A 66,853-nucleotide genomic window follows, 5' to 3' on the forward strand; every position below is an offset into this window, starting at 1 on the left:
AGGTAAAGGTGTCCCCGCACTTATAGTGCGAGTCGTTTCTGACTCTCAGGGTGACGTCTTGCGACGTTTACTAGGCAGACCATATATATGGGGTGGGATTGCCAGTTCCTTCCCCGGCCTTTCTTTACCCCCCAGCATATGTCGGGTACTCATTTTACCGACCACGGATGGATGGAAGGCTGAGTGGACCTCGACCCCTTTTACCGGAGATTTGACTTCCTCCTTCCGTTGGAATCGAACTCTGGCCGTGAGCAGAGCTTTGGCTGCGTTACTGCCGCTTACCACTCTGCGCCACGGAGGGTCATCCCGTTAAATAATGTCATTGTTAGCAATCTTTCTATCACAGCAGTAGCGGAGGAGGAGACTGTACAGCAGCCACAACATTCTCCATCTCTTTGCAACCTTTGCCCTAACCTCTCTGGGATGCAGCCAACCTTACAGATCACTGCCAGCCCTCCTCACCCTTTTCAACAAGCCAAAGAGGAGCAAGTGGAAGAGGCTCTGCCTCCCCCTGCCCTTACACATGCATTACTGGGGATGGGGGGGTGCACACATGACAGTGACGAGGGCTGGTGAACAATTCTGTGAGCAATCAAGTGGTGACTGGATTGAGTGGGGGTAGTTTCCAGCCAAAAGCCTGTGCAAAACACTGTAATTTTGCAGCTTTCATTTTCAGGGTTGCAGCTGAGAGCGAGGGGAATGAGAAACCTGGACTGGAGTGCCCAAATCCTGTTTGTCTGTGTGCGAAGAGGGAAGGAAGGGAAGGGGGTTTGCAAAATCAGGGAACCAGAGGGAGGGGTGGACAGCTTCTCTCCCTCAAGCCAGTCTCTTAACAATCACATCTCAGCTCAGAAATCCATGATTTGTGTGTGTAAACATATGTCCATGTGTTCTTTTGCTACTTGTGAAACTGACCAGCACATGTCTTTGCTATGGTGAAACTGACCAGCACATGTCTTTGCTATGGTGAAACTGACCAAAATCCAAGATCCAAGGAGGGAAGGGGATTGCGTTGGCAGAGAGAAAGCTGCCTTCTCTCTCTCTTCCCCCTCCAGTTTTTCCAGGGCTTTGCCCAGCAATGGATGATAATGGTTACCATCAACATCCCACATTGACAGACGTTAAAGGGAATACACATTTCAGCATTTTAGATTGAAGTTGTAACAATATTGTTCTATTTGAGGCTATTTTAAAAATAATCCGGTCTTGGGAACAGCCACAGAAGCTCACAGCATTCAAGGTCGGTCCATAAAGAAAGTGACCGGGTGAACTATAGGGGAGTCTGGTGCCAACTTTGATTTTAGCTAAATCCTGCCCCAGCCCTAATTGTAATAATAATTCAGCTCAACTTTGTTCAGAACTGAAAATTAATGGACAATGTTAAGAAAATTATAAAATACTTCCCTCTATTAGCAATGTTTGGGGTGAGTGCAGATCCTCATGTAGTCAAAATGGCACCACATGTAAAAAGTTATTGGGGAGGAGCCGTGGGGGTAAAAAAATGCATGTTCCAGAACATCCCAATGAACAGTGGCCACGGAGTGCTACATTTCTTCTGATACAAAAAAATTGGCGAAAGCCAGCATGGGGTATTTTGGAAGTGGGCATGGCTGCCTGGCACAGAGTGACGGCGGGAGGAAGTGAGGGAAATGAAATGGGATATCCTGGAAGGGGGGGATGGGTGAGCAAAACCATGAATAGGAGCATTTTAAACTACCACTTTTTGTTGAAAGGTCAATTTGTTAGATTATAATTGCAAATAGTGATATCTTTAAAAGTCTCTTCCCCAAGTCTGAAGCATGTTGACCACTCTGAAAATATTTTCCATCTGTACAAAAAACGTGTTAGGAGAGAGAGGTAAAATGCAATATTTTGTAGGAATGAAATTACTGAGATCAATGCAGGCACCACAGTCTACAAGTGAAAAGTTTAGACATTTTAAAGAAAAAACATGGGTTCCACTTTTCTAAAAACCATTATTTTGTTTTTAATGTTACCCCTGCCTCATTAGGCTGAGGGCTTAACAATAACCCTTGATTTCATAATTGACTGTTTCCCAATTAAAGATGTAGTCTCCGGGAACCTCTTGGTTGAGCCAAACAAGCTGCAGTTCCTCATGGGACAGCACCCGGTCCCACATCCTCACATCCTGGAGCTCTCCTACATAGCAATCGTTGATGTCAAAGCCACCACCCATAATGTCCTGATCTTGACCGAGCACGATAGATGCCTCCGCACTGATTGAGTAACCTTTTCTCAGGCCCTTTCGGGGCATCCGCTGTGAATCCATCCAGAACTCTGCTAACCCTGTAGTAGAATCCCAAGATGCACACAAGACTACCTTGCCAAGCAACTGTGCTTCTGGAGCTCTGAAGGTCACCACTTCACCCCCTACATTCAGGCTGTATAGGTAGAGGCCCTCTTTGACGATGACAATATCATTGTCGTTTGTCCGGCTGGCGTAAGAGAAAAAGGTGTAGGGGCGAGTCAGGTCAGTGTAGTGTGCCAGGCAGACAGTGAAGCTGGTCAACGGCTGCTTTGGGGTGGCCTTCAAAACCACATGGGCAGTGTCTGATGCCTTCGGAAAAACAAGTTGCTTCCCAGCCAGACCTGAACCTGAAGGGGGGAGGAGGAGAGAAAGAGAGAGAACGGCTGCTTTCAGACATCAAGCTTATTGCATTAGTTTAACCGATTAAAATGGTAGCTCTCCTGTCCCGATTTCTAAAATTCCTTTCACACTGCAGTACCTGTTGCGTTAAGGAACAGACCTATCCCAGTCTGCATCTGTGTTGGAATTGCTTTTTAAACTTTCTTTTAAAAAATGTTTTTAATCTTAGAAGATGTTTTCATAGCTTCTATAAGTAACATTTTTGAAGATGGTTTGTTTTAATGTATTTTAAAGTTTGTTTTTATGATGTTTTAATGTTTTTAGTGCTTTTGTTTGCCTCCCTGGGCTCCTGCTGGGAGGAAAGGCGGGATATAAATCAAATAAGAATAAAGAATAAAGAATAAACAACAACAACAACAACAATATTGTTTTGGAAAGTGCAAAATACAAACTGAATTGATGAAATACAAAATGAATCAAAATTCTTGCCCCTCCCTACTATGGGAAGCCCACAAGCAGGATCTAAGCACAAGAACGCTCTCCTCTCCTGCAGTTTCCAGAAACTGGTATTCAGAGGCACACCGACTGCAGTGGTGGAGTTAGAACATAGCAATCTGTCTGAGGCGAACCAGCCTCTTTTGCAAACCTCTGAATCAGAATGCAAACCAAATGATTTTTCTCTGGGCACACCCCTACAGATTATGATGCATGAGAAAAAAGGTGTGGGCTTGTTGCCAACTAAGTCCTCCTCAAAGTAGACCTACTGAAATGGATGCCCATGACTAACTCATCCATCAATTTCAGTGGGTCTACTCTGAGTTGGACTTAGCTGGACACAACCCATAATGCTTGGTTCTCCAGCATGCTGTGTGACAACATCGTATTTTATTCCTCAACTTTGGCTTCTTCTTAGTTGGCACTCAGCACTGGAGTCTGCTATTAGAAGGAACTATGGGGAGGAAAGACATACGGTCAAATAAAATATCAGAGAATAAAATGGTAGAAGCCAAAGCTGTCTCTGTCAAAAAAAAGGGGGGGGGGACAAAAATACACTAAGAACAAAGAGAAACAGGGTTTTTTTAACCAGGGGAAGTGCCAGTCGATCGGTCATTGGGTGCACATACAAAACAGCACCTTTCTGGCTTTGCATGGAGCACCTCAACAGGTCAAACGCAGCATGGCCTGTTCCCATATGTTCTAGGTTCTGTGGACCTTGGGAATGCCTTGCTGAAAGGTTCTCCAAATCCTGGAAATATCACACTCTCCTCACTCAAGCTGTGCCACCACAGAAGTCCTTCATTTCCTGGTCTTCATCTCTGTCTTCCTGGGGCCAAAAGACCCCAAGATGTTGAGGAGGAGGAGGAGGACCTTCTTCATAATGTTGGGTTGCAGCAGCAGCATTTGGAGAAAGAAGCATCAACTATCACTGGCTTCTTCCTTAAATCCTATTCTAGAATCAAATTCTATTTTTTTTTTTAAAGGAAGATGATGATATGAGAAATGTGAAATCCTTAAATTTTTTTAAAAAAAGCTAATTTGGGAGAGTGTGCTCTGGATGAAGTGCTCCACCTACTCTGACTACCTGCCCACCCCACAGGAATGGCACTGCATATGCAGCTGAAGTTGTCACTTACCTTCCTGGCCAAAAGACCCCAAGATTTGGAGGAGGAGGACAGAGAAGAGCATCTTCTTCATGTTGGCCAACTGCAGAATGACCCGAGGCAAGGCAGTGTCAAGGAATGGTCTGAGTAAGGTCTAAACACAAGAGGATGAGTCTCAACTGACAGCTTCAATCTCTGCCCAAAATAACTCTGCCCAAAATAGGCCTTTGAGCTGAGAGGCGCATGAAAGAATGTTTAGAGAAGTCCTTTGCTGGAAAGAATTCCTAACAATTGGCAACTGGCATTTCCTTGGTTACATCCCCTAACATAAGGCAACTTTTGCACGGCTTGAGTTTTTGAACTGTCCAAATGTTGTAAGGAATCAAATATTGGGAATTTTAAATCTTTGATTCACCTCAGTGAACCAGAGTTTGGAAAACCTGCAATAGCAAAGATTCCTGGGGAACAGTCTCTCTGAGAACATATCGTGAACATATCGTGAAAGCCTGAGGGTATAGATTTCCTGTCTCCTATGGAAATTGTTGCCCAGGAAGAATCAGGTGCTCCTTTCAAACAAAGAAACTGTTTTACATAAGGATTAGGATAATTCAGGAATCATCAGGAATCTACAGCAGGGACATCACACCTATTATCTGGGAACTTATCAGGAAATGGGTTGGTTCACATCTTCCTGGTCACATTTACATTGGAGTCAGTTTAGTGAGAAAAAAGATATAAAACATGAAGGGTTGGGAGGGGTCAGGAATTCCTCCTTCTGAAGGGCTCAACAGCTGATTTTCTTACCAACTAGCATCTTTGGGACAATTTCAGAGCTAAGGATTTTGAGTGAGATCTTTCAAATCTAGCGCTGGTTACACAAGGACAGAGCTTTTGGCTCATTGGGCTAGATGCGAAAGTCTCTCTCAGCCTTAGTCTTGCAGCAACTCTCCAGGAAAGGTACATGCAACTTCTGGGCCTTTTCTTTCCTTTTTCTTTCTGTGTGGGTGAGCTTAATGTTAGAGTAAACACATATTGCATGGTCACTTTAAGGGATGTTTGGAAAATATCCCATGTACCTGTTTACCATGATGTAACTTCCTAATGGGTGGGGTATAGTTACCTGACTTCCTTCTCCTTTGTCCTGGGGGATTTTTGAATAATCTCCATGTTTGCTGATCTTCCTACCTTTGAGAGAGGCCGCATGGCATGATGCTCTCTCTAAGAGCATCCATTACCAACACCAAGATGGACTGAGACCTATATTTTCTTTCTTCTAAGATAAAGCCTATGTTCTTCAAAACATATGAGGTCATGAGTAAACATTCTTTTTCTTTTACCTAAAGGATTGTGTCTGTTGTTATTTATAAAGAGAAAGGTGGGCTGGTTTACATTCTCATTCCACTGCTTGTATTTTTACAACTCTGCTAAGAAATAGGACCAACCAAATTAGTTCCTATTTCTGTGTGTGTATTTTTATAATACCAAACACTTAATGTGAAAGTGTTCATAGGGTTAGTCTCTTTGCTTTAGTCTATCCAGGGTTGCTGAATGAATAGGTAGAAAGCTGCTCATTGTTAACTATAATTGTAAACTGCAATATTTTCCCTTGTTTCTTCTCCTAATAAAACCACTTTATTTTACTTTCTGTATATGTGTCATAAGATCCTCCGTGGCGCAGAGTGACAAGTGGCAGTAACGCAGCTGAAGTAATATCAGCGAAATGGAAAACTAGCTTGGAACTCTCTATTCAACACTGGCTCAGTAAGGTCTGGGAGTTGGCCTTGGCAGAACGCTTCACCCAGCATAGTAGAATGAGCCCAGGTCTGTCGAAGAAAGGCAAGTTTGATGGGATCTGGATTCCCTTTCTGAGATGTGTGGATAATCATTCTTCTGTTTTATCCCCACCAGCAACACAAGTGTCTTTGTGGAGAGGTTATGTTCATAGCACTGGTGCAGCATCCTCATTAACTGCTCATCCTATGTCTCTGTTTACTATATCTTCAGTTTATATGATCCCTGCTATATATTGGAACTACTAAAGGTCCTTATCTATGTAACATGTGCTACAATGTGCTCCATGATTGTTCACTCTGGCTCCTATGTTTAGGTGTTCTAGATGTTATTGTTTTGGTTTATAAAATTCAATAAAAATAGATTATAAAAATAGAATATATATCTATATATAATGCTTGCATGCAACTTTGACTAATATATATACACATCTTTGCGAAGCGGTTTCCCCTCAATATAAATGCATTTTTGTATGTTATTATTTAGAGTGTTGGGCTAGGACCTGGGAGACCAGGGTTCAAATCATGAAGTGTTATAAAAATATTTTTTAAAAAACATTGTGTGTGTTATGTGCCTTCAAGTCGATTATGACTTATGGCGAACCTATGAATCAGTGACCTCCAATAGCATCTGTCGTGAACCACCCTGTTCAGATCTTGGAAGTTCTGTGGCTTCCTTTATGGAGTCAATCCATCTCTTGTTTGGCCTTCCTCTTTTTCTACTCCCTTCTGTTTTTTCCAGCATTGTCTTTTCTAGTGAATCATGTCTCCTCATGATGTGTCCAAAGTATGATAACCTCAACTTCATCATTTTAGCTTCTTGTGATAGTTCTGGTTTAATTTGTTCTAACACCCAATCATTTGTGTTTTTCACAGTCCATGGTTAAGAACATTAAAATAAATTGTTGAGACAGTCCCATATTCTCATAGGTAATAATCTCAAGATTGTCAAGAATGGTTTCATTCAGCCCTCAGATGCCTGGGGGGCGAATAGCAATGTTCACCATTCCTCCTGAAGGCTAATCATCAGGGAGACAGACCCACCTCACCAAAGAGGGCATTCCAGGACTCCACAGTCTTACCAGGGGCCAGTTCCAGAAAGTGGGTTTGTTGTTGCTAATTGTGGACATGCAGAGTACACACACTGCCAAAACCATTTTTGCTTTGCATCACATGCCTGAAGAAGTCAAAAGCAGCTTAATGCCATGTTTCCTTCACACTTCCTCCCTGTTCTATCTAGTCGCTCATTTCTGCATTCATTCATTCATTCATTCATTCATTCATTCATTCATTCATTCATGGTATTATATACCATTCAATAACGAAAGTTCTCTGGGCCTCTTATAATAAGTAAATCAACTGCGTACAAGACTCTAAACTTTTATTTTATTTTATTACAGCTATTATTGCATGGTATTAAACCAGCAGTGGAGGATAAGGCAGTGTAATAAATGGCTGGTGCCCATCAGGACTGGTGGGGCGGAAAGCAAGGAGCCCAATGGTGGGTGGAGCAAGAGCCAGTGACAGGCAGACCTAGAGCCAATGGCAGGCAGTCCCTATCATCCTCCTCCCCGCCGAGATCTATGTCGCAGGTCTGAGATGGTGGCTAGTTGCAGAAGCATCTTGCAGAAGCAAGCAGGAAGACAACCCTATTATTTGGACAACCCTATTGTGTGGAATTAACTCTTGGTGGAATCAGTTCAGCGGCAAGCCAGCTGCACAAGCCACAGAGGCTGACTGTTATTTTGAGGACCTCTTTATATGCTCTTGAGAGAAGAACAGACTTTCAATAAGGAAAGGTGACAAAGGAGGAGGGGGGCTGATTTGGAGCTGAACAGGTAGAACATAAGAATTTTGGCTTGAACTGGGAGCTACAGCTTCGCTAGACAGTTTTTTTCTAAAAGTTGACTTTTGATATGGAAGACTGCTCTTGACCCTTCTTCATTACTCCCGTCACTTAGGGCAAGTATCCGCTTATCTTGATTTGACAACCGTAGAGCAGAACTGGAAGAACCACAAACGTTATTTCCTTCAGACATGCTTTGTCAAGAGCTGTTCTTGCAGGAGTATAACTTTTGTCCTTATAGAGGACACCCAAGAGCCTTTTTTTTTTAATTGGGGGATCCTCTCAAGTTCCAGCATCGGAAGTCTAACTTCTGACAAAACTTAGCTCGAGGAGGAGGAAGCTGACCGCTGGGGCCATCCCCTGGACTGGATGAGGGCAGACTGAGGTTGTCAGAGCAGAGCCCCATTGGCTCAAGTGGAGCAGCCTCCACAATAATAGATGACAAAACACCACTTAAAAACAACAACACAGGTCTTCAAACGCCAGAAATAACAAACCTGTAAATCAGAAAGAGGTCTGAAGATTTAAAACGTGCTCCTTGCCCTTCTGTTTATAACAAGAACAGAGCTCAGTAGTTCTTAAAATAGCACAAGAGGAGTTTATATTGGCTTGAAGACTTTCCCCCCCCTCCAGGTTCATTCAGTGGTGGCCCCCCAAATTATGGAATGATCTCCCCAATGAAGTTCACCTGGCGTCAACATTGTTATCTTTTTGCCGCCAGATCAAGACTTTCCTTTTCTCCCAGGCATTCTAACAACATGTGCTGAGCTCTGACTCCAGGTCTTTTAACTTGTTTATCTGTGCTTTATGGTTTTAAATTTTGTATGGTTTTAAAATTGTATATTTGCTTTAATGTTCAATGTTTTTAATATTTGTAAACCGCCCAGAGAGCTTTGACTATGGGGCGGTATATAAATGCAATCAATCAATCAATCAATCAATCAATCAATCAATCAATCAATCAATCAATACATACATACATACATACATACATACATACATATATATTTATTTTTGTAGGTTAAGGATTTGTTTCCATGGTGGTTTAGCTGGAGATACTTTATCTCTGTGGTTTGTGGGAATTAATCAGAGTGGGATTTAGACATGGAGGACTGCTAAGGACATATTTGGGATGGATTATTGGGGGGGGTAGCTCCTAGTATAGTTGTTTTAATTAATTAACTAACTCATAATGTTTATGTTTAAGAGAATACTTTTATTTTTCTGTTAATTATGCTGTTCTGAATGTGTCTTTTATATTTGGCCTGAATTTGTAATGTTTTCTTTTAATATTTTGTGATGTTTTGTTTAATGCTTTAATCTAGGTTGTAAACCACTTTGAGGTTGTTTTCCAAATAATATATAGCGGTATAGAAATGACTTCAACCAACCAACCAACATAAATAAATAAATAAAGGGGTTGCTAGCTTGTCGCAAGATGGCACCCTAAGAGTCGGAAACGACTATAAGTGCAGGGACACCTTTACCTTTACCACATGGCCCCAGTGACCAGGGACAGGACTAGCTTACTGGTAAAACATCCATTCTGTTAACAATGTAAACACTTCTCACCAGCGCTATAGTCCAGAACAGGAGGTGGGGAACCAGTGGGCTGGATCTTTTCTTTCCCCACTCTATATAGGCCCATTTTGAATAAGATGGATGGGGTTGCCTACCCCTCAATCACCTGGAACCCCAAGGACTCCAGGTGATATGCTTTCCTTTCCCCAGAATGGTTTGACATAAAACCACTGTCGGCAAAAACACAGTGTTTTGCAAGTGGTGCTGAACAGCTGGTTACTTTGCAAGTCGCATCGTAATTATTGGCACTTGCACATTTATCTGGCGTCCCAGGTGGCAACAATGAACGGGCACGGTAGCGATGTCTCAGCTTGGGTGTCTTTCCAAGTGCTGCTGTGGTGGTCAGCTCAAGGAGTTGCAGCCACCACTAGTAAGCTGCTCAGGCATGCCAATGAACCTCACTTTTGGCAGGCAGTTTACACCAGGCGTAGGGCAAATGGGCATGGCTTGGTCAACATTGTCTTGCAGGCTAGATGGGGGCCTGGGCAGGCCTAGTTAGTGTGGAAGTTGGAGCTGAGTGTTTTTTTCCAGCAGGAAGGGAGGTAGGAAGCTGTCTGAGGAGGCTGGTCTTCCCTTTGTCAAGATATTCTTCCTGGAAGTGGTGGTGGCTAGTGGTGCCCATTTGGACTGGTGGCGCAGAAGGCAGGCAGCCCAAGCAATAATTGGAGCCAGAGCCAATGATAGGCAGCGTATCTCACTGGACAGGTTGTGACAAAGAAGGCAGGCAGGGGGAGCTGCCTAAGGACAGACTAGGTTTGGTGGGGCAGTGTCCTATCTGCCCTAATGGACCAGCCATCACTGCCTGAGAAGATGGGTTTCTTCAAGTTCCCAGGAGCCCTCTGGCCAACTGCAGAGGCCAGAGTGTCCTTCCTTCAAGCTCTGCAGCCCTGGGGTTAATCCTGAGGTTGTAGCTGAGCTTCGCCCACGGTGACCTTGGGAGGATCCTGCTTTCAAAAAAGAGGTTTTAAAAGGTGTTTGTTCTAATGTGTTTTTAAAGATGTTTTGTTTTAATATATTTTAAAGTCTGTTTTTATGATGTCTTAGGGGGTTTAGTGTTTTTGCTTGCCGCCCTGGGCTCCTGCTGGGAGGAAGGGTGGGATAGAAATTTAATAAATAAATAAATAAATAAGCAAGCAAGCGGGGGAAAGATCTGAGAGATTATTATTTTGATAAAAGTTGTGACTCTCTCTCTCTCTCTGTTCTGTATGTCCTCAATAATCCACCTCAGGTTCAGGTCTCTCTGGGAAGCAAGTTGTTTTCCCGCGGGCCTCGGACACTGCCACCGTGGTTTAGAAGGCCACCCCGAAGCAGCCGTTGACCAGCTTCACCATCTCTCTGGTCCATTACACAGTCCTGGACCGCCTGCACTCCATTTTCTCGTATGCCACCAGGGCAAGCTACAATGATATCCTCATCTACAAACCCAACCCAACCAATACAGCCTCTATGTGGGGGGTGAAGTGGTGACCTTCACCGCTCCAGAAGAAGAGTTGTACAGCAGGGAGGTCTTATATGTGTCTTGGGATTCCATCACAGGGTTAGCAGAGGTACGGGTCAATGGGAAACGCCTGCCCCGTAAGGGCCTCAGTAAAGGTTATTCTATCAGTGCGGAGGCATCGATCATGCTTGGTCAAGATCAAGATCACATGGGGGGAAGCTTCGACATCAAAGAATCCTATGTGGGGGAGATCCAGGATGTCATGATGTGGGACCGGGCACTGTCCCTTTACGAATTGCAGTATGACTTGTCCAGTCGACTTGCTCCCACAAAGTATGTGATTAACTGGGAAACAGTCCGTTATGAAATCAAAGGCTATGTTATTGTTAACCCCACAGCCTACTGAGGCAGGGGTACCCCAAACAAAAGATAATGGTCTAAAAAGGGAGGGCATGGTTTTCTATTTGAAAAAGTGTTCCTCTTGGCAGGGCAGCAAAGAGTGGTTCCTGTACTGATCTCTGCCATTTCCTTCCAATAAAATATTGCATTTTAGTGATCTCTCCTAAAATGTTTTCTGTCTTTGGGGGTGGGGAGCAATGCACAGTTGTTTTTGGAGTGGCCCACATGCGTCAGACTTGGGGAAAGGAGTCCTTAAAGGATCTAAGAAGTGGGAATTGCAACACAGTATCATGTAGCATGGAGTGTTCCTGTTTATGGTTCCACACAGCCATGCCTCCTTCCAGGATACTCCATTTCATCCTCCCTCTTCTGCATCTCTATCCAGGCAAGTGGGAGGCATTATCAGAGTCCAAGTACACTGTATATATTAGGGATGGGGGTCAACATTTGATTCAATTTGCATTTAAAGATGAATCTATCAAATTTGCACTTTCCAGAACAATATGAGAAGGAAACTCAGCTGTCCTTCAAAATTTGTACTCATCCGAATTTGGGGATGCAATTCTCCAATGAAGCAAGGTTTACAAAAATGCATATATTGGGGGAAAGTGCACGTAAACAAATGAATATGTTAGTGAAAATAACATATACAAATGCATCATGCTAGGAGGAATTGCTTGCAATGCTGTGCGTGTTCGTCAAAACTGCATACAAAAATGAATGTATTCGGAGAAATTTGCACACCAATGCGGAAGGCTAAAATAAAACAAATAGCAAATTGCTGCGGAAATGTGGAGAACTGAATTCATTACTGGTATTATTTTTTCACCCTTAACAACGACTCCTCCCACCTCCAAATGCAGGTGTGTGTCCCCCCAGATTTTGGAATAAGCAGAGGCAGACTGTTGATTCCTCCGAAGCGAAATCTGTTCCGTAAACATTTCAGGAGATGAGAAATCAGTCAAATTTTATTGAGAATCAGGATGGGTTGAGAAATTTGATTCAGTTCACATGTAAAGGAGGATCTACCAAATTTCCACTTTCTGAAACAAGACACGAACCAAAAGACGAGCGTCTCCGAATTTTGCAATGCAGTCCTCCAGCCAAGGACTGTGTACAGAAATACATCTACTGCGGTAAATTCTGCATGAAAACGCATATTTTTAGTGAAAATAACATGCCAAAATGTTAGGGGAAATTGTTTTGCAAAAATGTCTATATTAGGTGAAATTGCCTACAAAAATGTATATATTAGGAAAAATTCACCCTAAAATGCTGATAAATTTTCATGAGGTTTTTTTTTTAAAAAAAACAAAGTCACAAACTGACGCAGAAATACGGAGAACAACTGGAAAATGTGAAACTGAAATGGACAGATTTGCCCATTCCCTCATTGGAAAAATATTAGTATTGGGAGAGTGCGGGCATACGAATCTCATAGAAATCCTAATGGGGTGGAATGAGTTGGAATCAACCCAGCAACTACTTGCTGAGCCACTGTGCGAGGTTAAAAGAGAGAAAAACTCAGACATTTTAAAGGGTTGCTCTTCTCCCACAGCACGGCATTCCTTGCAAAGGACACCCACACTCAGCTCTGCAAACTGTGGAAAGGATGGGCACCAGGATCACATTGCCCTTCATCTCGTAAGTCAAGAACCTCCAGTTGATCACAGAGTTGGGAGGAATGCGCTTGTCCCACACAAGGCACATTTCTTGGGGACTCAAGACCCTGTCCCACATGTATACTTCCGTCATCTCCCCTACAAAGGACTGCATGAAATCAAAGCCGCTGCCCATGGAATCCTGATCTTGCCCGAGGATGATCGAGGCCTGGGGGGCGACAGCGTAACCTTGCTTCACAGCCTTGCGGGGCATAGGGTTGCCGTCCAGCCAGAACTGCACCACCCCTCTGGTGGACTCCCAAGCGAGGCAGATGTGCTCCCACCCGGGCATGGGGGTCGCCCTTTCCACAACATTAAGCTTCACCGCATCACCCCCAATGTAAAGCCTGTACTGGGAGCGGCTGAGTCTGTCGATGACAATGTCATTGGCGTTGGTGTCGGTGGCGTAAGAGAAAAGGGTCTGGCCTCGAGAGATGTCCGTGGACAATCTCAAGCAAACCGTGACACTCGTCAAAGGCCGCTCCAACTTGGCCTTCAAGATCACGTGAGCGGTGTCTGTCGGTTCCGCGAAAAGGAAGACCTTCCTTTGGAGATCTGTGGGAGGACAAAGAAAAATATGACTCCCTCCCCACACTCCCAGAAGCACACTGTGGGTTTTGCAGTGAAGGGTGGTCCATTAGGGCAATGGCCCCAACATCCTCAGTCTGCGCCTCGCTAACCCCCACCTGCCTACCTTCTGACTCACATCCAATTCAGGGGTGGTGATGGTGGCCCTGCCTATCAGGTTCCTCCTCCAGTCAGAGCTTGGAAAAGTTACTTTTTTGAACTACAACTCCCATCAGCCCCAGCCAGCATGGCCACTGGATTGGGCTGATGGGAGTTGTAGTTCAAAAAAGTAACTTTTCCAAGCTCTGCTCCTCCTTATGTCTCAGTGTTGCCATTATACAATTCATTATACAATGCATATATTAGGGGAAAGTGTGCATAAAAATGAATACACGAGTGAAAATAAATTGCAAAAAGGCATAAAATGATGAGAAACGGCTTGCAAAAATGTGAAGCTTTGTCAAAACGGCCTACAAAAATGTGTTTATTTGGAGAAATTCACACTGAATTGGTGGAGAATTTTCATGAGGATTTTTTTTAAAAAAAATTGCAGACTGCTGCATAAATGTACAGAACTGAATTTAGCGTTGGAAAAATGAGACATTGAGAGAACTGAAACAGATCTTTCAGTCCCTAACACACACACATACCCTTCTGTATCCTCCATTCACACAAGGAAGAGGCAGCTTTAGAGAAGCGCTCAAGAAGAGTGCAAAGCAAGGACGTGCTAGAATTCCACTCAATTTGGATTTGGTACCAATTTCCCATCAATCCACTTATTCTCAACTGCGGAGGATCGGATTTCAATGTAGCAAATTTCTGTGGCTATCTTTGGAAACAGTCTGTTTTTTTATAAAAAGGCTGCCTCTTAAAGCATTGATCGTAAGAATGATAATTTGTTGATATTTCCTTTAAAATATTGATATTTCCTTTAAAAATATTAATCTTAATATTGATATTTTTTGTGAGGAAAAAACCCATGAATTGGCAAAAGCAGCGGCTAGTGGATACAGAACAAACTCAAATCGATGCCAGCCTGCTTGGTTGACTGAATGCTTTCGAACCGGCACTGGCCAACGGATCCCATCCTTAATGCAAAGCTGGCGAGGAGCATGGCCTGGGGAGGAGGTGTGTGGCCTGGGGAGACTCTGGAGGGCAAGACAGGGAAGCTTCAAAGGCTACACTGGCCCTGGGCCTGAGGTTCCTGATCGTTGTCTTAGATGGTCTCGATGATGGTCTCCCTTTGCTTCAAAAATCAAGCCGCCAGCTCTGTTTCCTCATTCTGCTGCCTGGGGCCCTGGACCTCAGCCCTAAAGACCTACCCTGATGGCACCCTTGTGTTCAGGGAGCCATTCATCTGGAGCCAAGCTGTGCCCACCAAGGCCAGAGCAAAGCGTGGGATCTGAGAAAAGGTAGAGGAGGTTTGGGGCTGTGCTCTGCTGTCATCCTCTGGCTAGAAGTGGGAAATACAGGGGGATTGTTCTGTAAGGCCCTAAATAAATACTAACAGGCTCGAGCTGATCTGCCTGGCTTCTAATGCGGCTTGCTGTCTTGTCTGAGAGTACGGGAGCCCCAACAATCTCTGGACCAGGTGGCCTTGGCCATAATAGCAGGTACATTTGACACTAGTGGATAGGATATTATTTGGCACAGATGTGGTCAAGAGCTTCCTGAGGGACAAGCCTTTTTCAGCCTGAAGGCTGCATTGGCAATCTTTGAGGGGGAGTTACATGCCAGTGATGGGCGGGGCCAGAGGCAAAGTGTGGGTGGAGCAACAGATGTGACTCTGACCTTTGCACAGTAGGTTAAAGTCCAACCGCACAGAAGTTAGAGGTTTCTAATTCGGACCTCTCCATCTTACACCAAGGCAAGCGAGAAGCATCGTGACAGCTCAGTGATACATTCCAGCCAGGCCAAACAATGGTGCAAAGCAGGGCTGGTGAGGGGCGTGGTCTGGGAAGAGTCCTGAGGGTCAGACAGACAGGCTTGGAGGGCCGCGTTCAACCCTGGGCCATTGAGGAAGAAGCCATGGTGGTTGTCTGAAAGATTGATTAGGCCTTCATGTGGTGTAGTGCAGGGGTGTAGTCGTCCAGGGTCTCAGGGGGGTCTTAATCCCTTTACTTTTTTGGGAGCAGGGTCCCAGCAGGGTCCGTACGTTTCCAGCATCCTACAAGCCAAACAGCATGAAAGGGGAGTGTTTTAATCACTGAGAAGTGTATTCTAATATGCTTCCTTGTCCTCTCCTGCTGATTGGAGCCAATCAGAGTGAAAGGAGTCGAGTGTGCCACTGAGAAGACTCTTTTCAGCAGCTAACACTCCCTCCCTTTATGCTGATTGGCTCTGTTGCAGGAGAAGGCATTAACAAGGATCTCATTCTCAGCTCCGTAGCCAAAAAGGGTGGGTGTGGCTCTGCCTTTCATGAAGGGACCCTGCACTTCTGAATTTGTCACCAAATAGTGGCTAGAGTATTGGACTAGGACCTGGGAGACCCGGGTTCAAAACCCTGCTTGGCCATAACTGGCCTCAGGACCCAGTCACTGTCGCTCAGTCTATCCTACCTCACTGGGTTGTGTGAGGATAACACTGGAAGGTGGAGAACCATGTTTGTATGCCATCTTGGGCTCTTTGGAGGAAAAGTGAGATATAAATGTAACAAATAAATAAGGGAGGGAAGGCAAAATGTAACTTCCACTTGTCCCCATCGCTCCATCGTATTCACTTGAGCACCCCACCTCTTCTATCTGCCTGCTGTCTCCTTATCTCCCCTTGCACCCCTAGATGACAGTTGCATGCCATAAGAATTACCTGGGATGTTCTTCTTTGGTGTTCAAGCGACCTCTGGTGGCAAATTGGGATACTGCATGCATGCATGATTATTGTAGTGATTTCATCACAAGTGAAAGTTAAGCACTATGGAACCTAAGGGGAGGCACAGTTTAGTGGCAGAGCGCCTGCTTTGCATGTGGAAGGTCCCAGGTTCAATTCCCGGCACCTCTAGTTCAAAGGATTTCTGCCTCGGATCCCAGACAGTTGCTGCTGCTCAGAGTAGTAGGCAATACTGGGCTGAATTGAGAAATGTATTTATTTATTTATACAAAAATATTAAATTTCTCACTCATCACGCAGGTAATAATCCTGAGCTGATATGAGGCAGATTCCTGAGTTATAAGAAGTCTTTATTTAAGCATATGGCCAATCCTTTCATTCAAATCAGTGGGGCCCCACACGGCTTAATTCTGGGTTGTGTGTTGATCTGCACAAACATTCATGTGCAATTAGGCAACATTGGCCAATGAGCTCCTGCTCTTTCCATTCCAGAGTGGAATGGAATGGAAATTCTGAAATGCACTTTGAAAGTTAGGGTTCCCCCCCCATTATAGATCTGATATTTGAGAATGTGCACTGAACATCACTCTTACCTTCCCACATTTCACTCCCAGGAAGCTGCCTTTTACTGGATTCGAACCAGTTGTCCATCTAGCTTAGCATTGCCTACACTGACTGGCAGCAGCTCTCCAAAGATTCATGCAGGAGACATTCCCAGCTCTACCTGGGACACTGCCGTGGATTTGCACCTGGGACCTTCTGCATGCAAAGCAGGTGCTCGGTCCCTGAGCTATGGCCCTTCCCCTTTGATTAAAGTCAAACCCATCCAGAAACATGAATACTTAGAATCATATAGTAGAGTTGGAAGGGGCCTATAAGGCCATCCAGTCCAGCCTTCTGCTCAATGCAGGAATCCTACTTAAAGCATCCCCGACAGGTGGCTGTCCAGCTGCCTCTTGAAGGCCTCCAGTGTTGGAGCGCCCACCACCTCAGAGGTCATTGGTTCCATTGTCTTACTGCTCTAACAGTTAAGAAGTTGTGCCTGATGTTCATAGAATCGTAGAATAGTAGAGTTTGAAGGGTCCTATAAGGCCATCGAGTCCAATCCCCTGCTCAGTGCAGGAATCCAACTTAAAGCACCTCTGACAGGTGGCTCCCTAGCTGCCTCTTGAAGGCCTCCAGTGTTGGAGAGCCCACCACCTCCCGAGGTCATTGGTTCCACTGTTGTACCGCTCTAACAGTTAGGAAGTTTTTTCTGATGTTCAGCCAAAATCTGGCTTGCTGTAACATCGTTACTTCCATGTTCAGACACACAGAAACACCCCACGCACCCATTCAGTTCATGCATGCAGCCACACCTGCTTAGCTTATGATAGTTGATGAAAGCACCCACCTTCCTGGGCAAGAGAACCCAACAGTCCAGCCAAGATGAGGAGCAAGCTATGAAGGATCCCCATGGCGGCTGGCTGCAGAAGAAACTGGTCAGGGGATTGCAATGAACCCTGGCCTTTCCTGGATCTGCCTGGTGGAGTTGTCCTTCCTGGATGAAACCAATTCCTGGCTGTCAAATCCTCTCTGGATTTTATCCCTGAACTGAAAGGGGTGGGCAAGTCCACTCCCAGAGGAGTTCCATAGGACATAGATAAAAAAAATGCTCCCCCCCCCCCAAGCTGGTATCACCTGCCAGTTGGTTAACTTTTAATTCTTTGCAGCTTGAAACTGCCTCTCTCAAACCCTGAATGCCAAGATCCTCTTCAATTATTTTCGCTGGGCAGGGAATGCATAGATCCCAACATTTCATGGATCGAAACAGGGTCGTGATTCTAACAGTTCAATTTTCACATCAAAGATTACAGCTAGGGATGTCAAAGGTTTCTAACGAAAACAGAAAGTGAAGGGTAAATTGCTGCAGTTCACCTGTTTCTCTGTGATCAGGAATGGAAACCGCTCAAGCAAATGTGATCAGTATTTGTTTATTTATGCTATTTTCTTATTACTATTTTTATATCCCAACTTTCCTCCAAGGAGCTCAAGATGGTGTGCGTGGTTCTGCCTCTCTCAATTTTATCCTCAAGACAGCCTTGTGAGGTAGGTGAGGCTGAGAGGCAGTGACTGGCCCGAAGTCAGCAAGTGCTTCATGGCTGAGTGGGGATTCGAACCCTGGTCTCCCAGGCCCCAGTCCAACACTCTAACTACTACACCACACTGGCCCACCACATGTTCACAACATTGTTGTTTTAAGTCAGCATGATGTAGTGGTTAGAGTGTCAGACAGGTTCAAATCCCTGCTTGGCCACGAGGCTCACTGGGTGACCTTGGGGCCAGTCACTGTCTCTCAACCCAACCTACCTCAGAGGGTTGTTGGGAGGATAAAAATGGGAAAAGGAGAATCATGTTGTATGCCATCTTGAGCTCCTTGGAGGAAAGGTGATTATTTTTATTTTTATTATTATTATTATTAATAATAATAATAATAAACAAGTACACAGAGAATACATAATTTATGACTTTTTACATTTTGTATGTTTCTTTTACATTCAAATGAATGTAAGTTACATCAGTTGTGTAACCTCTGTTAAATAGCAAACAGTGAGACAAATTATGTAGTATTTGGTGGAAACTGAATGGCAGTGGAACAGAAACAGTGCTGCTGGTAGTAAGTACAGGTCAGGACAGAAATCACTGCCTTCTTACAAATGTCACTGCATATTGGGATGGAGTGACAGATGGAAAGATCTGTCCATTTTAGTTCTCCCCACTTCTCATTTTTCTGGGCTTAAATTCAGTTTCTCTACACTTTTGCAGCAATTTGCGATTATTATTTTTTTTAAAGAAAAATCCTCCTGAAATTTCTCCAGCATTTTAATATTTTCTCCTAATAAACACATTTTTGTAGGCAGTTGTGGCCATTTCTCATATCATGCATTTTTGCATGTTATTTTCACTCATATATATTCATCTTTATGCACACTTTCCCCTACCACATGCATTTTTGTAAACGCTGGTTGGCGAACTGCATTGCAAAATTCAAATAAGTGCAAATTTCAAAGGATGGGTGTGTTTTGGTTCTCATATTGTTTTGGAAAGTGCAGATTTGATACCTTCGGGAAATTCTGTCTGGAATGCTTTGATTTGGATTCCTGCATTGAGCAGGGGGTTGGACTTGATGGCCTTATAGGCCCCTTCCAGCTCTACTATTCTATGATTCTATGAAATGCGAACTGAATTGCAATTCTCGCCCATCCACACTGCATACATATTCTTAAGTATGTTCACATTAAAATGGATACTGCATTAATTCATCTCCCATTCCTCTAAGCATCCAGCCCCACAGGCAGAGCTGTTTGCCTCTGTCCACCTGCCCACTTGTATCTATATCATTTTTATTCTTGACACAGTGCGAGCCCTTCTTGCTAATTTTTGGAACTCCTTACTTATCTGTAGTGACATCCTATTGCTGCATACTTCAAAATGTGTGAGCTTTGTGGTACACTGTAGTCTGCTGTCTTGTTAACTATATCTTTGATTGTTTGTTTTTAAACAATGAAAACAGAATGATTTTTTAAAAATAAAAAATAATGACAATTAACCAATTGTGTTCCATCTGGAATCTTCCCTTTCTGGTCACCTTCAGGGATCCCCCTTCCCCTGATTTTCAGATGTTCTGACTGTGGGGCAGTGAGAGAACTTCACTGCTCTGCTTGGGAGGAATCCAACCAACAGGTTATCTCTAAGTGCCAAACAGAGGTTAGAGTGACCTACGAGGGACTGAGATAAAGAGACATCCCTTGCCATGCAAGAGTCCAAAAAGCCAGAAATGTGACTGATCTCAGAGATATCACAGCTGTGCAAAGCTTTGATGGATCCTCACCACAAAGAGCGCTCCTTGAGTCTGTCATTTTATTTTCCCAGAAAGTCCTGGGGCTGTCATTTTTTAAAACAGTGGCTGCTATTTTTGACTTTGACTTATTTCCCCCCTAGGAAACATATTCAGGGCATTTGAAGGGGGTGGGCATGACCATCAGGAATTGGTTGCTGAAATCTGCTTCCCTGCTACCTTCGTTGGGGGAAAAAAACATCAATGAAAGAAAAGAGGGAGCAAATGACAAAAAGATTCTAGTCCTCATGGTTTTGAATAATGGGGTGATTTAAATAGGAACATAGGAAGCTGCCTTGTACTGAGTCAGACCCTTGGCCCATCTAGCTCAGTGTTGTCTACACTGATTGGCAGCCGCTCTCCAGGATGACGGATTGAACCTGGGACCTTCTGCATGCAAGGCAGATGCTCTACCACTGAGCTATGGCCCTTCCCTGCATTTGTTAGTTGCTTCCCTTACAGAAGTGACCCAAAGTGACTTATATTAAACCCGGATTATGTATGATGCATCCTCTGCAAATGCGAGTCCAAGAAATGAATATTAAAATGAACGTGATGTGAAGGGACGAATAACAAAAAGAATGAAGATTTCGATTACAAAATTGGAGGAACACCACAACACAGAAGGTTGCATCCATCTATGTTCTCCTCACGGGAGAAGTATTGAAAATAATGGACCTAAGTTAGTCCGGCCCATTAAAGTCAATGGGTCTGCTCTGAGTAACCGAGGACCAACATTGGATACTGCCAGGGATGGAGGGAAACTTGGAGTCAGTTCACATTTCAAGCTGAATCTGTCAAATTTTCCCTTTCTGAAACAGTAGAAGTGGAACACAGCCATCCTTCAAAATTTGCACTTACACGAATTTTGCAGTGCAGTCCTCCAAACCAGCAAGGTTTACCAAATGCTTCTAATAGGGGAAAGTGTGCACAAAAAGGAATATCTGAGTGAAAACAACACCCCAAATTCATTATATTAGAACCGCTTGCAGAAACGTGTACATAAGTCAAAACTTATGTACGAGAACGAGTTTATTACGGAGCAATTCACACTAAAGCGCCAAAGAATTTCCACGAGGATTTAAAATATATATATATATGTCACAAATGGCTGCAGAAATAGACATCCCTCGATACAATCCCAAATCCTTGCACCCCCATTCTAAAGGCCACTTGTTTTGTTTGTGAGAAACATGCAGCCCTCCAGTGTCGAACCTCCCCAAACCTGGCTGGGAGGCTTTGAAATGCTGTTGACCAAACAGGTCAGAACCATTTGTAATGAACGCAATGCCCTTGTTTGCTTTCTTTGAACCAAACAAAGAGCCTACCCAGATGATCACCTCAAAGCTTGGGGATGGCGGGGTGAGGGTCAACTGATACAATCATCTTGTCCTAGAAAAAGTTAACCCTTCAGCACCCAACCTCTGCACTTCCATAATTATGGTCCCATAAGCCTTGTGCTCACATCGCAGGAAGCTGGGGGGCTTGTCCGTATTAGACTGACACCCAAAGTGGCCGAAGGGGCTGCAGTCCAACCCCCCTTGTGCCAGGCTGAGTGGATTGGGCGGAGGTATCTCTCTGCCGGGTTCTTCTGGATCAGTTGGCTTCCGGCTCACTGTTGAACATGTCAGCAATAGTACAGTGGCTAATTCAAAAGTGCCTTCATGATAGTCACGCCACACCCCATCACAGCCACACGCCCCTTTCCCCCTTTCCCTTGCTCTCCCTGTTGTCTTGTAAGCCCACACTGTCCCTAGGAGCCAATCAGCATGAAAGGGGAGGTTCTGTGTTAGCTGCTGAGAAGTGTCATCTCAGTGGCTAACTAGCCACCTTTCACTCTGATCGGCTCCAATCAGCACAAAAGGACAACGACTCTTCTCGTTGGCTAACATGTTTCCTTTTCATGCTGATTGGCTCACATGTAGGGAACTGGCTGGGACCCTGCTCCCAAAAAAGTAACAGGTCAATGACCTCCCGTGACTCCAGACCACTACACCTCTGCATGTCGATGGGTAGGAGGCATGCTGGTAGGATCTTGGCCATTTAAAGCCAGGAAGAAGACCTGAAACAGGGTGTTCTGAGGACAGGGAGGGGGTGGAATTGAGCTAGCCTAGAATCCACTGGATCCTGAGCTGATATTACAGCTGCCATGCAATGGCAGGGGCCCCAGTCTGGATCCAATTGTCCTAGCCTCCGACCATCCATCAGAGCTACCGTGAATGGCAGGGCTGTGGATGCAGGGGTGGCCCCGTTGCCCTGCAAGGCTGGCAAGAGGTGGCAGCTACTGGAGTTTGGTATATATTGCAGTAAAGAGCAAAAAAAAAAAAAGAATAGTCTGTTAAGACTGAGGGTTGAAAGAATAAAGAAACGTAAGGTCTCTTACTACTGGGAATGAAAGCCATTCTGAGTAGAGGCGTACATGTGGCTATTATAGAGTCATGAGGCTATCAATCTAACTAACAAGATGAAGGAGGAAGTAAAGCTTGAGAAAAGCAATCTACATATGAACAAGTGGATGGCTAAAGAAGGAATCCGTGAGGAAAGAAAAGGTTGCCTTTGGGGCGATCACCTCCCACTGGTTCAAGCTTAATTGGTACAAGTGTTGGTGCTTTACTCCCAACAGGATTGCGCCTGTGGTCTCATACAATAACAGAATAAATCTTGATCAAACTCACCTCTTTGGGTGTCTTTGGCACTAGAAGAAAAGGAAACCATATATAGCGTTGTTGTCTGCTGTACTGGCAAAGAGGTTGAGCGGTGAGCTCTGAAGAGAGATGGGCAACCCTTCTCCATCTTGCCTCAGATTAACCTGGAATGATCTTCTCTCTCTCTCCCCAAATTAGAACATTCTGATCGCTTCTTGAGCTAATCCAAGGTTTGGGAAATGATTCCACCAGCTCATCATTGCCTTGCCTGATCCTCCCCTGCCAATCTGAACTGGAATAAGACAGCATCTTACGTTTCAAGGAGAAGATTCTTTGCAAACAGAAGGCCCCAAATTCAATCCCTGGCATTGTCAGCTCAAAGGATATCTATTCACTGGAGATGAGATAGTAGAGTAGCCAGTCCAGTGTTTTAAGTTCTGCCTGGTGTGGTGTCCATTTTCTATGTATGTCTATGGAGTGCCAGCCCTCACTGATGTTTAAAGCAGGAAAGGAACATTCTTAACTTCGCCAGCAAGGAGGAGAGAGAATCAGACATTGTCTAACCCTGGAATCCTGTGTGTGGCCTCATCCACATTATACTTTGAAAACACTAGGATGCCACTTTAAACAGTCCTGGCTTCCACCAAAGAATCCTGGGAACTGTCATTTCTTAAGGGTGCTGAGATCTCTTAGGAGTCCCCTCTTCCCCACATGGAGCTCCAAGCTCCAAATATGTGGCCCTAGGAAGTGGTGGCAGGAGGACTCTGGACCGTGGCAGGTAAACCAGTGGCCTGTTGCTGCCACTGCTGGTTGCCCCTCCAGCTGTCCCCTAAACAGACAACCACGGGCCAGTTCCAGGCTTTGAAATGTGTCTTCTTGCCCCCTGACTTATCCATCTGTCCATCCACAAAGGGTTCCTCCTGATGGCCTGTTTATTAAGCGTTCTTCCTTGCCTGCTTATCAATTTTACTGGAGAGAATGTGGAATTGACACCGAGTTTCTTTTCATCGCCATTATATGAGAGGCCGACTTTGGATTTAAGAGTTAACAAGTTAATTTCAATGCTATTAATGGTGGCAAGACAAATAGCAACACAGAGGTGGAAGAACCTGGGTGGGCTGGATACCTCAACCTGGTTTAAAAATATTTGGAATATGGCAGCCTTAGAAAAAAATCACATATAATTTACGTCTCCTAAATGGAAGAACTCATCCACAGTCCTTTATGGGTTTATGGATTATGCTATTGAACATGACTTGCATGAGTAACTGCAAGTGTAGCTAAAAGGATATGATTATCATGACAATATATGCTCAAATGATGAAATGCAGAGTTTTAAAGATATGGATTGCAAACTCCATTTGGGGACTGGTCTACATTTTGACACGTTATGTTTATTCTCAAAACAGTAAAAATATATTGAAAAAACCTGTTGCCTGCTTGCAAAAAAAAGCTTATGTGGTAGTTAGACTACGTCCGATCTTCACTGAGCATTGGTTCTGAGTTGTTTGCTGGGAGGTTCTATGGCATGAACATTCATCCTGGTTTCCTTGTGTGGTGTTTACATGCCTTCCCATTAATAATCCCACAGTTTTCCAGGACATTTTCCCCATTACTTTCCTAACCACAAAAGCCTCCACCTCTTTTTTTTAAAAAGTGAATTTATTGTGCCAGAATGCTTGAATCCACTTTAATTTTTGCAATCCTAAATTTCCCAGTGTGCATTTGAATCCCTCCCCCCAAAAAATACAGAGTCTGGAGCTGCCTTGGGTCTGTCTTCTTGCTCCAACAAAGGATGCCCCCATCCTCAGAGTCTGAAAGAAGCAGGGATAAAATCTTTCCTCTGTTGACCCTTTGGAGAGTCAAGCCATACCAGTGAAACATAAGAACATAGGAAGCTGCCTTATACTGAGTTAGACCATTGGTCTATCTAGCTCAGTACTGTCAACACTGACTGTCAGCAACTCTTCAGGTTTTCAGGCAGGGGTTTTCTCCCAGACCTACTTGGAGTTTAGGGATGCGCTAGTATTCAACCCAATTCAGATTTAGTATCGTATTTTCCATGAATTCGTTTATTCTCAATCACTGAGGATCAGATTTTAATGTAATGAATTTCCATGGTGATTTTTGAAAATGCCTTTTTTTTAAAAAAAAATCCACCTCTTAAACATTGATTGTAAGAATTATAATGTATTTATATTTCCTTTTAAAATATCAACATTTCCTTCAAAATATTGATTTTTTTTTTTTGAGCAAGAACAAAACAACAGACTGGTAAAAGCAGTGGCTAGCGGAGAAAGAACAAACTCAGGTTGATGCCAGACTGTTAGGTTGACAGATTGTTTTTGAACTGGCAACAGCCAATGGATCCCACACCTACTGGAGATTGAACTTGAGGGCTTCTGCATGCAAGACAGATGCTCTACCATGAGTCACGGCCCTTCCCCAGTTGCTTCCTGGACTACAAATGATTTAGATAGGAGATGTAGAGTACATAGAATGAAATTTTTATTGGAAGGACATTGCTGGAGAATAGGAGCAGGCAAGTGTACAGGGTTCATTAAGCTTTCAAGATCCACACAGCGACCACTGTCGAACAAATCACTAGGCAGAGTGGCATGGGGAAGCTGTGGTCCTCCAGAAGCTGTAGGACACCAACACCCATCAGTCCCAACCACCATGGCCAATTAGGAATGAAGGCAGCTGGCATCCAACAACATCTGGAGTGCCAGAGGTTCCCTGTCCCTGGCTTAGACACTTTTAGGACAAACATTGACTTCTTTTATGAGGACCACCACATGGCTTTGTAAAGCCCGGCACTCTGCTCACAGAGAGGTAACAGAGTGGGTTTAAGAACAACAGTCCCCTTGGTGTCACAGTTCAATGCTTTCCAGCTAATCATGGGATTGAAAGGAGTGCGGTTGTGAAGGGCAAGCTACATTTCATCAGGGGAGAGCATCCAATTCCACATGTACACATCCTCCATCTCCCCTGCAAAAGCTTTGCTGCTGTCAAAGCTACCACCAAAATAATCCTGGTCTTGCCCAAGGATGATTCATGCCTTGGGACTGATTGAGTAGCCTTTCTTCACAGCCTGTCGGGCCACGGGCTTCCCATCCCCCCAGATGGCCACTATCCCTGTGGCGGATTCCCAACTGGCACATACGTGCACCTTTCCGCCATGAGGAGCCAGATCTTCCGGGAAGTGGAAGGTCATGTAGGCACCTCTGAAGGCAAGGGTGTAGCGATTGGTGTCCTCCTGGTCAAGGAGGATGTCGTTGTCACTGATCTCCATGGCATAAGAGAAGAGGGACTAGCCCCAGGTCAGATCTGAGTAGTGTCTCAGGCACACCGCAAAGCTGGTCAAAGGCTGTCACGGCAAGTCCTTCAGAACTACATGGGCAGTATTGGATGGCACAGGGAAGACAAGGCTCTTCCCATCCAGATCTGTGGAGAGACAAAGTAGTGTTTGCCTCCACCTTGGGAACTCAAGTAAAGGAAAGGAAAATCGGCCTGCCTCTAACTGGATATAAATGGTTGGCCAATGTAAATAGGGCAATTTAAAAAGACTTGTTTCAGGAAAAGAGGGGAAGACGCCCCAAATGCCAATCGGAACAGCTTTGCACAGCGGTATCTCTGTAGTGCAAAAGGCATAAGTCACATTCCTGTGTTTTTGGATCCCTGTGTTGCTGCTGGCAGATCATGTGCTGTCCCTTTGGACCTTTGCAGGTCACTCTCACCCCCGTTTGATCCCTTGAGATAACAGGAGGCATGAACAAATTGGCCAGTTTTGGTGTCTCACTGTTTCTCATTCCCTTCCCCCAACCTCCAGTGCATCACATTTCCACATCAGTTTGCTTTGGAAACAAGCAAGCAAAAAGCCCTTGCAAAAACTGATCAGGAGTTTAATGCATTTTTCTCCTAAGAGCATTTTTTTCCTATGCAGTCTGGCAAAATATACACATTTGGGGAAGCAATTCCCTCTAACATATTGCAAGGTGTGTGTGTTGTATATTATTTTCACCAATTTCAAACTGACATATCAAACTGGCCTTCGCCATTCACCCCTAACAACAACAGTAACAACATTGTGATATCCCCTCCAAATCTATGATAATGTTTCGTCCATTTGTGTGGGACTGGTGTTTTGTGGGTGGTGGCACAAAACCACATGAAACCTCGGCATAGGTTTGGAAGGAGATTTGAAGGTTTATTTATTTATTTATTTGTTACACTTTTAAACCTCCCCATAGCCAAAGCTCTCTGGGTGGTTTACAACATAAAAGCAATATAAAGTTAAAGTTCCTCTCGTTCTCCGTGATGGTGAAATGGACTGTATTTCTAGTTCCGTTGTCATAATCCTTTCGCAGCGTTCATCTAGCCCAGCCTTTCCCCCCTTTTGGGTCCCCAGATGTTGTTGGACTACAACTCCCAGCAGCATTGCCTATGGTCAGGAATTATGGGAATTGTAGTACAGCAATATCTGGGAACCCAACGGTTGGGAAAGGCTGATCTAGCCTATGTCAATTTCATGCAAATCAGTTTCCTCTTTTGGTGATGCAGAAATGACTGTGTGTGTGTGTGTGTGTGTGTGTAGCTTTGCAGAATTCCTTGATATAAGAATTGGAATGTGACAAGTGGGTCACTTTTTGCCATCTGGGAAATGTATAAGGAACCTCCGGCCTGGGGGCCAAATGCAGCCGTCCAGGCCTCTTTATCCACCCCCCGGAACTCTCCCGAGGCCAAAGCCCTCCCTGGCCCTACTTCACACCCTGAAGGCTTTTGCCTGGCTGGCCTGTGTGCTTGAACTCTGATGATGCCCCTTGCTTGTCTGGATGGAGGTCAGATAGGGGTGTGTGAGTGTGTGTACAAACGAGCCAACTTGGTAAAATTCGATGTCTATTGCTGCACTCCCTTTTGCCCCTGGCCTTGCCCACCCCTGGCATGTGGCCCCTGGGAGGTTCATAGAATCATAGAATAGTAGAGTTGGAAGGGGCCTCTAAGTCCATCTAATCCAACCCCCTGCTCAATGAAGGAATCCAAATCAAAGCATTCCCAGAATGCTTGCCCAGAAGGGAATGCATCCCTCACACTGCAAAAGCTTCCCTATCCATGGCTTAAGAGATGGATTCCATGGTCAGGAAAATGACCTAGAAAAGGTCTTCTGGAGTCCAGGGTTCGAGAGTGGTGCTTTTCCTACTGGGAAGAGTTAAAAGTAAACCAGCAGGCACCACTGTCTGTTTGGAGAGGAGGAAATCAAAACAGTTGGAAAAAACAAAACATTACGTCCTGTGCAACTCCCAGGGGACTGGCTGGAAAGACTCGCCCACCCCTTTCAGTTCAGAGATAAAATCCAGAGACAGGCCAGGGATTGGTTTCATCCAAGAAGGAGCACTCCAGGGCAGGTCCAACTGGGTCCAGGGGCCACGTCATCCTCCCCGCCAGTGTCTTGTGCAGCCAATCAGCATGAGGATCCTTCATCCCTTTCTCCTGATCCTGGCCGGCCAGCTGGGATCTCTGGCCCAGGAAGGTGGGTGCCACGTTGAGCTGTGGAAAGCAAACTGGGTGTAGTAGGGCATGTGAGTGCATAAGCCAAAGGACTGGGTCACAAGCAGGGGTGAGGGAGAGGTTTTTTTTTAAAAAAAGCAATTTTGATTGGATCTTAAATAATGCAAATAATGCAAATGAATAAACGCTATAGCCAGTCTGGAGAACTGATGTTGAATAACACAAAATATGTAGCCCAAGGAATAAAGGATTTGAAGCGTAAATATATACCATATAAGAAACAGAAACCAAATAAAAATGGTGAGTTCCATACGCCCATAGAAACTTTGGAGACGCAGTGATGCAAATTGTTAGGGTTAACATATGAAAGTTCCACCAGACTGCATAAAATGCTCGTGGACGTTCCTTGCCTTGCATGATTTTTATGCTGTGTATAATCTTTTCAGATACAGCAATAACCCATACATTTCTCAACCAAGTAGAAATGTCCCAATCACTCAGTACTTCCTAGTGTTGTACAGATTTGATTCAGTTTGCATTTAAAGGAGAACCTACCTAACCTGCACTTTCTGAAACCATACGGCAACCCAAACACAGCCCTCCTTTGAAATTCTCAGTTCTCTAAATTTTGCAATGCAGTTCTCCAGCCAAGTCATGTGTACAAAAATGCATATACTGCATGGGGGAAAAATGCATGCATTAATTTTTATTTATTTATTTATTATTTGATTTATATCCCACCCTTCCTCCCAGCAGAAGCCCAGGGCAGCAAACAAAAGCACTAAAAACACTTTAAAATGCCATAAAAACAGATGTAATTTAAAATACAATAAAACAAAACAACTTTAAAAACTTTTTTTAAAAAAGCTTTGAAGACATCTTTTAAAAAAAGTTTAAAACACACACACACACACACACACATTTAAAAAGGGTTAAAAACATTAAAAAGCAATTCCAAGCAGGCCGGGATAAGGTCTCCACTTAAAAGGCTTGTTGAAAGAGGAAGGTCTTGAATCAGCGCCGAAAAGATAACAGAGATAATGAAAATAATGTCAGGAAATGGCTTTGCAAAAATGTGTATATTAAGGGAAATTGCAGACCAACATGAGCACATTAGGAGAAATTTGCATGGGGAAGACCCGTAGCTTAATAGTGGAGCACTAATAGAACTCACTTTGGAACCATGGAGAGTTGCTGTAGTCAATGTAGACAGTACTGAGATAGATGGTCTGACTCAGTATAAAAAGGCAGCTTCCTATGTCCCTATGAGGTGTTCAGACTGGAGCCAAGAATCACATCTGGGTGGAGGGGAGAATTGTTCAATGAGAATCCTCAAGTGTCAGATCTACGGTAAAAATCCTCTTACCAAAAAAACTCAGTCTTTCAGAATGTAGGAACTGCATCATTATACTGGATCAGTCTGTTGGTCCATTTAGCTATTACTATTTTGAACTACCACTCCCATCAGCCCAATCCAGTGGCCATGCTGGTTGAGGCTTATGGGAGTTGTAGTTCAAAAAAGTAACTTTTCCAAGCTCTGCATTTAGCTCAATGTTGTCTACACTAACTGGCAGTGGCTCTCCAGGATTGCAGAGCCCTACCTGAAGGAGCTGGGGATTGAACCTGGGACAAGTGAGAAATTTCTCAGAGCAGTGGGAAATTCTCATATAGAGGCCAAGCATGACCCCCTCTGGACTCTTGCAGTTAGGAGCTTTCCTCTTTGCAATTCCATCCTTTTGCCAGAGGATGGCAGTGGTGTGCTGGCTGAATGCTCTCTGACTTGAGTCAGACGAATCTGTCGATTGCAGTTTCTAGCTATTTCTCATCTCTCCAGCCTTAACTTCAGTTCACTCCATTTCTGCATTTTATTAGATTGTACTGCCTTCAAGTCAATTCCGACTTATGGCGACCCCAGGAACAGGGTTTTCATGAGGCTGAGAGGCAGTGACTGGCCCAAGGTCACCCAGTGAGCTTCATGGCTATGTGGGGATTCGAACCCTGGTCTCCCAGGTCCTAGTCCAACACCTTAACCACTGAACCATACTGGCTCTCATTTCTGCATTAGTTTGTGATTATTTAAAAAAAATGTACAAAAATCCATAAGACGTATTTTCAAGCAAGTCATATGTGCATTTTTTGCAAGCGGTTTCCCGTAACGCAATGCAATTTTGTATATTCGTTTCAATTAATTTTGCATGCATTTTTGGGGGGGTTTGGAGAACTACACCTCAGCATTTGGAGAATTGCGGAGAACTGTGCTTTGGTTTGCCTTTTGGTTTGGGAGGTGTGGATTTGCCTTGAAATCAAACTGAATTAATTCCTCCTACGTTCTTTCAGTTCACGCTCCTCAGATCCCAAGAGCTGTTGTCAGCTCTAGTTTTTAAGGCTCATAGTAGTTAGTCTGGTTGTATCTGGCACCTCACACCTGTGGAACTATATTCCACTTGAAATACATCACGGGTGCAAAGCCTATGACCTTCCAAATGTTGCTGAATTACAGCTCCCATCATCCCCAATTACTGGCTGTGCTGGCTAGGGCATTATGGGAGTTGGAGTCCAGGAACATCTGGAGGGAAACAGGTTCCGGATCCCTGAAATACATAATGCCCCCTCATTGCAGGCCTTCAAATGGGCACTAAAGGCCCTTTTTGTTTACAGCTGCCTTCTCTTAAATGAGGCTTTTCTTTGGGTGGTCCCCTTGTTTAGGGTTATTTATCTGATTTCACTGTTCTTACTCTGCTGAATGAGTATTGTTGTTGGCTCTTGGTTTTGATCATGTGATATTTTATGGCTTTAAACTTGACTATTGATTTTAGGTTGTGAATTTATATGTTGGAAGCTGCTTTGGCCCTAAGAGGCAGACTCCAAATAGGAGGTTGTTGTCAGGGAAGTCCTATTCAGAGTAGATCCATTGGAATTAATGGATCTAAGAAGGGGCAGATCCACACCGTACATTTAAAGCACACCCAATGCACATTTAAAGTATATGACTCCCCCCAAGGAGTTCTGGGAATGGTGGTTTTCCCCTCGCAAAGCTACAAATTCCCAATACCCTTAACAAACTGCAACTCCCAGGATTCTTTGAAGGAAGCCATGTGCTTTAAATGAATAGGGTGAACCTGCCCTTTGTCATGTATATTAGCTTCAGTAGGTCAGCTGTGAGTTGGACTAGCATAGAATACCACCCATAAATAAAAAGTTCTCTGGAATATCATTAATGTTATTTATAATTATATATAATTTGTTGTTCTATGCCTTCAAGTTGATTACAACTTATGGCGATCCTATGAATCAGCGACCTCCAATAGCATCTGTTATAAACCACCCTATTCAGACCTTCTAAGTTCGGGTCTGGGGCTTCCTTTATGGAATCAATCCATAGATATGAATAATATCTATTCATATCAGGCAGGCACCTTCATTGTGCTGTTTTTTCTCTCTCTCTCACTCACTCACTCACTCACACTCACTCACACACTCACACACAGAGAGAACATATATATCTTGCTAAATAAAGAGAATAAATAAATCTGAACGGCTTTGTGAGTGATAAACACAAGAAGGCATCGTCCATATTTCAGAGGTGGCACGTGAAAGCCCTCTTTGAAATATGTGCATATTCTCCCAAGAGCCAATGTGGTGCAGTAGTTAGAACGTTGGAGTGGGATCTGGGAGACCAGGGTCCAAATCCCCACTCAGCCATGAAGCTCACTGGGTGACCTTGAACCAATCACTCAGCCTATCCTACCATGCAGGGTTGTTGTGAGGATAAAATCAGAAGGGGAAGGACCATGTTTGTACACCACCTTGTGCTTCTTCGAGGAAAGCTGGGATATGCAGGTAACAATAAATAACAATTTAAAAAGAGGAGGGGGAAATTCATTGTTCATTTCCCCCCACAGATCTCGATAGGAAGGCATTCATTTTCCCAGTGGCAACAGACACCGCCCGGGTGGTCTTGAAGGCCCATCTGCAGATGCAGCCTTTGTCTGCCTTCACCGTCTGCCTGAGATTCCAGTCGGAGCTGACCCGCAATTACTCCCTTTTTTCTTATGCCAGCAAGGTCAGCAACAATGAGATCCTGATCCATTATGATAATCCCAACACATACAGCCTCCTGATGAGAGGTGGCATAGTCACCTTCAACGTCACAGCAAAGCTGGCCTCGGCAATTGGCAAGGAGCACATCTGTCTGAGCTGGGAGTCCGCCACGGGGTTGGTGGACTTCTGGTGGAACGGACAATCTTTACCCCGAAAGCTTCTGATGAAAGGCCAGTCTGTGACTCCAGACGCCTTTATCATCCTGGGGCAAAAGCAGGACTCCTCTGGAGGTGACTTTGATCTCAACCAGTCCTTCGTGGGAGAGATTGAGGACGTGTACATGTGGGACCGGGAGCTGAGCTCCGAGGAAGTGTGCCTCGTCTGGGACAACCGCCCGGCTGATGGCTCCGTCATCGACTGGAGAGCATTGCATTATCAGATCATAGGCGAAGTGGTTGTGGCACCCTCCACGGTTTCTGCCTGCAGAGCTGAGTGCTCTTGTCAAACCCTGCGATGGCCTCAATAAAAAGGTTGTGCGTTGCCTTTAGAACAAAACCGAGGATCCTTTTTAGCCCAACAGGTGAAACCTTTGTCTCCCCCCAGCCCTGCAAGCCAACTCTGACAAGTGGGCAAGGCCACCCACCTCTGAAAAGCTCAAATGGGCTCGGTAATGTATCTATTAGAGCATCTGAAGTATGATACGTAATTTTAATATATGATAGCTAGCGATCACAAAACATTATTAAAAACCACCATATATGGCAATAAAATATTCTTAATACATTCCTTGCATTCAAGACTAGTACTAGATCTTTCCCAAACGCGTTTCAACCTGCAAAGGTCTTCTTCAGTGGGAACTTTGGATTTTGGGTAGCTGGATGTCCCTGAGCTCCTTTTGGCATTTTTAGATCTTGTAAATAACAGATCTGACCTACACCGTATATTGTACCGATGTGTATCTTGCTCAGTGTTTTAATTTAGGCCAATGAATGAATTGTAAGAATCCTAGATGATGCAGGCCTCTCAAATTCAATAGACTTACTTATTTTATCAACCAGCTGCAGAACTGAATGCACCTGGCAAACCCTGTAATGGCTGCAATAAAAAGGCGGCACAGATTGCCTTTAAAACAGGATGGAGGAACCTTTTTAGCCCAAGAGGCCACATCATTGTCTCCCACCATCCCTGCAAGCCAACTTTGACAGGTGGGCAGGGCCACGCACCTGCCAATTGTCTGTCAATTGTGATGATGATGTCAGGTGACTGATAGGTGGACAGTCCCGCCCGCCTGACCAAGTTGACTTGCAGGGGTATGCAAAGCAGTGTCCTGCAGGATTGAACTCTCTGCTCACCAGCTGATGGGCGGGGGGGGGTTAAATCCTGCTGCTTTGGCTGACCGTGCCAGTTCCCTGTGGGTAACTGGTGGGCACAGTCAATGCAGAATTTGACCCCCTGACAGCTGACATCACCCACCCATTGGGGTGACATCAGCTGATTGACAGGTGAGCGTGGTTTGAGGGAAATGGCCTCGTGAACCAAATTGGACCCCCTTGGTGGGCCACAACCGGCCCACGAGCCGGAGGGTCCCCACTCCTGCTTTAGAACAGCAATGTTTTCTGCAGAGCCGCACAGTCAGTAGCATCAGTCAGGTCTGCCTCAGCTTTCTTGCCGAAGCCACCTATGAAATTCATGTACCGACTTTCTCCTGCACCAGTGCTTTCCTAATAAAACGTTTAACGTCTCTCCGTTTGCATCTCCTACAAAGTTGACAATGTTGTGCTGAGCAAAAAGTTATGGCTCACATTTTGGAGGTGCAGTGGTTTGTGGGGTGTGTGTGAGAGAAGTGAGAAGCTGTTGGACTTCAAACCCCGTCAGCCCCAGCTGACAGCTTCTGTTGGACTTCAAATCCCAGCCCCAACATTGAAGGAACGTTTTATTTCAGCGCAATAGAGACAGCAAGAGAGCCAGTGTGGCATAGTGGTTGGACTATGGCCTGGGAGACCCGGGTTCAAATCCCCACACAGCCATGTAGCTCACTGGGTGACCTTGGGCCAGTCACGGCCTCTCAGCCTCAGAGGAAGGCAATGGGAAACCCCCTCTGAAATAATCCTCAGATTTCTGTAGAAACGTAGCGAACTGAATTCAACACTGGAAAAATGAGAAACTGAGAGGACCGAAAGAGACATATCTTTCCATCCCTATACATTAATAGCAACACCTTCGATTTAGCTCTGAAATCAGTGCAGACGTTTTAGAATAGGGGACAGTTTTCTGAAGCCAAACCTGCCAGCACATGATCCAAGACCCAAGCAGGGTCTTGATAAACCTCTTTGTATTTATTGTCTAAAGCAGGCAAAAGAAAATAAAAAAACAAGCAATAAACATCACTCCTGGTGGGCAAACATTCATGTCAGGTAGGCAGTGAGTGGCTTGGTGGGTGACAAGCTCAGAAACATTTGAGGTTTATTATTTATTTATTCATTAGCCGCTTCCCATACAAAAGGTCTCTAAGTGATCTACAAAGCTTTGAAAACATGAAGAATAACGTCAAATTGAAAAGGAGGAGGGGAAGAAAAATGACCCTTTCTTTGGATATCCAATGCTAGTCCTACGCAGAGTAGACCTATTCAATTTAGTAGACATGGGGTTGTCGCCAACTAAGCCTTACTCAGAGTAGACCCCCTGAAATGAACAAACCTAAGTTAGCCATGCCTGTTGGCTTCAATGGATCTACTCTGAGGAGGACTAACGCTGAATACCACCCATGACTAACATACAGTCATTAAATTTAGTGGGTCTGCTCTTAGTTGGAGACAGTCCCATTACAATTAAAACTGCAAAACCTATAGAACAGCCTTCAGCCGCAAAACACCAGCAAATCATCATTAAGATGGCAGATAAAGCGCATTTGTGAATAGCTGGTCACCTGTGGTGAGTGAGAAGTGCTTCCAGGCGACCAGGAGGAGAAGCTGGAATAAACTAACTGGACAAGGGAAGGGTCACTGTTTGGTTCTTTTTTCAGATGGCTAATGTGTTGCACAACACATTGTGGGCTAGGAATCTGGGATGGGACAGGCTCATAACTTTGCTTGGAAGGCTGTATTTAGCCTATGCCTGTAATCTCAGCCTACCCTTCACTGCCACGTCCCCCTTGATTTCATACTGCAGATTCTTCCACCCCAGAGCGCATTGGGGCAGCTGCAAATCCTGGTAGGCCGACCTTATCTTGTGAGGAGAGAGGAGAAAGTTCCACATATAGACATCTGTCAGTTCTCCAGAGAAGGAGTTGTAGGAGTCGTAGGTGCCCCCATAGTGGTATTGCTCTTGGCCTAACAGGATGAATGCTTTGGCGCCAACCGTGTACCCTTTCTTCAACCCTTTCCGTGGCCAAGGCCTCCCATTCATCCAGAATTCGGCGATGCCAGTGGCCGATTCCCACCCAAAACAGATGTGTTCCCAGTCAAAGCGGTTCTCTGGGACTTTGAAGGACAAGTATTCTCCTCCCACATACGTTCGGTATTCTCCCGGTTTCGCCTTGAAGATGAGAATCTCATTGTCTTGGGACTGAGTGGCATAGGAGAAGAGACCATAGGGCCGGGTCAAGTCTGTATAGGATCTCAGGCACACTGTGAAGTTCTGCAGTGGTTCCTGAGGAAGGGGTTTGAGGATGACATAGGCCTCACTGGGCTCTGTACGGAAGACAAAGACCTTTCCAGATAGGTCTGTGAGGAGGAAACAGAGAGAAAGAGAGGTTGCCACAATTTTCTGTCTTAGAAGTCTGCTGTGCTTGTTCCAGTTGGATCATTGGTAGGGGTGTAATTCTAATCCAAGGAGAAGGTAAAAAGGTAAAGGTGTCCCCGCACACTTATAGTGCTAGTCGTTTCCGACTCTTAGGGTGACGTCTTGCGATGTTTACTAGGCAGACCGTATATATGGGGTGGGATTGCCAGTTCCTTCCCCGGCCTTTCTTTACCCCCCAGCATATGCCGGGTACTCATTTTACCGACCACGGATGGATGGAAAGCTGAGTGGACCTCGACCCCTTTTACCGGAGATTCGACTTCCTCCTTCCACTGGAATCAAACTCCAGCCGTGAGCAGAGCTCTTGGCTGCGTTACCGCCGCTTACCACTCTGCGCCACGGAGGAGAAGGTAGGCCCCTACAAATGATACAATGCGCCCAATGCATTTAGTCAAATGATGGCTCCTGGTGAGCCATTGTATGAACACAAGAAGAACTCTGCTGGATCAGGCCACTGGCCCAGCTAGTCCAGCACCCTGTCCTCACAGTGCTGACTAGATGCTATGAGAAGCTCGCTAGCAGGACCTGAGCGCAAGAGGATTCTCCCCTCCTAGCCACCACGGCTAGTAGCCATTGACAGCCACATCCTCCACGATTTTGTCTAATCCTCTTTTAAAGCCATCCATGTTGCTGGCCATCGCTGCCTGTTCTGGGAGTGAATTCCACAGCTTAACGAGGTACTATTCACCATGAGTTAAGCAGCCAGGCCAAGGTGTAAGACAGACAAACATATGCTTGTGAAAACCTGATGCGTTCTGTGGTCTACTGTAGTCTGTCTAATAGTGTGTACGTGAGTAAATATACAGAGAGATTAAAAGAAAATGTAAAAAAACAAACTGAATGTTGATCTTAATATTTGTATGAAAATTCCAATCCCATCAAATTTTAAAAGCCAATAGACAGAATAAAATCATCACAGTTTTAATGACGATCATTACGATCACCGTTTTATTTATGATAATTGCCACAATGTTAATTATGTAAGCATTACTTATTATCACAAGTGGCAATGATCACAATTCACATAATAATTTTATTGATTATTGATCATAAGCGGCACAATGATTTTATGGGTTATTTGTCATCATTAATAATATAATGAACATAATGAACAATATAATTTTAACTGTGATCGTTATTCATTGCTATAGTGCTGATAATTTCAGTGATCAGACACAGGCATAATAAACTAGGCACACCAACATGCTAACCTTCCTCGCAGGAGGCCCCTGACAGACTGGTAAAGACGAAGAGAGAGATCCAGAGGGAGTCCATCTTTCACCGATAACAAAAAACGGATTTAAAGAAAAATGTGCAAGAGGAACCTGATCATGGAAGAGAGATGCAGCAGCCTCTGCAGTCATCAGTGACCGTCTGCAAATGCTACATAGGGCTATGTCTAAATTTATCCCTGAAGTGAGACGGGCGGAAGAAAACAGTCCCACAAGGGCTGAGCCTGCAACTGAACAATCCCTTCTCAGTTTCCAGACGTTACAGAAGGGAGGGAGGCTGCTCCTTAACTATTCTTGTACAGGAGGAGTGGGGAACCCATGGCCCTCCAAATGTTGTTAAGACTATACCTCCCATCAGCTCCAGCCAGCAGGGCCAAGGGTGATGTGGGCTGGAGTCCAGCAACATCTGGAGGGCCATAGGTTCCCTACCCCTGTTCTAGACCAACCATGTCCCAGCCAATCAGGGATCACATATTAAATGTGCTTAGAGATGTATAAAGCAGGGATGGGGAGCCCATTGCCTTCCAGGTGTTTGTTGGACTCCAACTCTCATCAGCCCCAGTCAGCATGGCCAATGGGGTCAGGGACAATGGGAGTTGTAGTCCAGCAACATCTGGAGGACCCACATGGTCCCCATGCCTGGCAGTGGCTCTCTAAGTCCACAGGGAGAAGATACCAGATCATTTTCAAATGAAGATGCCAGGGATTGGGCTTTCTGCATGAAATGAATGTGCTCCACTGATGAGCTACAGTGCAATGCCCTTGTGAGGTAGGTTTGGCTGAAGGAAAGGGACCGGCCAAAGGTCACCCAGTGAGCTTCATGCCTGGGCGGGGATCTGACCGCCGGCATCTGGTCCACACTTGTGGATGCGGTTATTGATCCAGCTAGCTCGGAATTGTCTACAACGAAGGGTGGGGAACCTTCTTCATCCAAGGGCAGCCTTCCCTTATTGTCAATCTTCTGGGGGCCACAAGTCAGTGGACACAGAGACTCTTCCTTGGAACAGGCCAGCTTTCTTTTCTTATCTCTTGCAAGGACTGTGGGTGAGACACGCCACTGCTGAGGCAGCATGCCAGCTGTTTTTCTGGATGTTGTGTCATGAAATCCTGGTGACTCACCCGCATCACTGCCAAGAAGAGGAAGGAAGGAACCTGAAAACTGACCATCAGAGATTTCTCGCCTTCATCAATGGGATAGGATAACCGAATGCATTCTCTCCAGCATTTCACAGATGGAAACAGAAACACAATCACCTATTTGCAATTAGGGACCGGGGGGGGGGGAGTAATTAGATTCAGTCTGCATTTCCAGGTGAAACTGCCTCATTTGCAGCTTCTGAAACTATATGCACAGCAAAATCCAGTCGTTCTTCAAACTGCACACTTCTCTGAATTTCGCAGTGCCGTTCTCCAGCCAAGTGACGGGCACAAAAATGTATATAGTAGAGTAGAGCGTGTATTAAAATGCATATATTAGTTAAAATCATACCTTAAAATGGATTGCGTTAGAGAAAATACGCCTCGCAAATTTGGGTGCAATAGGCAAAATTGCATACAAACATACACTCTGAGAAATTTCCACCAAAATGGGAATGAATTTTCAGGGGGGCTTTTTTCTCTTCTTTTCTTTTTTGCAAGCTGATGTGAAAATTTGGAGGACCAAACTTTAAAGAGTGTAAAAATACGAAAGTGGCAGAGTTGCCCATCCTGCAACCCTTCCCCAAAGGTCACACATTCCTCAAGTCCCTTCTCTGTCCCCAGCATGCTGCACATATTTTGTCTGCAATAAACAGCCTGCCCTGCCCTGGCTTCCAAAACAGGATGTGTTAGTAAAACTGTTCCAAAGAATGTGTGTATCTTTTGAAATGTGAGAACGTTTAATCTTGCATCGGATCTGCTTTATGTATTTATTTAGGAAGACTGATAAACCACTCCATTGAAGAGCTCTCTAAGCAGTGGGCATGTTCATCTTGCAGTTTCGATATGGCAAAGGCTGCTAATGCCACGCCATCCAGAAGCTGTTGGACTACAGCTCCCATCAGCCCCGACCAGCATGGCCAGTGTAAAGGATCATGGGGGCAGAGCTTGGAAAAGTTACTTTTTTGAACTACAACTCCCATCAGCCCAGTCCAGTGGCCATGCTGGCTGGGGCTGATGGGAGTTGTAGTTTAAAAAAAGTAACTTTCCCAAGCTCTGGATAGGTGTTGTAGTCCAGTAACATCTGAAGGGCCAGAGGTCCCACGTTCCTGGTCTACTCTAACTGATGGTGGCTCCCCAAAAGCACAGGTAGAGGCAATCCTCTACAGCAGAGTGGTGGTCCTCCAGATGTTGTTGGATTCCTACTCCCACCAGCCCCAGCTGGCATGGCCAGTGGTCAGGGATGATGGGAGTTGTTGCCCAGTAACATCAAGAAGGCATCACACTGGCTACTCCTGAGCCAGAAGCACATTCTTGACAAGAACTTCTACCCTAGTCTTCATCCACAGTGGACTTTCGTTTCTATATATGGTTTTATTGCTGATGGCGTTATTTATCTAAAAAGTGCCTTCCCCAGGATTAACCATCTCAAATCCTATGATCAGCAGGCGAGGCCTTGGTGGTGGTGGTGCCGCCAATGAGTGCTGCCAGGTTGGTGCTGACCCATGACAGGGGCTTTTCAGTGGTGGCTCCTCAGTTGTGGAATGCCCTCCCCAGCGAGGTGCTTCTGTCTCCATCGCTATTGACTTTCAGGAGGAATTTGAAAACATGGAATGCTTACCCAGGCATTTGATGGCAGAAGGGGACTGCTCCGGGCAACCCAAAGATCTCCAATGAAACAATGTTCTTCACTGAACTTTGGGATTGTTGTGGAATTTTCTCCTTAATGGAGTCCTTGTCCAGGAAACGACACTGAGGCAAGTTGAAGCTTACAGCTGTTTATTATACTGACAATTGCAAGGAGTCCCTGCTAGCGTGGGCTATGGTGGGAGACTGCCTTCTTCCCCACTTCACAGGTTTTTATAGGTTTGTACAAGGTACCGTCATGTGTCCCAAGGTACCCAATAAGGGCCTTTACCTGTTCCCGCTCCCACCTGGCTGTGTGATTCATCAGGTAGTTCTCCATTATTGGGATGTTAAAACCCACACACCCATCTTTTGTTTGCCCTGCCCTGTTGCAATATCCATCCCACCTTATCTACATACTAATACCAACGACCCCTGAGGATGGGGTTTTTCCACTTCAGGATATTTTCACTGTGTTTTAGAATGTTGTCAATGGTAATTGTGTTCTGGAATGGTTTTAACTGTTTTTAGGGCCAGTAAAGGGTTCCTTGCTGTGAGGTGTGGTGTAGTGGTTACAGTTTTGGCCTAGGACCTGAGAGACCAGGGAGAACTGGAGTGCTTGGTCTTAGAGGAGAGCATTGATATAGTGAGCATAACGGAGACCTGGTGGAATGGAGAAAACCAGTGGGATACGGTTATCCCTGGATATAAACTATATCGGAAGGACAGGGAAGGACGTATTGGTGGCGGAGTCGCTCTATACGTGAAAGAAGGCATTGAATCCAGCAAGCTCGAAACCCCAAAAGAGGCAGACTCCTCCACAGAATCGTTGTGGGTGGTGATACCATGCCCCAGGAGGGACTTAATACTGGGAACGATCTATCGTCCCCCTGATCAAAATGCTCAGGGAGACCTGGAGATGAGATATGAAATTGAGGAAGCATCCAAACTAGGAAATGTGGTAGTAATGGGTGACTTCAACTACCCGGACATAGACTGGCCGCATATGTGTTCCAGTCATGACAAAGAAGCAAAGTTTCTAGATATTGTAAATGACTATTCCCTAGACCAGTTGGTCATGGAACCGACCAGAGGGACGGCAACCCTGGACTTAATCCTCAGTGGGGACCGGGACCTGGTGCAAGATGTAAGTGTTGTTGAACCGATTGGGAGCAGTGACCACAGTGCTATTAAATTAAACATACATGTAAATGGCCAATTGCCAAGAAAATCCAACACGGTCACATTTGACTTCAAAAGAGGAAACTTCACAAAAATGAGGGGATTGGTAAAAAGAAAGCTGAAAAACAAAGTCCAGAGGGTCACATCACTTGAAAATGCTTGGAAGTTGTTTAAAAACACTATATTAGAAGCTCAACTGGAGTGCATACCGCAGATCAGAAAAGGTACAGCCAGGGCCAAGAAGATGCCAGCATGGTTAACGAGCAAAGTCAAGGAAGCTCTTAGAGGCAAAAAGTCTTCCTTCAAAAAATGGAAGTCTTGTCCAAATGAAGAAAATAAAAAAGAACACAAACTCTGGCAAAAGAAATGCAAGAAGACAATAAGGGATGCTAAAAAAGAATTTGAGGAGCACATTGCTAAGAACATAAAAACCAACAACAAAAAATTCTATCAATACATTCAAAGCAGGAGACCATCTAGGGAGACGATTGGACCCTTGGATGATAAGGGAGTCAAAGGTGTCCTGAAGAACGATAAGGAGATTGCAGAGAAGCTAAAAGAATTCTTTGCATCTGTCTTCACAGTGGAAGATATAGGGCAGATCCCTGAACCTGAACTAACATTTGCAGGAAGGGATTCTGAGGAACTGAGACAAATAGTGGTAACGAGAGAGGAAGTTCTAAGCTTAATGGACAATATAAAAACTGACAAATCACCGGGCCCGGATGGCATCCACCCGAGAGTTCTCAAAGAACTCAAAGGTGAAATTGCTGATCTGCTAACTAAACTATGTAACTTGTCCCTTGGGTCCTCCTCCGTGCCTGAGGACTGGAAAGTGGCAAATGTAACGCCAATCTTCAAAAAGGGATCCAGAGGGGATCCCGGAAATTACAGGCCAGTTAGCTTAACTTCTGTCCCTGGAAAACTGGTAGAAAGTATTATTAAAGCTAGATTAACTAAGCACATAGAAGAACAAGCCTTGCTGAAGCAGAGCCAGCATGGCTTCTGCAAGGGAAAGTCCTGTCTCAGTAACCTATTAGAATTCTTTGAGAGTGTCAACAAGCATATAGATAGAGGTGATCCAGTGGACATAGTGTACTTAGACTTTCAAAAAGCGTTTGACAAGGTACCTCACCAAAGGCTTCTGAGGAAGCTTAGCAGTCATGGAATAAGAGGAGAGGTCCTCTTGTGGATAAGGAATTGGTTAAGAAGCAGAAAGCAGAGAGTAGGAATAAATGGACAGTTCTCCCAATGGAGGGCTGTAGAAAGTGGAGTCCCTCAAGGATCGGTATTGGGACCTGTACTTTTCAACTTGTTCATTAATGACCTAGAATTAGGAGTGAGCAGTGAAGTGGCCAAGTTTGCTGATGACACTAAATTGTTCAGGGTTGTTAAAACAAAAAGGGATTGCGAAGAGCTCCAAAAAGACCTCTCCAAACTGAGTAAATGGGCAGAAAAATGGCAAATGCAATTCAATATAAACAAGTGTAAAATTATGCATATTGGAGCAAAAAATCTGAATTTCACATATAAGCTCATGGGGTCTGAACTGGCAGTGACCGACCAGGAGAGAGACCTCGGGGTTGTAGTGGACAGCACGATGAAAATGTCGACCCAGTGTGCGGCAGCTGTGAAAAAGGCAAATTCCATGCTAGCGATAATTAGGAAAGGTATTGAAAATAAAACAGCCGATATCATAATGCCATTGTATAAATCTATGGTGCGGCCGCATTTGGAATACTGTGTACAGTTCTGGTCGCCTCATCTCAAAAAGGATATTATAGAGTTGGAAAAGGTTCAGAAGAGGGCAACCAGAATGATCAAGGGGATGGAGCGACTCCCATACGAGGAAAGGTTGCAGCATTTGGGGCTTTTTAGTTTAGAGAAAAGGCGGGTCCGAGGAGACATGATAGAAGTGTATAAAATTATGCATGGCATTGAGAAAGTGGATAGAGAAAAGTTCTTCTCCCTCTCTCATAATACTAGAACTCGTGGACATTCAAAGAAGCTGAATGTTGGAAGATTCAGGACAGACAAAAGGAAGTACTTCTTTACTCAGCGCATAGTTAAACTATGGAATTTGCTCCCACAAGATGCAGTAATGGCCACCAGCTTGGACGGCTTTAAAAGAAGATTAGACAAATTCATGGAGGACAGGGCTATCAATGGCTACTAGCCATGATGACTGTGCTCTCCCACCCTAGTCAGAGGCAGCATGCTTCTGAAAACCAGTTGCCGGAAGCCTCAGGAGGGGAGAGTGTTCTTGCACTCGGGTCCTGCTTGCGGGCTTCCCCCAGGCACCTGGTTGGCCACTGTGAGAACAGGATGCTGGACTAGATGGGCCACTGGCCTGATCCAGCAGGCTCTTCTTATGTTCTTATGTTCAGGGTTCAAATTTGCACACATTTATTCAGCCTAGCCTACCTCATGGGGTTGTTTTGAGGATACAAATGAGGAGGAGGATAAGCCACATACCCTACATGGAGCTCTCAGGAGGATATAAAAGGTGGAATATAAACGTAATATCGTAACAAATAATTGAACTTGCACCTCAGTCGGTGCAAATTGGTACAGTTTGTGTAGGTTAGCTAAGGCTTGCCCATAAGAGACAATGGAAATTGGAGTCCAACGAAGGCCATGCGTAGTGCAGTGCTTAGAGTGTTGGGCTAGGAGGACCTCAGAGACCAGGGTTTGAATCCCCACTCATCCATGAAGCTCACCTTTAGTACAAGTCACTCTCTCTTAGCCTAACCTACCTCTCAGGATTGTTGTGAGGATAAACTGGGGAGGAGGAAAATCCATGAAAGCCACCTTGAGCTCCTTGGAGGAAAGGTGGGATATAAATGTAATTATACATAAATACATACATAAATTATGGGGCTGCTATACACAAGAAGGCCCCATTCCCCTCCCTGGTGAAATATCTGAGAATATGTGGGAGGGCTGTGCATGCCCCCCCCGATCTGATTCAGGGCCCCATCCGGCGCTTTGGAACAGTTCTGATCTGACCAGGGATGACCTGGCCTGGGTCTGGGCCCAGAAAGGATTCAGGGGTCTTGAATGGTGTTCAATTGGAGTTTAAAACCATAATTCAACATGCGGCCAGTGGGGGGAGTGAGGAAGAATGAGATGCACACAGGCTCCCTCCCCTTGTTGCCAGACCACCCCCTTCTGGCAAATCCGACCCGACCGGGGGCATTCTGGGGGCTGCCTCAATTCTGCTCCAGCCACATCATGGGATGACCCCAATCAGCCTACTTTGTCCAGTGCATTTGCAGATAACAACAGCACTTTTTTGGGGGGCCCTGTGTTTATTCTAAGCCCCTCTGCCTGCATGCCTCTTCCAGATGAGAACAGAGATGTCAACTCCAAATCAGAACAAATAGGGGCTGTTTAGAGCCCTCTGGCACTTGATTTAAGTTGCTGCATTTCCTCTCCTCATTCCCCCTCCACTAATACCTTGGAGAATGTCTCTGATGCTACGTTTCCTCCCTAATTTGGAAGCATGGGGAGCGTATGGTTCCCATTTCCCATCAATGCTCCCCCAGGGAGCTTTAATCGCCTTGGTGACAGGAGGGGATGGATTGGAGAGCCGTAATGAGAGTCCCCCTGGTGACGGGACGAGGCTTGCTGGTAGAAGATGCTTCTGCGGGGCGATGTGTGCCACGGGGAGTGATGCTCTCAGGTTGCACGGCCGTGTTTTTCAAGTGGTTCACAAGCTCGTTAGAGAACATCCAGGCTTGCATCATGATCAGGCCCTCTCTGGGATACACATTGCATGTACTGACTAATTACAGGGCCGTTGTAAACAATACATCCGGAACTGGAAATGCCAGCTGGGGACAAATAGGCTGAGAACCACAACAAATGTAATCGCCACTTGGTGGAAATCAGAGAAGGCTCTTTTCAATGAGAGCACATGGGCAGAGAACCTTTTTTCAGCCGGAGAGCTGAATGCCAGCGGCGGGCATGGCCAGAGGCAGAAAGTGGGCAGAGGAACAGATGCGACTCTTGCCTTAGTTCAGTTGGCAGCCTTCAGAGGTTTGCGCAAAGACATTCGCCCGCCTTCTCCATGCAGGCAAGGAACATAAGAACATAAGAGGAGCCCTGCCAGATCAGGCCAGTGGGCCCACCTAGTCCGGCATCCTGTTCTCAGAGAGGCCAACCAGATGCCCCCACGCGAAGCAGGACCTGTGCACAACCGCACTCCCCCACCTGCGGTTTCCAGCACCTGGTTTTCAGAAGCATCCTGCCTCCGACAGTGGAGGTAGAACATAATCAGTGTGGCTAGTAGCCACTGATCACATGATCATAGTTCCAGGACACATCCCAGCCAGGCGACAGCACTCAAGGCGGGGATGAAGCAGAGCCAAGGAGGGGTGTGGCTGCATTGGTTGGAAAAGAAAATCCAGATTAAAAGGCCCGTTTTCAAAGTTCAGCTTTCAGGAGAAAAATGAAACACAAACATGAGTGTATTAGGAGACATTTGCACTGTGAAGCAGATGAATTTTCACGAGGACTTTAAAACAATAACAATAACAATAACAATAACAACAACAACAACAATAATAATAATAGCTGCAGAAATTGCTGCACATTGCTGCTGAGTTTAAGACTGGAAAAACAAGAAACCAGAATTGGCAGATGTGCCCATTCCTAGTGATTCGGGGCGGGGGCAATGAGTTGGACAGAGAGATGAGTCCAGCGCATCCTAATCTCTTTCCTGGCTTTGACAATTTTGCCCCCTCCTGTCAGCCACCCACAGATTCTCCGGGCTGTCGTTTCTCCTCTTTCCCTCCACCCCTTTCTTTTGATTGCTAGCACATCTTGCAACCATTTGCTATTTCACGGCCGACAGGGCAGCTGACAAGTTATTAAAAGAGGAAACGTGTCAACCCGCCAGTTCGGGCCCCCACATCGCCTGCCCTTTCCCGTTAACTGTCATCAAATGGAGCTTCAGTTGCGGAGAAGAGGAAGTAACATGCCTGTATATTGGCCATAATCCTCCACCGGCTCAGGCTGTGACATGACGTTTATCTTCGCTCGTCACAGCAGAGAGAGAGTGAACGATGCTCCCCCCACTTCACGTGCTGAGATAAACGGCCAGGCTGGACTCAGTAGCTATTGCTGCTGCCTTGTTGCCTAGTTAAAAAATTAAATCAAAAGGCCAAAGGTTGTCTCAGCCAGAGGCAGGGACGTTGTTTCAGCTTGAGGGCCACATTCCCTCCGGGGCAAGCATCTAGGGGCCACATGAGACTGGTGGATGGGTCCAGAGGCAATGAACGTCCATTTCACTTTGATCCTGGTAGGCTAGTTTCTACATGCACTCACAAATTCCTCTCTATCTATCACGCAGACAAGCAGAAGGTCAGAGTTCAAGGACACATTACAAGCCCGGCAAAAACAGTCAAGAAGGGTGCAAAGTGAGGCCGGTGAGGGATGTGGGGACCAGATACAGAGCTCTGGAGGGCCACATTTAGCTCCTGGACCTGAGATTCCCAAGGCCTTTTTAAAGTAATAGTTTGTGTCCAAATGGACACCCAGTCCTAGCTTTTGGACACCCAGTGGACACAAATTAACTCATAAAATGTAATCAGTGAACCAATGACACAAATTCAGATTGGGTTCTAAATAGATGTTGGGGGACAGGGAAGAGAAAACAGAATAATTCTTCTGTGATGTTAAAGTTCAGGGTTTTTAGTTTTTATTGTGTGCAATGCAGGCTTTTTTCTTTTCTTTCTCTCTCTCTCTTTTTTTAAAAAAATACCTTATTTAGGTTACTGCAAAAATAATCCCTAAGTATATTTTTGTAATACCAGGGCAACTTTGTTTTTTAACCAATTTTTCTAAGTTCTGAAAATTAGAGTTTTAGAGATGATGATGATGATTTTGCTTTTTAATTCAGGTGGGCAGCCTAGCAAGAATTTTGCTATGCTAGTAACTTGTGTAAATGCATTTGTAAGGCTTTATTCACTTCCAATTTTTTAGTTTGAACCGCTTTCACCTCATTCCAAACATCAGGGCTTGTACCTTGTTGAGAGGCTTCCATGTGCAAGCCATTTGAATGAAAGAACAATTCCTAAAAAATGCCCTGGAGTTTCCACATCCCTGGCCTAACTGAACTCCATGGTGAGCAAGGGCCATCATTGGAGCAATGAGATGGCTTTAAAAGACGGTTAGACAAATTCATGGAGGATAAGGCTGTAATGAGGAATCAACTACTGAGGATTTTTAATCTTTGATTCATCTCAGTGAATCAGAGTTTGGAAAGCCTGCAACAGCAAAGATTTCTGGGAGACAGCCCCTCTGTGACCTCAGAGTACATGTCTTGAAAGCCTGAGGGTATAGACTTCCTGACTCCTATGGAAATTTGGGGAATGTCACACAGTAAGAACAGACGCTCCTTTCAAACAAGGAAATGTTTATGATAATTTAAGCCTTTAGGAGGAGACAGGATAGCTCCTTTCAAACTAGGAAATGGTCTACATAACAATTATAATAATCTTTCGGAAGCGATAGAACATTAGGAGTTCACTGGTAGGAGATTGCAGTCATTATCTGGGAATTCATCAAGGAATTGTTTCTGGGGGAGAAAACCAAATTCCTTGACTGATGATCCAAAATTCTTTCATTGTTCTCTGTCACGTCCACATCTTCCTAGGGACATTTACATTGGGTTTACATTGGGGTCAATGTAGTTAGGAAAAGGTATAAAACATGAGGGGTTGGAAGGGGTTGGCAGTTCCCCTTCTGGAGGGCTCCAACTGCTGCTTTTCTTATCAACGCCTGCTAGCATCTTGAGGACAATTGCAGAGCTTCTAAGCTAAGGACTTGGGTGAGAACTTTCAAATCTAGCGCTGGTTACAAAGGGCGGAGCTTTGGCTCATTGGGCTAGATACGAAAGTCTCTCTCTCTCAGCCTTAGTCTTGCAGCAACTCTCCAGGAAAGGTATATGCACCTTCTGGGCCTTTTCTTTCCTTTTTCTTTCTGTGTGGGTGAGCTTAACGTAAAAGTGTTCGTAGGGTTAGTCTCTTCGCTTTAGTCTATCCAGTGTTGCTGAATGAATGAATGAATAGGTAGAAAGCTGCTCATTGTTAACTGTAATTGTAAACTGCAATATTTTTTCCTTGTTTCTTCTCCTAATAAAACCACTCTGTATTTTACTTTCAGTGTGTGTGTCATTGGGTCAAGGGTAAATTTATACATGCTCTGGGGGTGGCGTGTGGGTAACTCCAGCCAAAGGTCCTGCTGCTCTCTTAAGAGGGGAACTTGCACTTCTAGTGAGCTATGCTCATGAGGAAGTTCAAGGTCCATTCGTAACAGCTGGTGGAGAATGCAGGCAGCAAGGGTGCTGGGACCTTTAAAAATCACTAATATGTGTTTTTATAACGTGTGAAAAGTCCAGCTACCTAGGGTACTGTGTAGTCAGTCCTAAGTGCATGTAAATGTTCTTGTGTGCGTGTGTCTGTATGTTTTCACTCTTTCCTCAAAGGTTAAGGTGGGAGGTAAAGTGTGGTAATGCAAGGGTTTGAGTATTAAAAAGGTAAAAAGTTTTCCCTGAACAAACGCTGTTTTCCTTTTGTTCCCTGTTCCCTTCCTTGACCCACAGAAGTGATCGATTTGTGAATGACTGAGGGCAAACATTCACACTGAAATGAAGCACTTGGGTAAGGATAAATTAATCAATGAGACACTGGTTCATTCAGGATTAAATTTCTTTGGAAACTGGAGTTGTGGTTTCCAAAAACAGTTTTTTGTTCTTCCCTCCACTTCTGCAAGATTGGGGGTCTTTACAATTGAGATCAGAGCTCCTTAGAAATAGGACCTGATTAGGGCCAGTTTGTGAAGACTAAACTTGCCTGGGGAAGATTAAAAATCCTGAGGACAAGGATCCATCCTGCAGGATTCCCTATTTTTTGTTGTATCTGTCCCTTTAATTTGGCTAAAAGTCCTTTAGCTGGCTGGCTTTTTGGCAGAGCTGGTGGCCAACAGCGCTGCTGAGAATCAATCAAGCTGGGGAAGCTAGGAAAAAACTTTGCATTACCTAGGAGTGGGTTTCTATCTGGTGTGTTTTCTAAAGGAAAAAAGGCATTGCATAAAGAGTCAGAAAACATGGCAGAGGATGTAGGGTCACCTGTGAGTGGGATTAACAGGTTTTTGAAAAAGCAAGGTGATATTTCTGCCATTGAGCGATGGATTTCAAAGCGAGGAAATTGTATTTGGGGGGATGACTGCTTTCAGTCTGAGGATCCTTTTCAGGAATTCTTGGGTGCGTTTGACCTGTACTGTCAGGAGCGCAAGACTTCTAAGTCACAGAAAGAAGCTGCTGCTGTGTGGGGCTTATTTAATTCAATGCAAGCATCTTCTGCCAAAGTAAAGAAGGCACAGGGGGAAATAAACCAGTTGCAAGAACAGATTGAAGACTGGGGGAGGGATTATGAATTTTTAAGGCAGCAATTGAAGAGGAGAGAGGAGGAATTGGAGCAGGAAAAATTAGATTTTAAATCTGAAAAAGTGAGATGGGCTGCTTCTCTGAGCTCCATGGAAAGGGAGCGAGACCAATCATAGAATCATAGAGTTGGAAGGGGCCTTGTAGGCCATCGAGTCCAACCCCCTGCTCACAGCAGGAAATCCACAGCTAGAGCATCTCCCGCAGATAGCTGTCCAGCCTCTGCTTGAAGACATCCAGCGAAGGGGATCCCACCACCTCCCTAGGCAGTCGGTTCCATTGCCGAACTGCCCTTACTGTCAAGAAGTTCCTTCTAATGTCCAACCTGAATCTACGCTCCTGCAACTTAAAACCATTAGACCTAGTCCTCCCCTCTGGGGCAGCAGAGAACAAATCTGTACCCTCCTCTATGCGACAACCCTTCAGGTACTTAAAGAGTGCAATCATGTCACCCAAGCAGTCAATAATAAATAAATGTACATTCAACCTCCTCTGAATTAAGTGTTTTCTAGCTCTGTCTGGGTATTGTCAAGCACGCTTCTTCTGACACAAATGTTATGTGGGGTCAAGATATCAGCCCACCGTACGCCGGAAATCTCATTGGGGTAGAAAATACAGTCTCAAACCGTTGAAGGGGATCCCCAAGTTATTTGCTCCTCCACCATGCCATAGAGGAGAACTCCCTTCTGACAAGTTGGAGTGCACAAACTGAGGGAAACGTAGCCGTAGTTCACACTTTGATAGCTCCATATCTCAACTTTCCAAAGATGTCGAGCTCAGTTCCTTCAAGAACATAGGGAGGGGGGAAGATAGCCGATGCTGTATGTCATGCCAGCTTGCCCAGGCCTGCAACTAAGATGGCTGCAGAGCAGGGAATTCTGGGTTTTTTCCCCTTTTGATAGCCTGAGATCCTGAAAGGTTAACAACTGGTTTTGCTCACAGGCTCGAGTTGGCCATTTTACAGCTCAGCTGAACCTGATTACAAGCCCCGGCTAACACCTTCTCATCAGCAAAGGGGCCTGGTTCCATCAAGGCCATAAAACTTGGGAAATTTTAGGGAGGATGCTGCCATATGGCCAGGAAATGATGAGTTTTTCCATCTTGTCATGACGCCCTTGATTGGTTAATTGCCTCTGGCTGTTGCTAAGCTTTTTGCCATAAGTATGGGCAAGGAAATCTAAGTTTTGTTCCTCTTTGGGGTTCCATCATGCCTACCTGATGTGACCCGATTAGGATCCGTCTTACCATCAGCTATCCCGACCCGAATCTCTCTGAGGGGAGAAGGCTATTCATCTACAAGTCTCTTAGTTCTGTAAGTATAGAACAGGCTAGCTAGACCTTGTTATTTTGTTTTGTGACTGAACTCTCTATGTACTTTATTATACCTTGCCCCTTTGGGTGTGGACTTTAAGGAATTATTTTGCTGCTAATCCTTGTGCACCTCTCTTACCCTTTTTACCTTTTTGTACTTTTACTCTTCTACTTTTTTATTCTTTAATAAACTTTGATTCTATTACTAGTGTGTGTTCATTTCACGAGAAGGCCAGTCCTGAATTCAGTCCTTGCCATCGACCACAACTACCGTGTAAGCCTAAAGTGTTTTGCCCGAGGCTTTTAGGAGCAAGGAGCATATCTTGGCTCTTGCCCTGTAAAAGCCAGAGTGGGTGACTAGGCTCTGGGTGTCCCAGTGGCTAACCAGCAAGAAGGGTGGTGGCAGTTGACTACCTTGCAAGGGTGTTGTGAGTGTGCACAGCCTTAGCAAAGAAGGATATTGCCAGGATTAATTGCCCTGGAGTGGGGATTACTCCTGGGACAGTGTAAGCACGGGGGGACTCCCAGGCTTCCATTACACTGTACACCCTGGAAGGCGAGCTTCCCTAATTTTGCATTGCAATTCTTCAGCCAAGAAAAGTGTCCAGATGAATGTGGTTGTGAGAGAAAACACACGTGTGACATTGGGGGAAAGCCAGTTATAAAAATAGGTACAACAGGTTAAAATTGCAATAAAATTGTTTATTTATTTCATTTGTTCATCGCCTCGTAACCCAGTGGTCTCTAGGTGACCTACAACACATTTTGTAAACAGACAAAATTTAAAACCCAAAGAAAAAGGACTAAGACAGCATAGCAAAGGCTTGAGTGAAATGGAAGGTTTTAGCCTGGCACCTAAAGATGGATAGCCCTCCCTTGGGAGAGCACTCCATAGCTGGGGGGCCACCACTGAAAAGGCCAGTTCTCATGTTGCCACCCTCCGGGCCTCCCATGGAGGGAGCACACAGAGAAAGGCCTCAGGTGAAGAAAATGTGTAAATTAGGAGAAATTCACATTACAATGTTGAAGTTTTTGACTTTCTTGAAAAAACACCACAAAATGATGTGGAAACTAAAAACTGGAAAAATGAGTAACTGAAATCGACATATTCACCCTTCCCTGCCCATCCTGTGGTTAGCTGTGCCTGGTGACCTGTCACTCAGCTACTTGGATACAAAAGGATCTGTCTGCCTGTCTATCTGGTCCCTGAATTCCTTTTGTCCTTCATTCTACTCCATACAACTCCAGAGGCCACCAATGTCAGAGGTGACCAGAAGAGTAGCTTTGCTATGCTAGTTTGCCAAACATATGATCATTTAGGCCAGCGATTCCCAAACTCACCCCCCCTGCACAATACACACACAGAGACCACTTCAAAATTGCTGATGGCCTTGATGGACCACTTCATTGTTTTTCTGCCTGTTGGAGGAAGTGTCATCTGCTGGGCTAGATGCTGTATGGTTCTTCATTGTTTTCCCATTGTTTCTTTCATTTCTTATATCGCATTTTACGGTATTACAATTTGCATTCTGTAGAATTCGAACTGGAATACAATACAAGAACTAAAAGTAGCAATAAAATACAATTAAGATCAATATGAATATTCAATGCTTTGAGCCTCCTGAATGAAGTTTATGGACCATTGATGGTCCATGGACCCTAGTTTGGGAACCCGTGTTAGAATAATATTCCGGCTCACCGTTTATTGTTCTTTTCATTGCACATATGTGCTGCTTCTCCCACTTTCCTAATTAAATGCTGTAACTGCATTTCTGGGCTGCACTGGATTTCAAACATGTGCAAGAGCTGTTAGTTCCTCCCCACATTGCTTTGACTATTTTGGCTATGTTACCAGGACGAAACAGCTGGGAGATCACAGAAATTCATAGACATAAGTTAGGGCCATTAATTTCAGTGGGTCTACCCTCAGTATAACTTACTTTGATACAAGATACCTAAAAGATTGTCTTATGCCTTATATACCCAGGTGATCACTGCACTCTGCAGGTGAGGGCCTCTTGCAGACACCATCTCATCAGGAGGTCCATTCTGCATAACATAGGAAATGGACCTTTAGTGTGGCAGCACCTACCCTTTGGAGTTCCCTCCCCTTAAATATGAGACAGGTGCCACCTCTGTTATCTTTTCGATGCCTACTGAAGACCTTCCTGTTTCAACAAACCTTTTAAACAGAGGCCTTATCCCAGTCTGTGTCTGTCTGTCTGCTAGGAGCTGTCCGTAGTGCTGCAACCACTGGCCCACCTTGCTGCCCCTCTAGGAGCTGTCCTTGGTGCTGCAAGCATTAGCCCACCTTGCTGTCCTGTTAGGAGCAGTCCTTAGTGCTGCAAACATTGGCCCACCTTACTGTCTTGCTCTTCCATCTGCCCCACTATGGAACATCATATCATCAACACCAAAACGTATCTCAGCTGCCACATATGCGAAACAGGAGGGCGTGCACTGCACATCACCTTGCTGTTTATGTGCACACATTGATTGATGAGCATTCAGTCCCTACAATTCCACATTTTAACTTCTAGGAAGATTGGGTGAGGAGAGAAGTGCCCTGAAGAATGAAGATGCGACTAACACTAGCAGAAGACATTTCAACAACTCTTAAAAGGCGAATAAAATAAAATAGATTGCAGAATCATTTCCCCAGGATTCGTGTTGGAGAGTAGAGAGTGTCCATGGTAAACAGAGACAGTTGGAGAAGTAGAGCAGGGATATGGAAATTTGTGGCTCTCCATACACAGTTGGACTCCATCCCCCCTAGCCCTGACCATTGTCAAGGATGGCTGGGGTTGATGGGAGTCCAACAAGAGCTGGCTGTAGCTCACAGGTAGAGCATCTGAGGTGCAGATGTGAACATGTAAGCTTGGAGGATGGCAACAAGGGGGAGGGCTTTCTCAGTGGTGGCTCCCAAATTATGGAATGATCTTCTTGACGAGGTGCGCCTGGCACCAACATTGTTATCTTTTCGGCACCAGGTCAAGGCTTTCCTCTTCTCTCAGGCATTTTAGCATGTGTTTTTAAATTGTTTTTTTAAAAAAGTGTTTTTAAATTTGTATATTTGTTTTTAATGTTTTTAATTGTTGTAAACAGCCCAGAGAGCTTTGGCTATGGGTCGGTATACAAATGTAAATAATGATGATGATGATGATATGTGTACTGCCTTCAAGTCGATTCCGACTTATGGCGACCCTATGAACAGAGTTTTCATGAGGCTGAGAGGCAGTGACTGGCCCAAGGTCACCCAGTGAGCTTCATGACTGTGTGGGGATTTGAACCCTGGTCTCCCAGGTCGTAGTCCAACACCTTAACCACTGCACCACTCTGGCATATAATAATAATAATAATAATAATAATAATAATAATAATAATTGAAGTCCTACCTTTGTCTGTTTCCTTCCCTTCCTTTCTTGTCCTCATTTTATTTTATTTAGATTGTATGCCTTGTTTTTTTGTTTTATTTTATATACAGTGCCATGTGCATCTTATGGCGCTATATAAAATCACCGCCATCATCATCCCAGGTTCAATCCCTGGCAGACGGAGCTGGGAATTTCCCCCGGAAACTCTGGAGAGTCATACCCAGTCATTGCAGACAATACTGAGCTAGATCGACCATGGGTCTGACTTGGTGTGATGGATCTTTCTATGCTCCAATGTTCCCCAGCCTTAAATTAGAGCAAAGGTCTATCTAGCTGACTCTGGAAACTTCTAAGCCATGCACTTTCAAGCCAGATGAAGAATTTGGTGTGAACTCTCTTCTCTCTGAATTTCTGTCCCTCCCTCCCTGTCAAGTTCAGTTCCTTATCCACAATATGAGGATAAAACTGACCTACCTTAAGAGATTGTTGCACATGGAAAGCACTTTGGGAGCCTATTACAATTTTTCCATGAAGCCAGAAGAGAGACAGAGAAAACGAATGCTTGTCAAGGGATGCAGTTGGGTAGTGATAGGAGACTATTTGCAACCCTAGTTCTTATTTGTGATAAAGGAGTTATCTGAACCTTAGAGATAATGATGTAAGCCTTGAGAATAAAGTGACCCTACTGGTCCTTAAAGCTGTCCTTGCTTCCAGGCCTGACAGAGAGAGAGAGAGAAGATTGTGATCCAGGTCCAATTAAGCAGATGTTTTGACAGGTACCATTTTCACACAGTTACTTGGTCTACAAGTGCAACACATCTAAGGATGATATGATATCCTTGGAGCCCATTAGAGTCCTAACTGTGAGCCCCTTAATAGAATGAAAAAAGCCTGCCTGGTCCAGATCAAAGGTCCAGGTAGTTCATCCCCCTACAGTGGCCATACAGATGCTTCTGAGAACCTCAGAAGCAGGGCACAAAGGCGACAGCTCTCCCTTGCTGTGTCTCCCAGCAATAGTTATTCAGAGGTAGACAGCCCCTGAGAATGGAGGTTCTGCTCTTAACTATCATGGCTAAAGAGGTGGCCTGCTGGAGCAGACCAAGAAGGGTTCATCTCATCCAGTGTCCGACTTCCCACAGTGGCCAACCATATTGCCTCTGGACCTCAGGAAACATTTAGTGATCATGGGCCAACAGCCATGGGTATTATTATTATACTGGGAGGAAGGGTGGGATATAAATCTAATTAAGAACAGTTTTAGTTTTAGTTTTTGTTATTGGATTGAATGGGCAAGTGCCAAAGCAAGCAGGATTGGGACTGAAGACAGACTTTTGGGATAGAAGAGGATCTGAACTAGGCAGCAAACTCCATCCCTATCCAACAGTGTCTTGCCAGAAAGGGGGGGTTAGTCACTATTAGCATCAGCAGGAGGACAGCTACCTAAATTCCCTCCCCCAAGGATTCCCCCCCTTTTTTTTGCTGCCACTGAAAACAACAGAAGAACATTTGGAGACAACTCTTCTTTTTCTAGAGGGGATCTCCAGCCTTCTGTTAGAAAAAAAAATGTCTTCTGAGAAATGGTGGCTCAGCTCTATTTTCTTTTCTCTCCCCTAAATCCCTTGGCAATCAGCCGCTGTGTTACGCTGTGCTCGAGGCCACAGATGTCACCTACTGGGCCACGTTCAAAGTCTTGTTCCTGAAATAAAAAGGCCCCAACAACTCAGGACCACGTTCCCTGAAAGACGGCCTAAACGTCCCTCCCAGAAGCGGCCCTGAAGGCCGCCAACTAGGATGGCTTCAAAGGAGGATTAGACAAAGTCACAGAGCATCATGCTATTGGCGTCTACTAGCCACCTATGTTCTACTTCCACGGTTAGAGGCGCAATGCTTCTGAATACCAGTTGCTAGAACTCCCTGTGTTCAGGTCCTACTTGTGGGTTTCCCATAGACATCTGGTTAGCCACTGTGAAAACCAGACGCTGGACTAAAGGGGCCATTGGCCTGATCCAACAGGCTGTTCTCATGTGCTTATGCCCTTGCATAGGCCTGTGAGATCATTTACATCGGTGTTTCTCTCTTTTTTTTTTTCAAATTTATTTATTTTTATTGACTTCCGATTTGTCGCTGGTCAGTTATAAGTATATAATATATATCCAACCTGTCCCTTGATACATTACAAAGTCACTTTCCTTCATAAGCTATCTTAAATAATCATCAAATCCCATTATCATCATTTCATTTTGATCTTTCCGCAAGAAGTCCAAGAGAGGTTTCCACTCCTTGAGAAATATATCTATCGATTTGTCTCTAAGTAAACATGTCAGTTTGTCCATCTCTACTAAGTCCATTAATTTCAATAGCCATTCTTCCATTGTTGGTGTTGATTCCATTTTCCACTTTTGTGCATATAATAATCTTGCTGCCGTAATCATATATAATATTATTCTTCCATATTTCTTTTCTAGCTGTTTATCCATAAAGCCCAATAAGAAAAATTCCGGCTTTGATTGAACATTTATCTTTAAAAATTTTTGTATCATCCCACCTATCTGTGCCCAGAATACTTTCGCCTGGTTACACCCCCACCACATATGATAAAATGATCCTTCTAGGTATTTACATTTCCAACAAATACTAGAAACATTATACATTTTTGATAACTTATCTGGGGTCATGTACCAATGATACATCATTTTATAAAAATTTTCTTTAAGGTTGCAACATAACGTAAATTTCAATCCATTTTTCCACATATTTTCCCATTGTTCCATTTGTATATTATAACCAAAATTTTTAGCCCATTTTACCATGCATTCTTTTACTTGTTCTTCCTCCATTTCCATTTTTAACAAAAGTTTGTACATTTTTGCAATTATACGTTCATCATTTTTACATAGACATATTTCAAATTCAGATTTATTTATTTCAAAACCATACATTTTCTTATCCATTTTATATCTTTCCAACAGTTGTAAGTATGCAAACCATTGAAAACTATATCCTTCTTTTATTAGTTGTTCTCTCTGTTTCATTGTACTTTCTCCATGAACATTCTCTAATAATTCTTGATAAGTTAACCATTTATCTTTTCCTGGCATTTCCCTTCTATAAAACGTTTCTTGACTTGAAACACATAACGGTATTTTAGAGCAAAACCTTATTTTATATCTATTCCATATTTTCAACAAAGGACATCTTATAAAATGGTTATTAAACACACGTGCAGGCTTTCCATAGCAACTGTTGGCCACTGTGTGAACAAGATGCTGGACTAGATGGGCCAGTGGCCTGATCCAGTAGGGCTCCTTCTCCTCCTCCTCATTCATTATGTATACTCAGGATCACTTAACGCAGATTTGTTAAACCTGTTGAGAGCCTGAGAATTGCTTTGTTAATTTAAAACGTATCAGGGCACCCCCAGGATTCTGGGAAATAAATGCCAACCACTCAAGATTAGAGATGTCAGCCTCTCTCAATCTCAGGATTCCGCAGTGCTTATCTCAGTCAGCAGAGGGCAGCCTGGATTCAAGAATGCCATCAGCCAAAAAGAATGTTTTCTCTGGCCCTGGTTTTAACAAGTGCATTTAATTTGATGTGTATTTAAGTCCACTGAGCAATAGTTAATAAATGCATGCCGAGAGCAAAGGGTACGGGATGTTTTAAAGCTCACATTTCAGTTAGAGAGGGTACAGTGAGATTAATACGCAGGCTTGTAAAGTGTTCTAGACACTGCAAATCAATCCTTGATATAGGTCAGCAAAGTGTGTGTGTGTGTCTGTGTGTCTGTGTGTGTTTGTAAGGTGATGTGCTGAAAGCTCTGATGAAATAATGTCATTCTAAGTGTGTTATTGCATCAGGGAGAGTGCAGTGTTGCAAAATGCAGAGTCATTGGGATCGAAGCGAAAGGGTGTTGGCTTCGAGGAAGGGATCTGTTCATTAGAGCTGCACCAAATGTTTGGAAATTTGGAAGGTTGGCCGGAAGATTGTGCAGTTTGTATGAAGGGACATAGCTACATGTGATGGAGTGGGTGGGAGGGATTGTGATTTTGTTGGCAGGGAGAGGCATACCTGTGCTTCACCTCCCCGTATAAACTCTGCAAGAGTTTATGTAAATGGATGTGTGTCTGTATGTGTGTTCTCTAATATACATCCGTGTAAGATTGTCATCAAGGTGTAATTTGTGTGGCTGCCAACAGATGGCACTACCCCTGAGAACTACAGCACGATGACCATTAGAAGGAGGAGGTGGAGAATGAAGGAGGAAAGGTACCTAAGGTTGAGGCAGAGAAGGGGTGCAGCCCCTAGTAGGAACATCAGAAGAGCCTGGCTGCCCATCTAATAGAGCATCCTGTTCTCACAGTGGCCAATCAGATGCCTATGGGGAACCTACAAGTGTGTGTGAATGAATGTGTGAGGTCATGGCTGGCTCCAGTCATGTCCATCAGCAGCTCTGGCCATGTCCATTGGCATGCTGTCCCTACCTGCCCTACCTGCTCACTGCCTCATGTGGCCCTCAGGAGGAAAAACGGTCACCAAACCCTCATTCACACTGAATGTCAGTGACTCTTTAGGATCTCAGACAGGGTCCTTTCCTGGTGTTACCCAGAGACGCTGGGGATTGAACTTGGGGGTAGGGATGAAATGATCTGTCCATTTTGGTACTCTCAGTTTCCCATTTTTCTAATCTTAAATTCAGTTGTCCACATTTCTGCAGCAGTTCACAATTTTTTTTTAAAAAAAAATCCTCATGAAAATTCTCCATCATTTTAATGTGGAATGAATGCAGTTATGACTGGTGCACATGTTTTTGCAAGCACTTTCTCATCCTATAATGCTTTCTTGTATGTTATTTTCACTCAGGTATTCATTTTTATGCACACTTTCCCCTAACATAAGCATTTTTGCAAACCTTTGTCGGTTGGCAAACTGCATTGCAAAATTCAAATAAGTGCGAATTTTTGACGGATGGCTGTGTTTTGGTTCTCATATTGTTTCGGAAAGTGCAAATTTGATAGATTTAGCTTGAAATGTGAACTGAATCAAAGTTCTTACCCATCCCGACCCCAGAGCGACAATTCCCAGAGTTCCCTGGGAAGAGGGACGGATGGTTAAACCACTCTGGGATTTGTACTTCTGAGAGGGGAACAGGGGGTCTCCTAAAAACTCTCCGCACCCTTTTGGCAAGCAATTTATCCTAATATAATGCATTTTCCCCATGTTATTTGCACCAATGTATCCATTTTATGCACCCTTTCCCCTAATCAATGGATTTTTGTAAACATCGCATGGTTGGTAAACTGCATTGCAAAATCTGGAAAGGTGCGAATTTCAAGGGATGGCTGAGTTTCGGTTCTCAAGTTGTTTGGGAAAGTGCAAATTTGATAACTTTGGCTTGAAATGTAAACTGAATTGAATTTCTCCCCCAACCCTTACTTGGGGGACCTTCTGTCTGTAGAGCAAGTGCTCAACCGCTCATCTGCGAATTATTTTGTCCCCAAATGCATTTGGAGTAAACTGTCCTCCGCTGAGGCTACCTTGACAATATCTGGCAGCAGTTCTTCAAGGCCTTGTGGATACAAAGGTCTTTCCCAGATTCATAAGAACATAAGAATATCCTTGCTGGATCAGGCATCCTAGGGACGGTGAGCTCTCCAATATTGGAGGCCTTCAAGAGGCAGCTGGACAGCCACCTGTCGGGATGTTTTAAGTTGGATTCCTGCATTGAGCTGGGGGTTGGACTCAATGGCCTTACAGACCCCTTCCAACTCTACAATTTTATGATTCTATGAACATCAGGCAAAACCTCCTAACTGTTAGAGCGGTATGACAATGGAACCAATGACTTATGGAGGTGGTGGGCTTTCCAACACTGGAGGCCTTCAAGAAGCAGCTGGACAGCCACTAGTTGGAGATGCTTTCCTGCATTGAGCAGGGGGTTGGACTTGATGGCCTTATAGGCCCCTTCTATGATTCTATAATATGATTCTATGATCCTCTTCTCAAAGTGGCCAACCAGACACCTATGGGAAGCCCACAAGCAGGATCTGAGTGCAACAGCAACTCTCCCCACTTGCAATTCTCAGGAACTGGTAGGAAGCATACCACTGTTGACAGTGGTGGTAGAGTATAGCGGGGCTAGCAGCCACCGATAGCCTGATCCTCCATGAATCTGTCCAATCCTCTTTGAAAGCCATTCAACTTGGCGGACATTGTTACATAACATGGGATCAAATTCCACAGTTTGACTTATGTCTTGTGTGGAACACTTTCTTTTTGCATGTCCTGAAGCTCCCAACATTCAGCCTCATTGGATGGCCCTGAGTTCTAGTATTATGAGAGAGGGAGGGAAAAAAAGGGCTTTTCGTATCTTCTAAATAAATAAAATTGAGAGCTGAAGATTGGTCTGGGGACCTTCCGCATGCAAGGCAAGTATGCCGACACTGAGCTGATGCACTCTGGGAGGCAGTTCCAGTCCAACCGTCACAACATGCTTAAGTGAATAACTTCTGTTCCAGGGCTGGGAGAAATGGAAGAGAGACTGCCTGCCTTGCAATCCTCTCCTACTGCCAGCCTTAATGGAGCGAGCAATTCTGCTCTCCGCTAGTAAACAGAAGTAGCCCCCAGGGTACCCTCCTACAGTGCCTGGAGTCAAATGGCCCATTGGTGGCGTGTGCGCACGTGTGCGCGTGAGGGCGAAAGTCACATTTCGGCTGGATTCTCTCCAGCAAAACATACTGCAGCTTTGTGGAGGGGGGGGGAAAGAAGGACACAGTTCTGTTTTGCTGATTCTGTGTAGCCTTTGCCCCCGGTGCTGGCACCCAGCCCCGGAGATGGAAGAAAGCTTCAAGCGATGGCCCCAAAGGGCCTTCTGGGAGAGAAGCCAGGAAGCAAGAAAGCGTTTTCTTCCCTTGGGAAAGAGGCTACAGTCTGCGTCTGAAGATGAGGCGGCCTGATGTGGTGCGAGGTGGCTTGATGATCCTCGTATAGAAGGGCCCCAGGATTTCTCGAGACTTGAGAAGCGGCTTCAAAAGGAGGGATGAGCCCCCCCCACGTTGGCCTAACTGGGGGCCAAGGGCCGTTTGGGCCTCTCCTCTCTCAGAACTGTCACTCTCAGAGGCCATTCTGTCGGGCTGGCTCAAAGGAGGAAGAGCCCTCCCTTCCCTAGCCCCATTGGCCTGGGAGCGGCCAACTGTCATTAGGCCCCACCTTTCCCAGAAGTGCCTCCGCTTCTACCTGTCTGCGACAGAGGGAGAAGCATGACGGTGAGTGCCCCCTCCATTGGCCTGACTGGGACCAGCCACCCTTTGGCTCCTCCCCTTCAGGCCCTGCTTGAGGGCTTCCTGTTGAGGCATCTGGTCAGCCACTGTGAGAACAGGATGCTGGTCTAGATGGGCCCCCTTTAGCCTGATCCAGCGGGCAGGCTCTTCTGATGTTCCTGCTTCCCCCTCCTAAAAAGAACAATCAGCTTTGAAGACACCTACCACATAAGAGAGCCAGTGTGGCGTAGTGGTTAAGGTGTCGGACTAACACCTGGGAGACCAGGGTTCGAATCCCCACACAGTCATGAAGCTCACTGGGTGACCTTGGACCGGTCACTGCCTCTCAGCCTCAGAGGGAGGCAATGGTAACCCCCCTCTGAATACCGCTTACCATGAAAACCCTATTCATAGGGTCGCCATAAGTCAGGATCGACTTGAAGGCGGTCCATTTCAATTTTCAGCACAAAAAAACCCTATCAGCTTATTTGTCTGCAATTGGTCAGGTTTCTTACCCAGGGATGCCCGCTCTCGTCTCTGGTGTTTTCAGGCTGATTGCCCACAAAACATTAGGGGAGCTTAAGTGATCCCTGTTTTGCCCACTCCAATGCTGCTAAGTCTGACTTGGCAGGAGAACCGCTGCAGCTATCATTTTGGAACAGGGTAGATTTCACTGCCTCAGAAAGGATGCAATATATATATCAGAATTTAACGGTCCCCAGCAGAAAATGTACCTGGATGTATTTGTCTATTATTGGGCAGGCTGACTCTACTCTGGGGGAGCTACTATGCCTGCAAATTTCATCCACTTCTGTCCAAAAGAAAAAAGGTTAGAGCCATTTTGATTCCCCGTAATAGTGAACGGGAGGGGAACCAAGTTTTCCCATGATGCAGATTTATACTTAGACTCTGAGTTAAACTGGGCAGATCACGAAGCACTTCAGGATGAGGTGGCCTGCATCCTACATGTTGAGTTTGGATCCAAACTGAATCTTGATGCTAGTACACACCTCTACTAGAAGGACTAACAGTGTCACTTAGTATAAGGCAACTCCCTTTGTTTCAATTTAAATCCGCTTAAAACAGTTTTTTTATTTAGAACCATGAAGACTGGAAACCTAATGGCCGTTAGCTGCAAAAAATAAAAAAGTGTCTGACTGAATCTTATTCCATTTTCATGGAAAGGGCTATGGCCCCGTGGTAGAGCATTTGTTTTTCATACAGAAGGCCCCATGTTCAATCCCCAGCATCTCCAGGTACAGCTACAAAAACCCTCTCTAAAATCTTAGAAAGCTACTGCTGATCAGTATACATAATACTGAATTTGATGGACCAATTGACTGATGGGGCATAGGACAACTCCCCGCGTTTAAGTGCTGAGTTTGGGTGGGGTACGCACACATGCCGCTCCCAAACTTTGTCACTGCCAGAGAGGTGTCTGAATACAATTTCCAGCCTCTCTCTCTCTCTCTCTCTGTGCTTCAGTACCCGAGCATCGTAAGTCCTCCCTCAAATTCTGCAAAATAAGAGAGATTACACAAACGTGTCCCTTTTTGCACAGTAAGTGTTGCAGAATTCACCACGTCTGGAAGCAGAATTTAGATTGCCTGAACACAAAACTTTATTTTATTTTTTAACATGTCTCAAGCTTGGCTATCATGCACTTCTAAGATTGTCTCCGGGGCCTTGTTGCAAAAGCAGAAGTAGATACAAAGTGTTCTGGTGTTCAAAGTCCTGGAGATTATAGCGGTCTCTCCATTTAGCACCTGCCTCACTGGGCAGCCCTGTGGTGATGGATGACTGCCCCCAGAATCAACAGGGGGCACAGAAAGCAGTGGAAGACCCCCAGTCCCTCTGAGAGTCCCAGGAAATAGTCAAAACGTTCTCGCAAGCTGCAGGTTGGGGTGAGCAAGCCCATCTTCAGCAGCATGTCCAGGATCAGGGCCACTCCGTACGGTGCCCAGAGGAGGTAAAAAAGCCACGTTATGACCATGGGTGGGTGCCAGCCCAACCTCTGCCACTTCAACACCACATTGGCCAAAGCAACCACCACTGGAAGGATGTCAAAAATGGCCAGGCAGAAGATGGCATGAGCAAGAGACCAGAGGCGCAGCTCGTCTCCCTGGTTTGGGATGCACACCGCCCACCCATCTTCCCCTGTGCTGCTGATCAGGGCTGCTGGTATTGCAAGCAGGAACCCCATAAGCCAGAGGATGATATTCAAGAGGACGCCAGGAAGGGCCTTGGAGATTTGACACACACTGCCAGCCACCAACAGCCCTTGGGCAAAAAGACATCCGTGCTCAACGGCACGTGCCGTCTGGCAAAAGGCGTCTCCAAAGATCCAGCCCTGGCCAACGCCCACCGCGAAAAAGGGCAAGACGGCAGCAAATAGGGCAGCTGACAGGGTTGCCAGCAAGAGCCCGGCTTGGTCCCAAAGCCGAAGGCACACGGCCACGGTGATGCCAAGGGCCACATTGCAGAGTACGCCCAAGGCGCCGGCTACTGCCAGGAATGCCGGGATGCTGCCGATCAAGTTGGAGCAATAGGTGCTGTGACATGGCTGGGTCAGAGTACTGTTGTAAGATGTGTACTCCGCGTAGGAATAATTCCCTGCCCAGTCATCAATCAGATCCTCAACAACAGCGAAGTCCAACTCATGGCTTAGACGCCTCTCCTAAAACAAAAGGGGGGGGAGAGACACAACAGAGAGGGGTGAATGCAGACAAAAAGCTAATTTCCTCTCTATTACCTGCTTTGCCTAGGAGTATTCCTGCAAATTTGGTATTGATTGGTATTGAATTTGGGATGTGTCATCTTCTGTTACCAAAAGTGTCGCAAAGTGGTGTTTTTTTTTTTTAAATCACAATGCAAATTAGGAAAAAATGCTGCCAGTCTTCCGGATAAGGAACTGCTTAATCTGTATTTATCTGGTTTGTAGCTGCCCTGGCCCACACCAGTGCTATCAGGCTACCTGCTTCCATTCCAGCTGGTCATGATAAGAACTGTAATTTCAGAACTGGTGCCTGAGCGTGCTTTCCCCCCTTGTTCTTCCCTGTTCCTTTCCCCTCAAGTGTTGTGCCTCTGACATTGCTAGCCTAAGAGCAGTTATTTAACTTTTGTAAATTGTATTTTGTAAATTGTATTGTTTCACTGATGTATCTTATATTGTATTGTTATGTTTGTGGTTTTTGTAAGCTGTCTTGAGGGCCTTTTCAGCAGTTGTGTTTTATATGTACTTTAATTTTGGTGGCTTTTAATACTGATTTGAATCATTCGGTCTGTGACTGGAATAAAGGATCCATTCATTCAACAGAGAGGGGTTTTTTTGGAAGCAAAACAAAAACTATTTTAAATAATGCACAAATGCATGGATGTCGGTGCCCGGAGCGGTTACCTGAGGGAGTCCTGTAACTAGCTCAGGGGCAGAGCACCTGCTTTGCAGGCAGGAGGTCCCAGGTTCGATTCGCGGCACTCGCACACACCCAGGTAGAGTTGGGAAAGACCCCTGCCTGGAACCCTGGGGAGGTGCTACCAGTCATGCTTGACAACACCAAGTGAGATGGACTAACGGTTTGACTCGGTAGAAGGCAGCTTCCCATATCCTTATCTAATACAGTCTGTAATTCAGAACTATGAGGACTAGAAACTTACCTAGGGAATGGCTATAGCTCATAGATACCTCCTATAAAATTTGATGAGGAGAGGTTTTTTTGCCTGCATATCCTTAATCGGAATGGCCCCCCATTTCTCCAGACTCAAGATAGCCTAAACATTTGGGGTCAATTTCTGTCTGAAGGATCAGGGAGGGAGAGACAAACTGCCCCGAGCTGGATTTATTAGTACTTTTTGGAGGCTCGCCATCCATGTTTTGCTCATCATATTCACCCAAAGGAATTGTGTGTGAGAAGGGATGTCTCGGGCTTGAAAGGTAGTGTCACACATTTCTCTGCTCCTCGCTTTTGATTTCACTCCCCGCTGTTTCATCTCAACTGAAGAGAGGGGTGTGCTCGGCAGCTGAGAGTCCCCTTTTCTTCCTGGCTAACTACAGGCTGGTGCAGTGGTGGCTGGTGTCCATTGGGACTGGTGGGGTGGAAGGCAGGGAGCCCAACAGGACGTGGAGGCAGGGCCAATGATTGGTGGAGCCAGAGCCAATGGCAGGCAGAGACAACTCATTCAAGTTTTGTCCCCATCCTGCTCCTTAGGGCAACAATGATACTAAGGAGGAGTAGGAAACAGGCAGGGCCACCCCTGGAGTTGTTGTAATTAAGAAGGCAGGCTGTCTGAGAACAGAGCAGTGATCAGCTCAATTTCTGCAATAATTGATTTGCCATCAGTTTAATTATTATTTCTGATATTCTCTATATCTGCGGAGAAAAAATTGAGGTAGTAACTCTCCACGCCTGGTTTCCGATACATTATTTTTTTTCCTGATTCATTTTTTTTAAAAGTCACTTTGAAATCATCAGTAGCATGAGTGATACCTTTATCGATCTACTTTTCATGCGAGCTCTTCAAATGTGTATTACCTTTCACTGATGTCAATGGAGGGTTTGTTGTAACTGACAGACAGAAAGCAGCAGATTGAAAGCAGCAGGGGGTAAGACACTGACTCAGTTATTTGCCTTACTCCGTCTGCTTTGCAGTACACTCGAAAAGGAGTGTAAATAGGCAATCATTACAGAGTTCAGAATAAAGGTTAATACCAGTGGAGTCTCGTGAATAAGTAACAATTATAATATCGATAATTCTCTGTAAAGCAAAGAATAAAAAAAGAATCAGAGGAGACCGGAAAAATGAAAAGATATCGGAGGAAAAAGGAATCGGATCATTAATGGCCACCGGGGGCCACACTTGAAAATGAAACATAAACAAAGAGAGGATGCCATCCCTAGAACAGAGTGAGGTTGATGGGGCAGAGTCCCATTTGACCTAATAGGTCAGCCTCCAGTGGGCTGGTGGTTCTTACACACTTTTGTACTAATTACCAGCATCTTGGTTTCCTTCCCTTTACAAACCAGCTTTTAGAGAAGAATTCAGCTATCAAAATAACCCCATGGGGATTTATTGCTAATTATTATTATCATCATGATTTAC

At 44.9% G+C, this 66,853-nt stretch overlaps 5 protein-coding genes and 2 pseudogenes across 6 annotated transcripts in view; 2 read left to right on the forward strand and 5 right to left on the reverse strand.

Moving 5' to 3' along the window:
* Window positions 1-1,999: 1,999 nt before the first annotated feature.
* On the reverse strand, window positions 2,000-5,220 carry LOC133374843 (mucosal pentraxin-like). 2 transcript variants are annotated; one of them, XM_061606100.1, is made up of 3 exons: window positions 5,014-5,220; window positions 4,243-4,312; window positions 2,000-2,616 (listed from the first exon to the last, which is right to left on the reverse strand). In XM_061606100.1, exons 2-3 carry the CDS (start codon window positions 4,301-4,303, stop codon window positions 2,021-2,023), a joined length of 657 nt encoding a protein of 218 aa, XP_061462084.1. In that variant the 5' UTR covers window positions 4,304-4,312; window positions 5,014-5,220; the 3' UTR covers window positions 2,000-2,020. The 2 variants fall into 2 exon arrangements, with proteins under 2 accessions (XP_061462084.1, XP_061462083.1); XM_061606099.1 differs by having other exon boundaries at window positions 4,243-4,363.
* A 4,488-nt stretch (window positions 5,221-9,708) lies between these two features.
* On the forward strand, window positions 9,709-11,270 carry LOC133375159 (mucosal pentraxin-like; annotated as a pseudogene).
* Window positions 11,271-12,316: 1,046 nt separating this feature from the next.
* On the reverse strand, window positions 12,317-17,852 carry LOC133374894 (serum amyloid P-component-like). Its single transcript, XM_061606200.1, has 2 exons — window positions 17,711-17,852; window positions 12,317-13,479 (listed from the first exon to the last, which is right to left on the reverse strand). The coding sequence occupies exons 1-2, from the start codon at window positions 17,772-17,774 to the stop codon at window positions 12,797-12,799; spliced, it is 747 nt and encodes a 248-aa protein (XP_061462184.1). The 5' UTR covers window positions 17,775-17,852; the 3' UTR covers window positions 12,317-12,796.
* A 7,769-nt stretch (window positions 17,853-25,621) lies between these two features.
* Window positions 25,622-27,953, reverse strand: LOC133375160 (C-reactive protein-like; annotated as a pseudogene).
* Window positions 27,954-28,197: 244 nt separating this feature from the next.
* LOC133375139 (C-reactive protein-like) lies at window positions 28,198-34,129 on the forward strand. The gene is made up of 2 exons (XM_061606703.1): window positions 28,198-28,369; window positions 32,250-34,129. Exons 1-2 carry the CDS (start codon window positions 28,306-28,308, stop codon window positions 32,912-32,914), a joined length of 729 nt encoding a protein of 242 aa, XP_061462687.1. The 5' UTR covers window positions 28,198-28,305; the 3' UTR covers window positions 32,915-34,129.
* A 714-nt stretch (window positions 34,130-34,843) lies between these two features.
* LOC133375140 (mucosal pentraxin-like) lies at window positions 34,844-37,577 on the reverse strand. Its single transcript, XM_061606704.1, has 2 exons — window positions 37,401-37,577; window positions 34,844-36,110 (listed from the first exon to the last, which is right to left on the reverse strand). Exons 1-2 carry the CDS (start codon window positions 37,462-37,464, stop codon window positions 35,497-35,499), a joined length of 678 nt encoding a protein of 225 aa, XP_061462688.1. The 5' UTR covers window positions 37,465-37,577; the 3' UTR covers window positions 34,844-35,496.
* A 24,863-nt stretch (window positions 37,578-62,440) lies between these two features.
* Window positions 62,441-66,853, reverse strand: part of LOC133375138 (atypical chemokine receptor 1-like) — a 21,755-nt gene continuing 17,342 nt past the window's right edge. The window contains exon 2 of the mRNA XM_061606702.1: window positions 62,441-64,433. Coding sequence (XP_061462686.1) covers window positions 63,528-64,433 — 906 coding nt within the window. The 3' untranslated portion in view covers window positions 62,441-63,527. The remainder of the gene's footprint in view (window positions 64,434-66,853) is intronic.

This window comes from Rhineura floridana, chromosome 22, assembly GCF_030035675.1.
Source record: "Rhineura floridana isolate rRhiFlo1 chromosome 22, rRhiFlo1.hap2, whole genome shotgun sequence".
In the NCBI taxonomy this organism is placed as follows: Eukaryota; Metazoa; Chordata; class Lepidosauria; order Squamata; family Rhineuridae; genus Rhineura; species Rhineura floridana.

Coding starts and splice junctions, on each gene's coding strand:
- LOC133375140 (XM_061606704.1), bottom strand. CDS start 37,464: ATGGACTCCCTCTGGATCTCTCTCTTCGTCTTTACCAGTCTGTCAGGG. Junction 36,111..37,400: donor AGGGGCCTCCTGCGAGGAAG/GTTAGCATGTTG, acceptor TCCTCCTCACAG/ACCTATCTGGAAAGGTCTTT.
- LOC133374894 (XM_061606200.1), bottom strand. CDS start 17,774: ATGGGGATCCTTCATAGCTTGCTCCTCATCTTGGCTGGACTGTTGGGT. Junction 13,480..17,710: donor GGGTTCTCTTGCCCAGGAAG/GTGGGTGCTTTC, acceptor GTCCTCCCACAG/ATCTCCAAAGGAAGGTCTTC.
- LOC133375139 (XM_061606703.1), top strand. CDS start 28,306: ATGAGGATCCTTCATCCCTTTCTCCTGATCCTGGCCGGCCAGCTGGGA. Junction 28,370..32,249: donor GGGATCTCTGGCCCAGGAAG/GTGGGTGCCACG, acceptor TTCCCCCCACAG/ATCTCGATAGGAAGGCATTC.
- LOC133374843 (XM_061606100.1), bottom strand. CDS start 4,303: ATGAAGAAGATGCTCTTCTCTGTCCTCCTCCTCCAAATCTTGGGGTCT. Junction 2,617..4,242: donor GGGGTCTTTTGGCCAGGAAG/GTAAGTGACAAC, acceptor TCCCCCCTTCAG/GTTCAGGTCTGGCTGGGAAG.